The sequence below is a fragment of the Haliotis rubra genome, unplaced genomic scaffold (assembly GCF_003918875.1).
Source record: "Haliotis rubra isolate DU_JTF1 unplaced genomic scaffold, ASM391887v1 Scf593, whole genome shotgun sequence".
NCBI classification, from domain to species: domain Eukaryota; kingdom Metazoa; phylum Mollusca; class Gastropoda; order Lepetellida; family Haliotidae; genus Haliotis; species Haliotis rubra.
Window position 1 is genome coordinate 470,888 of NW_025767294.1, and position 66,481 is coordinate 537,368.

At 39.3% G+C, this 66,481-nt stretch overlaps 4 protein-coding genes across 4 annotated transcripts in view; all 4 read right to left on the reverse strand.

Annotated features, from left to right (window-relative positions):
• The window catches only part of LOC124255121 (folylpolyglutamate synthase, mitochondrial-like), a 6,633-nt gene extending 1,004 nt beyond the window's left edge, over positions 1 to 5,629 (reverse strand). The window contains exons 1-5 of the mRNA XM_046688961.1: positions 5,595 to 5,629; positions 4,662 to 4,776; positions 2,663 to 2,902; positions 1,733 to 1,810; positions 969 to 1,113 (exon numbers count right to left, since the gene is read on the reverse strand). Coding sequence (XP_046544917.1) covers positions 969 to 1,113; positions 1,733 to 1,810; positions 2,663 to 2,902; positions 4,662 to 4,776; positions 5,595 to 5,629 — 613 coding nt within the window. The remainder of the gene's footprint in view (positions 1 to 968; positions 1,114 to 1,732; positions 1,811 to 2,662; positions 2,903 to 4,661; positions 4,777 to 5,594) is intronic.
• A 5,381-nt stretch (positions 5,630 to 11,010) lies between these two features.
• On the reverse strand, positions 11,011 to 16,272 carry LOC124255117 (carbohydrate sulfotransferase 11-like). The gene is made up of 4 exons (XM_046688959.1): positions 16,016 to 16,272; positions 14,919 to 15,006; positions 14,646 to 14,686; positions 11,011 to 12,809 (listed from the first exon to the last, which is right to left on the reverse strand). Exons 2-4 carry the CDS (start codon positions 14,992 to 14,994, stop codon positions 11,868 to 11,870), a joined length of 1,059 nt encoding a protein of 352 aa, XP_046544915.1. The 5' UTR covers positions 14,995 to 15,006; positions 16,016 to 16,272; the 3' UTR covers positions 11,011 to 11,867.
• A 4,947-nt stretch (positions 16,273 to 21,219) lies between these two features.
• LOC124255122 (phospholipase A and acyltransferase 3-like) lies at positions 21,220 to 26,925 on the reverse strand. Its single transcript, XM_046688962.1, has 5 exons — positions 26,789 to 26,925; positions 24,682 to 24,836; positions 23,616 to 23,766; positions 22,014 to 22,143; positions 21,220 to 21,294 (listed from the first exon to the last, which is right to left on the reverse strand). Exons 2-5 carry the CDS (start codon positions 24,794 to 24,796, stop codon positions 21,220 to 21,222), a joined length of 471 nt encoding a protein of 156 aa, XP_046544918.1. The 5' UTR covers positions 24,797 to 24,836; positions 26,789 to 26,925.
• A 6,730-nt stretch (positions 26,926 to 33,655) lies between these two features.
• Positions 33,656 to 60,439, reverse strand: LOC124255123. Its single transcript, XM_046688963.1, has 11 exons — positions 60,180 to 60,439; positions 58,756 to 59,145; positions 56,867 to 56,944; positions 56,503 to 56,613; positions 55,508 to 56,068; positions 37,648 to 37,804; positions 37,342 to 37,402; positions 36,513 to 36,603; positions 35,609 to 35,786; positions 35,205 to 35,334; positions 33,656 to 34,335 (listed from the first exon to the last, which is right to left on the reverse strand). The coding sequence occupies exons 1-11, from the start codon at positions 60,310 to 60,312 to the stop codon at positions 34,246 to 34,248; spliced, it is 1,980 nt and encodes a 659-aa protein (XP_046544919.1). The 5' UTR covers positions 60,313 to 60,439; the 3' UTR covers positions 33,656 to 34,245.
• Between the last annotated feature and the right edge of the window lie 6,042 nt (positions 60,440 to 66,481).

Here is a 66,481-nt window from a genome sequence, read left to right on the forward strand (position 1 = left end):
ACTGTAACAAGCAACCAACGACTTGTATGTGGATTGACTGAAATACTGGATTGTAAATGAAGGTGACACTGTAACAACCAACCAATGACTTGTATGTGGATTGACTGAAATACTGGATTGTAAATGAAGGTGACACTGTAACAACCAACCAATGACTTGTATGTGGATTGACTGAAATACTGGATTGTAAATGACGCTGACATTGTGGCAATCTAAACAACAGACCAGGCGCTGTAGTATTTTCTGAGTTGATAAGTGTACTCAATACGTACCAATACCTGAAACGTTTTACAGTGTGATAGTATATTTATTGCTACATGGCAGTGTTGTAATTGAAACAGCAAATTACCAACAGATGTGTTCTGTATAAATGCATTCATTAACAGGGAATCATTACACACGCACTAAACCGTGTTGCACATTGATTTACCCATTCTGAACTGGTGTTCATGTAATAACAAGAATATATGACAACACGGATGTAAACGTGAGATATGCATTCATTAACAGGGAATCATTACACACGCACTAAACCGTGTTGCACATTGATTTAACCATTCTGAACTGGAGTTCGTGTAATAACAAGAATATCTGACAACACGTATGTAAACATGAGATATCATGACCTTCTCTTGTGGAGTAGTTATAGTTATAACTCAGCATATTATTGAACTGTACGCCATTTACATTGACAGACAAAATCCACCTGCTTTTACCACAACAGAGTCTTTAATTAACCATTCGTTTTCTGACTGACTGACTGAGTTTGGCTTTACGCCGCTTTTAGCAATATTCCAGCAACATCACGGCGGGGGACACCAGAAATGGGCTTCACACATTGTACCCATGTGGGGATTCGAACCAGGGTCTTCGGCGTGACGAGCCAACGCCTTAACCACTAAACTACCCCACCGCCCACCATTCGTTATCACTGACACAACTTATTGAACTATGTTACACCGTATTACCTTGTCCCAGAGCTTCCAGCCATATGTTACACATCTGTAGTGCTAGGGAGGCATTGACCTGCTGCACGTGACCAGGAATCCCTAACCTGATTGGGTCAGGTCCACCGTCGTATGTAGCCAGTGGCGGGGCTACATATAGCTTAGTCTACAAAACAGTTGATATAATGCAAATGCATTTCAGGAAAGACTGACAGTGTTTGTAAACCCGAGAGAGAAAGGTGACGAGTTGTTTAGTGGGTTAGTGAGTAAGTATTGTTTACGCCGCTTTTAGCAATATTCCAGCAATATCACGGCTGGGGACACCAGAAATGGGTTTAGCACATTGCACCCATGTGGGGAATCGAACTAGCGTCTCAGCGTGACGAGCGAACGTTTTAACCACTAGGCTACCTAACCGCCCTGACAAGTTCTTGAAGGGGCAGCGACTTTATACATTAACGTAATGATAAAAAAAAATCTGAAGATAAGCACGTTTCGTGTTCACTATATGTGTTCCGTTCAGCTGAATGGAAATACGAAGGTGAGATAAGATGAGATTATAAACGTATAAACGTTTAAGAGTATTGCTCTTATAGAGCAGCTGTGTGATTGGCTGTTTGATCCAGTCTGAGTGAGTGAGTTTAGTTTTACGCCGCTTTCAGCAATATTCCAGCAACATTACGGCTGGGATACCAGAGAGGGCTTCACATATTGCACCCATGTGGGGAATCGAACCACAAGACTATCCCCAAATCACTCGCCAATATGCAAAACACATGCATTACCCCTATTTCTTCAGCTCTGTTTTCTAGAACTTTCATCACACGTGGGTGTTGAGGAGCTGTCACTGCTGGAGTTCCTGGCTGAAATATAGAATCTCGACGTTGACGCTGACAGTCATGCCTGGTTTATGGTTACAACAGACCTTATTGATTTATCTTTGATGAATCCATGTCTTTGCAAGTGTTTCGCCTGGTAATGGCTTGTGTGTTAGTCGATTGAAAAGATGCGGTGGGATTTTCTTTGCTTTTCGTGTAAGTATTCCAGATATATGACGGCAGTTATAACTGGAATATTGCTGAGTGTAGCGTTAAACAGCAAGCAAATACTCACGTGGAATCTTTTTTGCGAACATAAGCATTTTCAGTTCCGGCGATTTAATTGTATTCCATTTAGCAACTTACTTTAAACACACCTCCCTTCTACCAGGCCACGGGTTATAAAGTGTTATATGCTGAAATATACTCACTCATAGCCTTGACAATCATCTACACCAACCAGTTTAATGGTTTGAAGAAACTTTAGTTATTTTTACCTAACTCAAGAGACAATGTTTTTGAAAATCATGATACTGGAATCGATAGTTGTGAGTCGAAAAAAATAAATGAGTACATAAGTTTGGTTTTATGCCGCTTTGCAACATTTAATCACCAGATATTGGCCGCACGTGTCAATAGAACCAGGACCTTTGGCGTGACGAGCAAACGCTCTAACCACTAGGCTTCCAACTGCTTCTCGAAGACAATTAAGATTGGCTGGTTACAATGATGTGTCTCATCACCCGCAAATACAGTGTTTTTACGGACATTCGTCAATTAAAAAGTCATTCACATTTGTGATATTCATTCAAGTATGTTTCACAATTGTTCATTGAATATTCAAATATACGCTCTGTCAGTTCCCAAGGATTTAATCTATTACATTCAGAAACGTACTTTAAACACACCTCCCTTGTGCCAGGCCACGGATTCTAAAGTGTTACCCAGGTATTGGACATGGTCCACATGCAGCGAGGTAATTCCACATACAGCTGGTCTTTCAACAATGTTGGTGCAGTCGTATTGACCTCCTATTCCAACTTCAAGAATCAGAGCATCAACTCCTTGCGCAAGGAAGAGGTCGAACGCTAGTAGAGTCAGAAAGGCAAATGCATGTGGCATATCGTCTTCTGAGTCCTGTAAAGAATACATTGATTTTTATGCTATTAAGTATATATTTCCCGGGATGCATGTGTTGAACGTTGAGCTTGATTACTTCCAGACCAAAGGCAAATGCATGTGGCATATCGTCTTCTGAGTCCTGTGAAGAGGGGAGATAGTATTCTTTCTTTTCCTGATAACAAGTAAATATGTGTTTAGCTTGATTATTTCCAGACCATCTTGACGTGTCTACAACGAATGTGGAAACATTCATTTTTATGATATCTTTCTGAGTAATATATTTAAGAAATAGTTCACGGAATATATATGTTGAACTTTGACATTAAAAAATTCTAGGCCATCGTGATATGTCCCGTATTTTGTGGATTCCTTCTTTGAACAATTACTCAAATATTCAAACATTCTCCTCGAATTGTGAATCTCTGTATCTGTTCAAACGACAGGCCATTCGTCACCACTCGCCTCTTTCCCTAACCTCCAAGAAGACTCGTCCCCCTCTCGATGCTTGTTATGTGCGAAAATACGACAAACCAATCAGAACGCGCGTAAATGACTGCGGTGCTTTGGTAAAAATAATCCCGAGTACTTAAATCGTTTATGGCATTATGTCATTGTTTAAAAAATCATGAACAATATATATCGTCATATTGAAAGCAAAAGAACTTAGCTAACATGATTGTGCTGCCTGTTATGAAGTTTTCGATAAGAATCATGCGATTGACGGTGAGAGATTCAAATACATGCACGTGCGTTTGTTGACATTACGGCTCTCATGTTTCCACTGAGGGTATTTCTGACGATGTTGCGGGCTTGCTATGGAGATTGTACGTGCGCTTCCAACAATTTTAGGAAATATAATTATAAATCGCTACGCGTTTCAAAACAATAATATTAGACATATATCTGCATGTAACTAATCAACTTTAATCTTTAACATTGGACATATATTTCACATCTTTGGGAATATTTTAGTCTGACTCTTTTTTTGTAGTCATTCATATATTTTTCACCGAATTCATTCAAAATTCCACTTTGGGTATAACAGCAAGGTTACACGAATGTTCAGTTTGAGACATATTTTCAAGTCATTTTTGAGTTTCTGCTTTGGGATTTAATGTAGCTTTAATAAATGTTATTTACATATTTAATAAAACAAATCCCATTTGTGATTATCGAACCCTATTTAGAAATATGATTGGAAATATAAGGTGAACATCTGGTAATAATTACGTCAGAATAAGTCTGTAACAAATATGTTTTTCTCCTTCTTTTAGTTGTATCAAAACGGTTTAATTCTTCAAAACCATAAACACCAACACAATGTATGATTACTTCGGTGATATTAAGTACCATTGGAATCAAACAAGAATAGAGTTATCGTTCCTGTTTGAAGAAGTTCTGATGTTCATGCGCCAATATGAAATCCTTCCAGAGGGGCACGAGTCGCTATTCGGCTTGTCCCGGAATAACACGAGTTGGTCACGAATGGCCCGACTGAAGTTTTACTATTCACGGGCTAGCGGGCCAGTGGTTATTTCGCACACTGTTGTAGTACAGTCGTGTGTATTTGTTTTCCACAATTAAAGTTAACGATATTAGATCATCAAACACTCGAGGCAAAGGGTTAATTTTCTGTCCAAATTCCCTCTATTTGATTCTGTAACATAAATCTGACATCAGACTGGAATGCATAAAGAAACAGATCAGGACTGCTATACACACATTCGTGTTTCCTTAACAATATGCAGTGAACTGAGACTGTGTATATCAATACCCTTAATTTGAAGAGTTTGTTGTAAATGTCCCAGAAATGGTCCTTGAAGAGACTCGTCCCAACAGGCTTGCCGTCACACAGGAACCTCTCAGTGATGCTCACCAGATGAGGGGAACTATGCAGGACAAAAGACACATATTAAACAATGAGAAAACATACAGACAGACAGACATACAGATTTATTCAATAAAGAGGCCTTGGGCCCATGATACATGCTTTCTTGGTGATATCTATAATAATTTGGGTGAGAATATAGCTGCAGAGCAGGCACAGGTATGCAAATTTGTAACAAATATCGTATGGACAACAAAATGCATTTATAAATTGTTGGTTTTAACTGATGAGCCTTACTGTGTACCAGAAATAACTGAAGGGCTAAATGCTTTGGGTTAATAGTATTGAGTCAAAGTTTCTATACTTTGTAAAAACACATACGTATACTACGCATGGATAGAGACAATACCGTGTACCAGTTATAACTGCAAGACTAAGTTCTTATGAATTAATAGGGTTGGCTCTCAGTTTACATACTTCATATGATGCATAGTGATGCAATCATGAATAGACTAAAATTTTAGCTTGTAAATTATAAAGGCCATTACAGGTTTTCTTGTTGACCACCGTGATAACATGTGTAGCATGTGTGCTAATGTCTGTGCCACAATTGTCCGTGTCGTGCTTGATCTCAAACAATGACGAATCAGGTCAGAATCGATCTTCAGCAACCCATGCCTGTCATAAGAGGCGACTAACAGCATCGAGTGGTCAGGCTCGTCGACCTCGTTTACAAATGTTAACGTATCCCATTTGCGTTGATGGATGCTTATGTTGTTGATCACTGGATTGCCTGGTCCAGACTAAATTATTCCCACACCGCTGTCATATAACTGGAATATTGCTGTGTGCACGTTAAATAGCAAATAACAAACATGCCTGACCTCACCTGTATACGCCAGTCTTGTAACCATGGTGACGAAGAATGTTTTCACAAAAAGCGCTTGTTGAACCTTTTCCTTTTGTGCCAGTGATGTGGAGGACGTTGAGTTTCGAAAGGTCGGACACCTGCAGGAAGCAAGACCAGACCTCTTAACATCAACCACTTCCATTCGTATCAGAATACTCGTGAAGATCCGGGTTAGAAATGATCTTCAGTAACCCATGCTTGTCGTAAGAGGCGACTAACGGGATCGGATTGTTAGGCTTGCTGACTTGGTTGACACATGGCATCGTATCCCAATTTCGTAGATCAATGTTCATGCTGTTGATCCTTGGATTGTCTGGTCCAGACTCGATTATTTACAGACTGCCGCCATATAGCTGGAATATTTCTGAGTGCGGCGTATAACTAAACTCACTCACTCAGTCGTATCAGAAATATTCAGTTGCCATCAGTATACACGGTTACCAATTTCCGTCCCAATCCAGTCAACATGTTCTACTTGCAGCAGACTACTGGTTTTGTGATTCAAATGATTCGCTGGGCAACTTATGTCTGTGTGCAGCGGCCACATGTTGCACTGCCATTTGCAAATCTTTAGGATGTCCGTGAAGATACGGGTCAGAATTGGTCTTCAGCAACCCATGCTTGTTTTTATATTGTATTGTTCAAATGTTTTAGATTTAATTACTAGTTTTGAATTGATATTTGTGATAATCTAGTTGTTTTATTGTTCTTCGTTGACAGGTTTTTATAATTGACCTTAAATAATTATTAATCTATAACCTGATTTAGTCACGATATGGCTGAATTATTGTCTATGTGACTGTAAATTTTACTTCACTCACTCACTCATCGTATCCCAATAGCATAGATTACGCTGCTCATCAATGGATTGTCTGGTGAAGACTTATATATTTACAGACCGCCGCCATATAGCTAGAATATTGCTGCGTGTAGCGTTACACAACAAACCGACCAACAGAAGTTAATTGTTTATACAAAGTCGAACCAGAGGAAATCGTCACACAGGTGACACGTTTTCAACAAAATACCCATCCCAATGCCCTTTGCCATTCCTTGATAGGCGTGGTCAGGTTTCGCGACGTCTTAATGAACGTCAGCCTGACACCTCGTGACAGGTTTGGCAGTGAAACGATTATGATGTAGGTTGGAATCGCCATGACTGACAAACACCCACATCGTATTGTGCAAGGAAGTGTCACTGGGTAGTACTTCCGGGTCAACATACTGACACCCTTTGTTGTTCCGTTTGCAAAACGTGTGGGTGGATGTTTGGTTTCTGATTTCCAAATTCGTTTATGTTTATGGCACATATCTAACTAGTAACTAATATCTCTGACAAGTTTGGAAATTTCATCAGTTGTATAATATATCCTACCTCTTATTGAAATAAACATGCATGGTCGAGGGCGTAAATGGCAGTGCAATAATAGCTAATTGAAACAGACTGAATGATACATATTTTGTGATTCATTCGATAAAATAAACTCCTTACATTCTGTCCCATCCGCTTCATATACTTCTTCATGTGACGGATGTTTGCGAGGTAGTTCAAGCCTGGAGTATGCAGACCATGCCAAGTTTTCATGGTTTCCTGAAATAATAGCCAAGAAACCGAGTATGATCTTTATCAGACATATAGGTTTCATATGCATTTCGACAGCTTATCAACTATAGTGCCAAGTGTGATTACAAACCATTTAACATGGTTAAATCGTCGAGGGGCTCATTCATCGATTTCGGTGGGCGGTAGGCTAGCCTAGTGGTTAAAGCGTTCGCTCGCCACGCCAAAGGCCGGGATTCGATTCCTCAATTTGTAAAAGCCAATATATGATGTCCCCCGCCGTCATATCGCCGGAATATTGCTAAAATTGGCATAAAACCCAACTCACTCACTCATTATCTTACAGGACCTTCACTTTTTCCTGTAAGGACCTTGCACGTTTAACCATGACGCTGGGGTAAAACATAACAGATAATTCTGATCAAAAAGCGTTAAAAACCAAACTCTCCAATACCGACTGGACCTGTCAGTTCCCGTTTTCGGCACGTAAGTCGCTATAAAGACTAATAACTATCCTGCTCTTTCAATGGTTCCTTCCGTAGCCTGGGTCCACTTAACACTTGTTTTATTCAGTTGTTGTTTAAAGCCGCACTCAGCAATATTTCATTTGAATACATGACACGTTTTATTGATAACAATTGCTTTTTTATACTTTACAGCAGAATTAGCTCTGAAACGTGTTTTTTAATGTTGAGACAACGTAGTGTGAATTTAGAGGATAGACAACAAAAAGCGACACATAATAGCAATATAATGAGAATATGAAACAACTCATCACCTGATAAAGGGGCAAGAATTAGCTCTGAAACGTTGTGTTTTTTAATGTTGAGACAACGTAGTGTGAATTTAGAGGATAGACAACAAAAAGCGACACATAATAGCAATATAATGAGAATATGAAACAACTCATCACCTGATAAAGGGGCAAGAATTAGCTCTGAAACGTTGTGTGGAGAATGAAACAGAAGTTGTTGTCCATAAAACGTGTCATGTATTAATGTTCGTCCAACTTCTAAATGCCTTTCAAAATCTTCACTATTTCGTTATCCCTTGCTTTTGGATGTTGAGACAACCTAGTGTGAATTTAAAGGATAGACAACAAAAGCGACACATAATAGCAACATAATGAAAATCTGAAACTCACATCGTATGATACAGAATGATGTCGGATCTGTCGTCCTAGTTTATGCTCACGTGCATGTGTTTTAACCCAAGGACCACGTAACAATGTTCTCATCATTTTCGCTCTTCGTTGTAGCATCCCCGCTTATGAGTCTTTTAGGGATAAACAGTCACCGTTTTATAATGTTCGTGGCATGTTTGCAAATGGAAATTGAGATTTAGATTTAATTGGTAATCATTAGGCACGAAATGATGTGACCCACTGACAATATTTTAGTTATTTACATATTTGATTACTAAGTATCAAATTTTAATTACCATAGAGTCACGATCATTATGGTTGGTAATCATTAAATGTTTTCACAGTCATGTGTGAAGGTGTGTTTCTTGATCAAATTACTAATTAAATTCAGCTGATTTGTCCATGTCTCAGCGAAAACAAAACACAATCCAGAATTTGTTTTTTTCCAGAAGAGGGCAATATGTAGGAACTAGGACACGCGAACCCGACCCCCTATGTAATTTGATCATATCAGAGTCACAGGCCGAGTTGCGGTTCGATTGGTTCGTTTGTTGTTGTTTTACGCCGCACTCAGCAATATTCCATCTGTATGGCGGCGGTGCGAAACTAATCGTGTCTGGACCAGACAATCCAGTGATCAACAACATCAGCATCGATATACACAATGGGGATACGATGACATGTGGCACCCAAATCAGCGAGCTTGACTACTCCAATCTAACTGTTTTATGTGTAGTTGAATGTAAGTTTTTTAGGATTTGGGGAGTCTGGGCTTTAAGCCTTCTTATATGTCGAAAGTTCCCTTTGTGAGCATTTTGCATTCATGGCACATAAAACTGGCGTGCCACGGACTCCAGTCATGGACCACGAGCGCCTTACACTTTACATACATTTCGCCATCTACCTTACACAATAGATACATTTCGCCACCTACCTTACACAGTAGATACATTTCACCATCTACCTTACACAATACATACATTTCGCCATCTACCTTACACAATACATACATTTCGCCATCTACCTTACACCACACATACATTTCGCCATCTACCTTAGACATGATGTCGTTGATCTCTTGTTATCCTAGCCATAGCTGCTGGGTTAAAAAAACAAGTGAACTGAGCAATTCCAATGGATTGTTTGGACTTTTCGGCATTCCTTTGCTCTTACTCCTTTGACCACATGTCGGACATCAATTACACCCAAAGCTTCTTTTTTTTAACATCATACAACATCACTGACAAACAAACCCTATGAGGACGTAACTAATGTTATCAGGATGTATATTTTGCTAACCGTTATTTATGCTGTAATATATCTTTGAAACAGTGAGTTGAGTGAGTTTAGTTTTACGTCGCTTTTATCAAAATTCCAGCAATATAACGGCGGGGGACACCAGAAAAGGGCTTCACACATTCTATCCATGCGGGCAATCGAACCCGGGTCTTCGGTGTGACGAACTCTTTAACCATTAGGCTACCCCGTCGCCCCTGTTTGAAACAGCCTTTGAACTAATCGCGGCCAATTCCGTCCATTATGTTTCTACCTCAATAAACCGACCATTTCATCGATATTGCTTAGCTAATGGACAATAGTCGGTGAATTTATACTTTGACATACACGCCGTATGCCTATCATCGTAGGGATAGGAACTTTAGAATGAAATGACATTGTTGGACATCAAGATTTCAATCAAAGGCGCTTACGTGACCTAAATTGCCTCAGTCGGATGGGTGTGTAACTGCAACAAATACGTCCATGAGTGAGTGACTGAGTTGGGTTTTATGCCGCTTTTAACAATATTACAGCAATATCACGGTGGGGGACACCTGAAATGGGCTTCACACATTGTACCAATGTGAGGAATGGAACCACGGGCCTTCGTCGTGACGAGCCAACGCTTTAACCACTAGGCTACCCATGCAGCTTATTTCAATATTGATTCCTGCCAAAGTAGTCCCAGTATTTTTAAATCAGTGTTGACGAACGGTTTGACTAGTTTCAGTTCAACCCGTTCTGACCAACTGAGGCATGTATAAATCGGTGATCTAAGAAATGGTATACTGATTCATTTAACCATGATTCTTAACGTTTTCCTCCTTTCAGAGCCGATCTGTGAAGACCAAAGGTTAGAATTTGTCTTCAGCAAACCATGCTCGTCGTAAAGGGCGACTGACGGGATGAAGTTGTATCCCAATTGTGTAGATCGATGCTCATGCCATCGATCACTGAATTGTCTGTTCTATACTAGATTATTTACAGACCGCCGCCATATAACTGTAATATTGCTGAGTGCGGCGTAAAACAACACTCAGTCATTCAATCAAAATAACCTTTCAGAGCCAAAAGAAAATCGGAGATAATGAGTGCGAAGTGGCAACTTGGTGAAAGGGGAACAACCTGTTTGTCTTCGACAGGGGGCGTTAGGTGTCACGACACTGCTTCGATCTTTCCGCGGAGTTACCTGGTTGGAATATACACCTTTGTTCTCAAGAATGGCTTTTCGATGCTCTGTACATTTCGTTTTTCATCTGGCAAGCATTGGTTTCTGAAGACTGGCATCTTCACTGGACGAAATACCGGTGTATATTTCAGCCATGCAATAAAAATATAATATCTAATTTTATTCTAATTTAATTCTCTAAACCAACTTATATTGAAAGAACATAATTCATGATTATCTTCGCAAACGATCATTCTCTTCACATTGAATGCGACACATGAAAGGAACTGTACAGCCTCGCAGGTAATACATGTGAACATTGGCGAGTCTCATATACAAACAAAATTGTCATATTACGATTTACTAAAGACAGGGGTCCGTACCACTAAGCGATCGTAGCGACTTGTCGACGTTTATATGGAAAGATCAAGTTAGAGGTACAATTGCTTGATGTAAGGAGCCTGCTGGATAAATAAAGGACATGAATGAGTGTTTGCTGCTTACGTCACAGACAGTTATATCATTGTATCTCTGAGAATGTGTGGAGCATGGTGAGCGCATGCATGTTTTCCATGTACAACCATCGCTTCCGTGACGTCACACTTGGTAACCACAAAATCATCATAATGTTGCTCAGAAGCATCATGAGTGAGTGAGTTTAGTTTTACGCCGCACTCAGCTATATGGCGGCGGTCTGTACATAATCGAGTCTGGACCAGACGATCCAGTGATCAGCATCATGAGCATCGATCTACGCAACTGGGATACGATAACTTGTGTTAAACAAGTCAGCGAGCCTGACCACCCGATCCTGTTACTTACCTCTTACGACAAGCATGGGTTCCTGAAGACCACAATTCTAACCTGGATCTTCACGGGTAAGAAAAACAGGAAGTTTTTTCATATGGCTAATCAACAAACATAGATGTTGTCAGTGTTTGAACATCCACTGAAAGACATCCTTTGGGTAAAGGTCGTATCCAAATGTTACCAACTCCCTTTCATAAATTTGCTCTATTGCCATAAGTGTATCTCTTCTTATTGTCCCAAATGCATGTATTTTCCATTTACGTTTGGTTTTCGCCATCTGACTAAATGTTCGTTTTGCTTCGTCGATACTCATTTGTTACATCTCTTGTGAATATCAGTTTTGGTAGAGGTAGTTTGGACTTTAACCTCTCTACGGATGAACTGGTCAGGTATCCATTCATCTGAAAAGCGTCTAAAGTCTTTTTCACACAGTGGACAAAGCATGACTTAAAGTCTCGTTCAAAGAGTAAATAATTATAATCTATAAGCATGTGCATCTCCTCAAGCACATGGTCTGCATGCTCCAGAACTTGAACAAAGTCACTTAGACCAAGGAGCTGAAGTATATATTTACTGTCTGGATCAAACGTTTCCAATTTACCAACAAAATCAGGTTTAAACCGGCATGGACTGCAGTGATGCATAACGGTTCCAAAATGGTCATCCATTTCACCATGAGTTTCGTTGTCCCAATGCACAATCAGATCCAAGAAATCCTGAAATGACACATTGCTGTAATCCTTGTGACAAAAATCGTATGGATTCTTCATATGGTGTCCTTTTCTTCTAAGAATCATGGCTCCGAAGGTCTTCAGGAAATATTTATCAAGGACAACAAATTTGTCTAGAAACAGAGACCAGAGTCTTGTATATGGTTCTCTAGCGAACATGAACCGCGTTGTCTTGAAGATCAAGTTTCTGTCGTCATTTAGATTATATAACTTGAGTTTTCTTTGGCTGAAGTGAACATCGTATTTGCTTACGGTGAATGGGTTGAAGCGGGTGATGTTGTATCCTGGGTTGTAATACCTGAGGAAATGGAACACCCGCAGCCAAAATGTTGAAGCGATCTTGTGGCTCTGGCAGAAGGACACCATTGATCTTGGGTCTATCACGACACTTGTTGCCGTTCCAGAAGGGTCGGACTGACAGTGCTTGGCGATTAGCTCATGTCTGGTTCTCTGTTGCTCTTTCATGGCTGGAGGAAGTGGATACGTTGATTCCTGGGGAAGATGTGGATTATCAGAGAAATGGTATGAAGTCAAAACGTACAGACATCAGATTCACACGTCCGAGCTAAAATAGATCGGTAAAGTAAACCTTCAATAATGAGTACCCATTCGGAACAAGGTTAAGGGTTTTGCTTGTGATGAGTGAGTGAGTGAGTGAGTATGTTTTTACGCCACTTTTAGCAATATTCCAGCAATATCACGGCGGAGGCCACCAGAAATAGGGCTTCACATATTGTACCCATGTGGGGAATCGAACCCGGGTCTTCAGCCACTAGGCTACCCCACCGCCCCAGGTTAGTGACGGGTCATATGAAAAGATTATATATCCCTGTGGGGATTTAGGGTTGGAATGGATCCCCAGGACCCTACGTTGGTCGTAAAATATGATCCAACGTATACGGTGGAGTGAGTTGGGTTTTACGCCGCTTTTAGCAATATTCCGACAATATCGCGGCAGGGGGCACCGGAAATGGGCTTCACATATTGTACCCATGTGGGGAATCGAACCCGGGTCTTCAGCGTGGCGAATGAACGCTTTAACCACTAGGCTACCCCACCGCCCTAGGTTAGTGATGAGGCTGATTATCAGCGTCATCAGCTAGAATCAAGTAAATATAATAATACATATGCTAATTCGATTATTTATCAGGTCTTGGCATGTAGTTAGATATATAGTATTGCCACGTGCTACATGAAACATTCTTCGCTCACCCAATCATTCACTGACTGACTGGAATGCTTCCTTGAAGTGCATAGTTTAAGCAAGCATGTTCTCAATCTAAAACTGTATTTTCCTTCTCACTCACTCCTAGATTAATCTTTCGCAACACTTTCTCTTCACAATGACGTCAGGGGTTCCGTATTTTCCAATTGACCCATTGATTCAAAGTACACATAATCAACAGGATGGAAACGGGTAGTTCATTTTTTCTGAATATTTGTGAAGTACTGCGTTGGCGTATACATTACCCACAAAAAATGAAAGCAATCATTTGACCACAAGCATTTCAGTGGGCATGGAATGTGATCCTTCATAACGAAAGGGATATTCACCGTTTAGGAAAGGATTTGTACATGTCATATTTCCTCAGATCTCTACATCGTTGGACTATGGAGAATTCATTTCAACGTCATTTTTTCTGAACAGGGAATAAGTCACAATGAGATTACTTAATGTTAACAAATTTAGCCTCCGTCCACACCTGTCCCACTTTTATAGGGTACTCGAACCACCCATGCCTATGATCAATGAATAATAACATATTATTTTATTATATCATATTTTACATTTTTTCGGCTTCAGCAAGTATAATAAAACGTCATGATTCCCTTCCCTCACAACTTCATTACTGATGTGAATAACATTTCAAGCAGTTGGACTACAGTGACGTCAATTACAAATATCATAAATGTGACCAACCTGTTAGCTTACGTCGAATGATATTGGAAACATGGGAAAATGGACACAAAATATTTTCCCCTTGGAGTAGGTATGCAGGAATGCTACAATATATTCCTTAAAAATGTTTTCTCGGGTGAAAGAATGTACACACGTGATAAATGGAATGAACAAAAAAAGATAGTAAAATCTTTTACTTGGCTGAAAACAGTTGCGGAATACTGCAGTCTGAATGTTGAAATCACTATTGTGATATCCGTATCGAATGCATTACTGCAGAATAAATTATTCTTGGTGGTATTTTACATTTTTCGGTACGCCTTCATCTACCCGCTAGATAACATCAAATGGGAATTTTATATCACATGAGACGCTTCATATGCAAAGCAAAATAAAGTATAAATAAACTTTGTTTTATTTTATGTTACCTTGTTGGTGAAATCCATACTTCTTGGACTTGGGTCAGGATCTGAAACAGGTATGACATACGACCTTGGTTGACGATAATATTAAGGAAATACGATGTTCAACACTGGATTGTCTGGTCTAGATTTGGCTATTTACAGACTGTTGCCATACAGCTGGAATATTGAGTCGAACCTATTTTCAGTGGATCCTGGAACAACTAAGATACGCAATCCTTGACAGAAAATTACTGATGTTTCCGTTACAGAGCAACTGACATTGACAGCGTTACTTACTGTATATATACAGAAGTAAACAAGGAATCGCCGAAACCATCGCTGCAATGGATAGGATCAGCTTCGAGGTCCTCATCTTTCAAGAAGTCTGCAAGAGAATGAGTGACTGAGGGTTATTTTTCCGTGCGCCCACTTCTTTCGTAAAAATATTGTTAGTCTTGCATTAAGAACCGAAAATATACACAGTCTCTAACAAACGTCCCAGCCCTCCCTCCAGTGTTGTAACAGTGGTCCGTTAGAGATGGTATTATATAAGAAGGGTCCACTGGGTTACCCGTTGGTTATTGTTAAGGTGGTGACTCAGAGGAGCTGGGTTTGATTCCACATGGGGGTGCACTATGTGAAGCCAGTCGTGGCAGTGCTCTCACTGACTCACTGAATCTGTCTATCGCTCTTGCTGACTCACAACTCACTGTCTCACTCACTCACTCACCCACTCACTCACTGAATCTGTCTCTTGCTCTCACTGACTTACTGTCTCACTCAACCGACCATTGACTCTCATGACTGACTCACCCACCTCACTCACTCATTCATTCATTCATTCACATACCTACTTACTTACTCCTCCCACATATACCAGCAAAATGACCTGTAGAACAGGTGGAGGCAAGAAAGTTAGTAAAGTTTCTATGTGAATGTGCATCCGAAAGTGTGAATTAAGACTTCACAGGTAACAATACTGTCTGCATAACCAGGGTTCCATTCTGCCAAACATGTGGTTATCATATCAAGAATGATAAAATCAACCACACATGCACAAACCTGTCCGCATTGTAAAACGACAATGTACTGCAGAGGCAACAATCACAATTCAATCATGTATCCAACAGACTAGTGAAAAAAACGAAAGGTCGGCGTCCCGAGACGACACCGCTTCAACACAGACCCACTGTGGGGTAAGTGAATACATATATGTCACATACAGGTCAACCGTGACTCTACAGCCCTCCTTGAACGCTGCACGGCACTTTTAAGTGTGTAAACAAAGAGGCCTTCCTAAGCAGGAACACCTGTACAACGAACAGTTTATACAAGGAGATATGTAACTGGCTTTGATATGCTTGCACATCGCAACTAAACATAAACCTACTCACCTTAAGGTGACTTTCACATCGACATGATTATCACGGTCAGGGTCAGACTTTTCACAGGTGGTCATGTCTACCTTGCCAAGGTCCAGCCCTCCGTGTGACCTCCCTCCTACCTCCCTGTGCAGTGGGCGACCGCTATATGGGTCGTCCCTCTTAACGCTGTTGTTAGAATGTGTCTACTTGTCGAGACAACGACAAGCAGAATGGGTCTCTTGACCTGTATGTGAGGTAGCTGGGGCGTTAACGTGACGAATGTCATCCCAGCTAGACATGGGGCTTATCAGCTACTGTACCAACGAAGAGTTTGTTCAACGGTTGATAGGCTTAGCCACGTCTCGACACCCAGTAAACTACGGTTATGACGAACACGGTTATAACGAACTGACTCATATCATGTGCTTGGGTCATTGTCACTGTCTGTCTGTTTTAGTCGAAATGTGTGTAGGAGGTACTGTTATAACGAACTACAATTGGTGGCATTTTAGTTCGTTATAACCGTAGTTTCTTAATGTCATTCTCGGTTAGATATACCCGTAAGAAGGACTGGCCAGGTGGTCAGACTCGGGCTACCATAATGCGTAAAACGATGTACTGTTGTAACGAACCAAAATTAGTGGGCGTTTTGTATTCGTCATAACCGCAGTTCAGGTACGGCATGTGGTATTCAGGGGTAGATATACCCGTAAGAAATATGGGTCATGTGGTCAGACTCGGGCTACCGAAATGCGCGTAAGGAAGTACTGTTATAACGAACCAAACTTAGAGGGCCTGTTGTATTCGTTACAGCCGTACTTCACTGTACGGCATGCGGTATTCCGGTGTAGATCTACCTGTAAGAAATATTGGTCATGTGGTCAGACTCGGGCTACTAAAATGCGTATAACGAAGAACTGTTGCAACAACACCTTTCGAATTCGTTATAACCGTAGCTCACTATACACCCTGTGGCGTTCGCGGTCAGAATTCTACCGTAACATGGACAGGGCAGGCGGTCAGACTCGGGTTACCTAAAATGTTGAAATACAAAACAATTTCAGAAAATTCATTAACATCGATAGAATTTGAAATGTTGATGTTAGGTTTATAATTCCTGCATATGTATTTATTATAAATATTGAAATTACATTGATTTAATCTAAACATGTTTTTTCACTCTCTCTTTTTCTTTTGAAATTGAAAATGCATGGTCTGCTAGAGACATCCGCTGGTCATTAGTAAACAGCTGTCACCATGTTGCATGGTCAATTGCAAGCAAAAACGCCAGCGCATTGAATGGAATGCACTTTGGTAACTTCAGACACCACAGAATATGGTCCGATCCCAGCAAATTAGCACCATTGGAGTGAGTGAGTTTAGATTTACGCCGCTTTTAGCAATATTCCAGCAATATCACGGCGGGGGACACCAGAAATGGGCTTCACACAGTGTACCCATGTGGGGAATCGAACCTGGGATTTCGGATCGGTGAGTGACCGCTTTAACCACTAGGCTAACCCATCGTCTCTCCCACCACAGGAGGACATAGTATGCTCGCTGAGATCTAACATGATAGGATTACAATGTGCGTTGGCAGTGGAGCAATATACACACGTTCCATGACGTGAGATAATTTTTTAACGCCGATTGAAAAGTGTCATTTCACTTCACGACAGGTTACTTTATCAGCAAAACGAGAAGTTATGAAGGCCGCGGACGAACCCACAACCATATGCTTCTGTTAAGCTCAAGGGACACAACTCTGCAGAGGAAATTGCTTCTACTGAGAAGACTGGGCCAACGCGGGCCGATCATGAAGAACATTAGGAAGGTGTGTATGCCAATTTGGTTACATTTTACTTCTGTTCTTAAAAACCGTTTAATTTCATGATTTGATTTTACATGTTTTACAATAACTACATGTTTAATTGATTGGAAGATTAATGCGAACTAACTGTTTCCATGTTGTTTTTTTACCACATTCATGCATATCCAGGTTCCGAGGTAGGTGGCGATATCCCCTGCGACTACTAGTACTTAGACTGGTCAAATTGATTGATTGATATCTCAGCTATATGGCGGCGGTCTGTAAATAATAGAGCCTGCATAAAGACAATCCAGTGATCAACAGCATGAGCAATTGGGATACGATGACATGTGTCAGCCAGGTCAGCGAGCCTGACCACCCGATCCCGTTAGTCGCCTTTACGACAAGCACGGGTTGCTACGTCCTCAGAAGCAACCGTGCAGAAAGTGATACAGTGCTTCAAAGTTTTTTGGTGAAATATATAATTCATGTGCGACGTTTTGGATGAACACCGGGGCGGTGGGGTAGCCTAGTGGTTAAAGCGTTGGCTCGTCACGCCGAAGGCCCGGGTTCGATTCCCCACATGGGCACAATGTGTTAAGCCCATTTCTGGTGTCCCCCGCCGTGATATTGCTGGAATATTGCTAAAAGCGGCGTAAAACTAAACTCAGTCAGTCAGTCAGTCAGTTGGATGAACACCAGTGAGAGGGAACAAAGGGTTATTCCCAACACTAGTTGGGAGAAGTGTGCTGAAAGTATGCAATAAAGTTTCGATGAAAGAGTGAGTGAGTGAGTGAGTGAGTATGTTTTTACGCCGCTTATAGCAATATTCTAGGAATATCACGGCGGGGGACACCGGAATTGGGCTTCACACATTGTACCCACGTGGGGAATCGAACCGTGGAATTCAGCTTGACGAGCGGACGGTTTAACCACTATGCTACCCCACCGCCCCTTTCGATGAAAGAAGTACCTGGAGGAATTACTAAAACGTGCTTAAACCTAAAAGTGAAGCAGTAGCGTAGTCTCTGTATAAAACAAATGGATGATCGTGAGTGAGAGAACAACCAGGACGGTTGAATGTAGAAGGAAACGTGGAGTAATGCAGGTCGCATACGACACCTGATTTACAGGTTCCTGCTGACCCCAAGGGACGTAACTCATGAACTTCATTAATGTCTTTTTCAAATGCCGTTTAATTTGAAGAGTTGATTGTATAGTTGTGAAGTTCTAACACGTCGTTTAAAGTGCCCATTAAACACACAAAAAGTTGCATTTACCTCAGAGTACAAATTACCATACCACGTTTTAGTTTATATATGACTATCAAATTTTAGGATGCTCCGTACTTTGTGTTTGTAGTATAGTTTAGTCGTACGCAGCAAATTTGATGGCAATGCGCGTAAGAAAGAACATGACTTAAGCCGGTCACGTGTAATACTGAACACCTTTCAGCAAGGAACCCGATGGAAGTTATTCCAATCAGGGTTGAATAAAGGCGACAGAAAAATCGCAAAACATATTTCTACAAAGTCCTATGAAGTTTAGGATGCGAACGTAAAATATATCTTATGGCGTATATGTTTTGTTTGTTGTTTTACCTGTCCAGCTCTGTAAAGGCGTTCTATAACAAACATTGAGCCTTGGCCCAGACAATCCAGTGATCGGGATCATCAGATCAGCTTGCACATTTTGGATATGATGACATGCTTCAACAAAATTAGCGACTCGGACCACAAACAGAGTTCGAAATAATCGCCGGCCCGGAGGCCCAGTGCCGGTTGTTATTGTATCGGGCCGGCAGTTTCGAATATTTGTATGTCCTTGTGGCCTTCAGTAAATTATCTGTCTTTTTTTCAACCGGAATCTTTCTCTTATTGTTTTTTTCTTTAATAACGTCCGGGAATCATCCGTGATCCATCATGTTACGATTACTTACAGTTTCATTTCCTGGTAGTTTAGCGCTTTGCGCATAGGGATGTCAACACCAGTCTTTAACAAATAAATACGTCTCGCTGCGCCACAGGCTTTGCTAATTGATTTTGTAGAAACAATGTGAAACTGTGTACAGTCTGTTTTTTTGTTTTTATTGGTTTGACTTTAACAAAATGGGCCTGCAGATTTCATTCAGGGCCTGTAGATTTTAGGGCCCTGATGGACATCTGGCAAATTAAAGTATTGCAAACACTGACCACACATCTTACAACAAGAATGTGTTGATGCAGACTGCTGCCATAGAGCTGGAATGCTGCTGAGTGCAGCGTAAACCTGAACTCACTCGCTCATTGGCTCCGGTTTATCTTGCTGATCCTCTGCAGGCCTATACTGTCACGACGATAACGAGATTAGAAATGTCTTCAAACATCTAAATCCTGTAAACAAACATTTGGAGATTAGCCATAAACATCTTGTCCAGGTCGGTGTAACAATGTCCCACCAACAGAAAGCACTTTGAAATCTTCGCTGGGAACCGATTGGTTCAGCAAAATCTGCAAGGACTATACTGGACTGACTGACTGAGTTTAGTTTTACGCCGCTTTTAGTAATATTCCAGCAATATCACGGCGGGGACACCAGAAATGGGCTTAACACATTGTGCCCATGTAGAATCGAACCCGTGTCTTCGGCGTGACGAGCCAAAGCTTTAACCACTGGGGTACCCCACCGCCCCTGTAAGGACTATACAGTCTCCATGAATCAAAGAGCGTTTTAGCTTCAACAAATTGCTGCATACAAGCGCTATACAAGTGTATATTTGATTGATGTGAAAAACATTGTTTCAATTTGAAAATGCAAAACTATATACTGAATAATACTGACTGTGACGATATGCAACTTTCAGCTACTAATGTACCGTTTAGATTACATGACACACCTAGTGGAAAAAATTATACATCTCGCAAAAGTACTGGAAAATATAAGTAGGTACTATGAAACAGAGAAGTTATTTATTCGTTGTCTGTTACAGGTTAAAAAAACACCAAATGTTTTCCCATGGACTTCAATAGCAACTAAATATTGTCTTGACAATAACCAGTTCGTCAATAGTCTTGAAGTGTATGTGTATGCACAGTATGGCCTTTCAGCCACAATAAAAGAGTACCGAAAGTTGCACATACCAACCCCAGTGCCGCACCAAAAGTCACCTACTTGAAAATATCTCTGCAAACATTCAGCAGATGTTATTGTGCGAATAGTACACTAAATATTGAAAAATATGGTCAGTTTCAATTACTTGGTGTACATCTTACACAACAAGCTTACACTAAATCATCCAATTACAAATGTCATCCCGCTACAAAAAGGTGTTTGTTAATCTACGGAATCGAACTCGGTGTAGTATCATATCTACACCAGTGGTAACTACAGCTGCCCGGATTCTGTAAAGAATCTTTCTCAAGACTTAGACCTTTCCAAGTTCTTCTCATTTAGTCTTTTCCAGTAACCAATCGAAGAACATTTCAGCCGCCCTCGTCGTCAGTTCTATGCCATCGTTCACCTACAAAGACAAAAAATGTACCTTTACCATGAACTCACCTTTCCGAACCAAAAGGAATATATATTGATGTACAAAAGAAAGTACACACATCTATGGTGTTATTGCAATCACAATCAAAACACTGTTCTAAATATTACGTTGTTATAGCAAAACCCCCATTTTACCAAAGCATCAGGTGTGCACTTTCTCTTGTACGTCAGTTTACATCTAGATACCAATTGTAATTGTGTTCACCTACAGGGATGTTTGTAGCTTTTGTTATAACTTTACATTTTTCTGTGGGAACGTTTTAATGAGAACCCATGTTGGTGCCTCAGCAGTTTGATATTGGTCACGCATTAAAACTGAAGTGGAAATCGTTTTGGAACATAATCATTTACTAACATTTTACTCATTTACATCTTGGTGGCTACGTTTCATATTTGCAAGTGTTTTATTTACAGGTTGTATGGTTATGTCGCCTTGTGAACATATACTGTTTCTGCTGTGATAAAAAAGATATACTTCAAAAACATGTACCATATTCCATATGTTTGGCTGAAATAAATGGGTGAAATATATATGAGCTTGACACGTGATATTTACACACATATGTCATTGTTAAGAGAGGGTGAATGCATTGTCGTTGGACCCCATCACCGTCGGTGTGCCTTTTACAGAATCATACTGAACAGAACACATGTCACATCTACTTTGGAAACGAATGAAACGATTCCCACCTGGTCACTTATTTTCAATGTCATAGCAGCACCACGACACGAAGTGTTCACAGTTGCTGGCAAGCATGTTATATCCCTTCTGCCAAGCTGGCTCTTGGCTCTCTCCACGATCTCCGATTTGCTGAAGGTTCTGCAAAGTGGATAACATGTATTAGCAGGACAAACCTTAGTCTAATTTCCTCTATACCAAACAGAGCAAAAAAACTTTAGTCTGTGACAAACAGAACAAACCTTAGACTATAACAAACAGAACAAACTTTCGTGTATACCAAACAGAACAAAATTTCCTCTATACCAAACAGAGCAAAAAACTTTAGTCTGTGACAAACAGAACAAACCTTAGACTAAAACAAACAGAAAAAACTTTAGTCCATACCAAACAGAACAAATTTAGCCTATAACAAACAGAACAAACATTAGTCTAAAACAAACAAAACAAACTTTACTCTATACCAAACAGAACAAACTTTACTCTATACCAAACAGAACAGTCTGTGGCAAACACAACACACTTTAGACTATAACAAACAGAACAAACTTTAGTCTAAAACAAACAAAAACAAACTTTAGTCTATACCAAACAGAACAAACTTTAGCCTGTGACAAAAAGAACAAACTTTAGTCTATACCAAACAGAACAAACTTTAGTCTGTGACAAACAGAACAAACTTTAGTCTATAGCAAACAGTCTTTTAGTCTAAAACAAACAGAACAAACTTCAGTCTATAACAAACAGTCTATTAGTCTAAAACAAACAGAACAAACTTTAGTCTATAACAAACACTCTATTTGTCTAAATCAAAGAGACCAAACTTCAGTGTGTAACAAACAGAGCAAACTTTAGTCTAAAACAAACAGAGCAAACTTTAGTCTGTGACAAACAGAACAAACTTTAGTCTGCGACAAACAGAACAAACTTTAGTCTGTAACAAACAGAACAAACGTTAGTCTCTACCAAACAGAACACACTTTAGTTTATACCAAACAGAACAAACTTTAGTTTATACCAAACAGAGCAAACTTTAGTATATAACAACAGAACAAACATTAGTCTGAAACAAACAGAACAAACATTAGTCTGAAACAAACAGAACAAACTTTAGCCTGTAACAAACAGAATATACTTTAGTCTTAGCAAACAGAATAAACTTTAGTCTATAGCAAACAGAACAAACTTTAGTCTATAGCAAACAGAACAAACTTTAGTTCTTACAAGAGTTAACATGTCCAGGGTAACTCTTGTGTATAATATAGTTTCATGTTAAAGAATCTATTGACGTCCATGATTTTTCACTCCGTAGATGGTTTAAAGAGAACAAAACCTACAACCAGAAGCCAGCTCTCAAATCTTCAACATCCCTTTCCCAAACCAAAAAGAGTAGAACTGTGTATTATTGCTCATACTACTAAGGTTATCAACAAAGCGTAAATATATTCAAATTTGAAAGATGCCTCAATAAAGCAGGCAGTCCTAAGCAGATTCTCAGCACCACCCCTTGACAGAAACGGTATCTTATGTTCTCAACTCTGACTACAGTGAGAGGATTACATATGGGGTCTAGTTTCTTCCACAAGTACTTCATTCTTTCATTTGTTTCTTACTTTAGTCTGTATCTCCGGCCTTTTGAGTTGTTTTTGTTCATCTTGCATTTCTTAGCAACATCCTGGATTTTGTCTCTACGTACAACGGCTTTTTCAGTCTTTCTAAAGCTCTCACCATCGAGACTGGCCAGGTGAATCACGTAACCATCACCTGTGGACATAATGTTCCAACTTATTACATGTTTGTCTCATTCAACACTGGACGGAATTCTTATAGTGTTACCTACTGATTACACTGTATGGCAGATGAGGGGAACTGATTTCGATCAATATATGTTAATGGGCGATTGCAATGTATAATAGATGGAAATGAATGGATATTGATCAGTGTATATTACTTAGGGATTATAGTTTCAAGCAGATGGGAAGCATTAATTCTGATCATCAGATGTTAATGGACGATTGCAATGTATAGCAGATGGGAACGAATGGATTCTGATCAGTGAATATTAATGAGATATTACAATGTATAGCAGATGGGATGCATTAGTTCTGATCAATAGATGTTAATGGACGATTGCAATGTATAGCAGATGGGAACGAATGGATTCTGATCAGTGAATATTAATGAGATATTACAGTGTATAGCAGATGGGATGCATTAATTCTGATCAATAGATGTTAATGGACGGTTGCAATTTGTAGCAGTTGGGTACGAATGGATTCTGATCAGTGAATATTAATGAAATTACAGTTAATAGCAGATGGGATGCATTAATTCTGATCAATCGATGTTAATGGACGATTGCAATGTATAGCAGATGGGAACGAATGGATTCTGATCAGTGAATATTAATGAGATATTACAGTGTATAGCAGATGGGATGCATTAGTTCTGATCAATAGATGTTACTTGGCGATGTGTAGTAGATGGGAAAGAATTGCTTTTTGTTTTTCAGTGTTACTGGGTGATTACCTAAATTACGTTGGAATATTGTACAGTACTAACCAAAGGTGGACCGAGACCATTCATTGTAGTTCATATAAAGGGGACAATAAAGGAAATACGAATCTCTCATTTATTTTATTTCAAATTGTCAAAGAGAACCAGTGAATATTTGCCTACCAATGTACACGCCCCAGTGAGAATACAACACTCTCCCAAATTCCACCTGGTCACCGGGCTCCAAGCTGGACAACACGGCGTCGTTGTGCTCTTGGGTCGTTGCCATCGTTGCCATGGTAGTGATCGGTGATCAAGTATCCCGTGGAGATGTCACGCTGTAAACCAAAAGGTAAAATGAACTATTTTGATGCATTGTTTAAAATTAGTGACATTAAATGTCATTGGCATAGCGTGTTTATGAGTATCGGTCGACTATATTTAATCCTAAAGACATTTCCCGGCGGCCAAAGAAACCATTTTGTGATAACATATTTAACAGATACATAGTCAGCTACTGATGTTACAATCGTTACAACCGTTTGGTCATACGATTTTCGACAAACATATACAGTAAGTGGCCGGGAAGAAATAGTTCGTTACAAACGTAGTTTACGGTATTCGCAATCTCCAAACCATCGAGTGAGATCTATCTGGTTGATTAAAAAAAAATCAAGTTACTGAGGACGAATCTCATCAGATGCACAGGGTCAAACAAGCACCATAGTGATTACATAAAATGATTTGCGCTTAAAAGAAATGTTCTAGGGTTTGAATCTAACTTTAAGTCTTGGTCTAGAGGTTGTAGTGTATAAAATCGTGCGTCAGTGTCATTCATATTGTATAACGAATAGACGCGTTAGTGGCGTATACTTGTGTATACTAACAGGGGCGGTGTGGTAGCCTAGTGGTTAAAGCGTTGGCTCGTCACGCCGAAGACCCGGGTTCGAATCCCCACATAGGCACAATGTGTGAAGCCCATTCTGGTGTCCCCCGCCGTGATGTTGCTGGAATGTTGCTAAAAGCGGCGTAAAACCAAACTCAGTCAGTCAGTCAGTCAGTCAGTCAGTATACTAACAGGTTAATGTGTTGAGTAACTACATGTTCTACATGTCGTGTTGTCAGACATTTCAACAACGATCACAGATATCGTGTCCTAGTCCGTCCATGGTGTATTTACAGAACCAAGTCAAATCCGGAATTACCGAGTGTATTGAAAACAAAAATACATTGCTTGTAATGTAATTCCCGATATACCTTGTACATGTTTCGACAACTTCCAGCTGGGGCACACTGTTCAAATTACACGAAGAAGTGAATCGCAAATTTACTTGTACAGAATATTAAGCTTACGAATACTGAATCACAAACTTACAAACATGGAACCACAAACTTGCAAACATGGAATCACAAACTTACAAACATGGAATCACAAACTTGCAAACATGGAATCACAAACTTGCAAACATGGAATCACAAACTTACAAACATGGAATCACAAGATTACAAATACTGAAGCACAAAGCACACAAACAGACACAGACACACACACGAAATCAGTAACAGGAACTTTTACAGAACGTTATTTTTGGAAACGGTACCCCCGCCGTGATATTGCTGGAACATTGCTAAAAGCGGCGTAGAACTAAACTCACTCACTCCCTCACTCACTCAAGAAACGGTCCCCGCCGTGATATTGCTGGAACATTGCTAAAAGCGGCGTAGAACTAAACTCACTCACTCCTCACTCACTCAAGAAACGGTCCCCGCCGTGATATTGCTGGAACATTGCTAAAAGCGTAGTAAAACTAAACTCACTCACTCACTCACTCAAGAAACGGTCCCCGCCGTGATATTGCTGGAATATTGCTAAAAGCGTCGTAAAACTGAGCTCTCTAACTCACTCACTCAAGATACACCTAAACGATAAACACGTTCAAGTTGTGGTATGATGTTCGAATTACACGAAAAAGTGAGTCACAAACTTACTAATAGTGATTTACAAATTTACAAACATTAAATCACAAACTTACATGCACAATAAGTAGTCACTGGCCTACACTACTGAATCACAAACTTACCGATACTGAATCACCAGCGAACAAGAGTGAAACGCAAACTTTCACACAATTATTCACAAACTTACAGAAACTATATGACAAATTTAAAAATGAATTGTTTGTTCCTAAAATACGCTATACACTTTATATACAATAACATGTTATTAATCTGTGTCAGATCGCATGTGACAGAGGAGCTATACAAACATACAAACTCTTACATTCCTTGCCTTGAGCTGTGCGGTGTACTCCCCTCCCGACTGCCTTTCGTGGCTCCTGCACAACGTCTTGTGTCATCTTGACCTGGGTTTTCCCAGGCATGTATTCCCGAGAAATCCTCACTGCGCGCGACGGAAATATCCCTTTTCAGTGTGGTCGGCGCTATTTCACTTCTCGATTAGAGACTGAACTATATTTATCGCGTCGTACCCTACTCATATCGCGCGTATTTTTCTGTGTAACTTTTGTGTGCGCAGCGCCATATACTTAGGGGATAACGGTACTGTTTGACGAATTGGGGACGGACACCGGTGGTTATGTAGCCGCAAATTTACTCGTCGCCGATGTAACTAAAAAAATTGAGTCTATAAAACCACCGGTATACGTCCCCAATTCGTCGCACACAGTAAAGTTATTCCCGTTCTAATTCAACTCAATTTACGCTGTTTTTTTCGTGAAAGAAATTCATTATTTGAACCAGGTGAAGTTCCTCTAGGTCAAAGGTTAATAAAATCACTCCTTGAACTTACACCATCGCCAGAAGTAGTATGTCCCTTTTAAATCTTCACCACGTTTATTATGTGCACACTGACTAAATCTGACAATGATGAATACATCAAAGTGTTAGAACTAAAATGGATGGAATTATCTTGAAACCGCCCTCTAGTTATCAGAAATGAGTGGGGCGCTGCAAATAGCCGACTGATTCCTTAACCCCCTGGATGCCGAGTTTTTTTTCAGACGCACATTTCATAAAGTTTGAAAAGTGAACGCTGTGCGAGAATTGCGCTCGCGTGGTCCTGGATCTGTGTACGGCTATAAAATTACACAGAAATGTAGAATATCCAATTTCCTATCCGTTGGTATAAATATAAGTGCAACTACCACTGCAGAATTCAAAACTGTGAAGTGTATTTGTGTGCGTGATATATTTAGAATTTGACTGGACTTCAAAGTGAGGGTTGAAGAAAAAGGACATATATGTCCCTCTGGCACCCAGGGGGTAAAGCGCTGTGTCCTCGGTTAGGGTTACACACAATCAAACACCCCACCGAGACATTTATTCGCCTCTTACAAATACCGACTGACAAACTTAGATCTTCTGAATCACATTTTATTTTTCCTACTTTATAACTATTGTGTGCCAAGTCACGAAACATACCAACATTTTCCTTCATATCACTGACGTCTCCTACCTAAGGCAGCTCTTCACACTTGGCCTTCCTCTTACACTGTGTTATGTCATCCTGGCATCGGATGTTAGATAAATCAACTGCGGTGTAACACACACTCAGAGTTTATTACTCAAAAGATGGAACCACCTCCGGTGGCACATGAGTACATAAAATGGAATGCATAATATACAAAATATGCAAGAAGATGACAGGGAATATACGCAATTACTGAAAACTAGAACATATACATTTGACAAATTTAGATAGGGGCTTGATTGTTGAAATTTTAGTACTTGACACCAATTTTGTATATGTAGAGAGATTAGGGAAGGAACAAACACTATTTTCTAGGAGAGTAATACGTTGTTGGCTAAAATATGAACATCTAGAGATATAATGGAATTCATCCCCAGTTAACTGCGAGTTACAGAGGTTACATACTCTTTCATTTCTTGCGAGATTTGTCCATCTCCCACTTTCTATTGGCAATTTATGGTTAGATGATTTAAAAAATAGAATATGTTTCCATATATTTTCTGATAGCAGTACGTATTTGTCGAGTGAAGGAGATTTTTTAAAAATCTTATAATATTGTCCTTTTGATGAATTATTTATTTCACTGGTCCACGATTGTAAAACTGGTCTTTCAGGATTGATTCAGATTTTGTTATGATCCAGGATTGAGTATAATGAAAGGGGTTTACAAATACATCTGGTAAGCCGCATTTACAAAATATATGTTTAACATGCTTTAGCCAGGGAGTATCGTCCATGATATGATCTAAGATGAAAGCTGCTATTTTGTTGTTTGAATGGGAGAATTTCAATTTGCACCAATAAGTGATTAATCGTTTAGAGATTTGGAGCTGAATAGGTTGTCTTCCAAGTTCTCCATAAACCATAAAGTTCGGGGTGTTATATCTAATACCGGTAGCTAATTTAAGGAATTTAAGGTGAAGACGTTCAATGATATCGCAATTTTCGAATCCCCATATTTCACATCCATACAGTAAGACTGGTAAAACCAGTGAATCAAATGCAGAGAGTATGGTATCTAACGGTAACTTTATATTTCTAGCTCGTTTTAGCAATGATATAGATGCTTTCAAGCCGAGTTCTGCAACGTGTTTAATGGCAAAGTTCAAACGCCCATTTCTATGTAATAATATTCCTAAATACTTATATGAATCAGTAATCTCTATTATCTGGTCATTGAGATAAAAGTGTTTTTTGTAATCATGTGCAGGTCCAGAACTAAAAATCACTATCTTAGTTTTATCAGTATTTACTTTAAGTTTCCATGTTGTACAATACGTAGTAAAATTATTGAGAGCATTTTGTAAATCATCATGTGAGTCTGCAAGGAGAACTGTGTCATCAGCATATAGAAGTACAAGCAGTCTGAGATATAGCGCGCTATATTTCCAGTGTTAGAGTGGAGTTGTATTCCGCTACACGATTCGAATTATTTCGCATTATAAAAGTCTCTGCTAGTAGGTAGACAATAGGACAATAGTTCCTTCATGCCAACCTGACGCAAATAGCGTGACTTAATTTGTCAGCTTGCATAAACAACCTTAAAACCGCCATCTGTAAAGCGGAACAAAATAATTCATCAAAGTGAGTGAGTATGGTTTTACGCCGCTTTTTAGCAATGTCCAAGCAAAATCACGACGGGGAGTTCATGAAAGGGAGATATTTTACTGATTTTGGATCCAAATGCCAATTTTATTAACATTATGAAAACACATAATGATTGTATCATAAGAGATGTCAGTATGTTTCTGTATCATGTACTTCAGCGCATTAGAAATGTTCCTCTTACACAGCATGTGCACTAAACAATCTATATCATATGCAGATGACTGTATGATGGGCCTGTGGCCGTTTACTGAATAAACCTGTCTGTCTGTCTGCCATGCCAAACTCACGCAAATAGCGTGACTTAATTTGTCAGCTTGCATAAACAAACTTAAAACGGTCATTCGTAAAGCGGAACAAAATAATTCATCAAAGTGAGTGAGTATGGTTTTACGCCGCGGGGAGTTCATCAAAGGGAGAAGTTACATGGCCATTTGTCTGCTCAACATGTGACAGAGGAATATCTTGTGCTAAAACAAATAGATTCAAGTAATACAATATGAAAATATGTCCTAATATGAACTACCTAAGGTGTTCACAAAACAGTACCTATTAAATAAGCCACAAAACCCTTTCCACATTTATAAGAGTTCTCTGCTAAAATCAGAGTGGGTTGTACAATTGTGACTGTATCATGAGCATATATTTGTTTCAGCACTATTTAAGTGTAACACATGTACAAATTCAGAACGTGGAAATGGGCGACACGATTAACGTAACATTGTCAGTTGTTGTTCACTGGTCAGGTGTAGGACTGCAACGATTCACCCTAACGTCGATTCGATTCGATTTTAGAAATTGGACCCTCGATTCGATCATTTTCCATTCGATTCTTCATACAGGTAAAACATCAGATTGTATTTAGCTCTCAGAGTTGGTCTTTTTAGCGTGAAATCCATCGTCAAATTGGCGATATCTACTAACAACAATTTTCATTGGATAATAATAAACCAATCACGTTTCGCATTATTTCAGCGCTCGAAACTGCTCGAATTGGAGTCAAATTTACGTTCTGGCTGTGTGGAAATAATTTAAATAGGTATTACAATATCGAATCGAACTAGTGATAATGGTTATCGAAAATCGAAACTAAGGTGTCAGATTTGATTTTCGATAAATCGAACCGAATCGTTGTAGTCCTAGACACGAGGGGGGGGCATGAGTTGATGTACCCTCTATGTTTGTATATGTTCTCTGTGTCAACCTATAGGCCCCGAGGGAACTGTGTACAGCATATTTATCTTACCGAACACCTCAATGTTAATTTTGAACTATTTGAAGCACGGGTACCGGATCATAATAAGGTGCACCAGGGTTAAGCAATTAGCCAATACCGACAATCGCTAGATTTTCAGATGACATATAGAACCTAGCAGACGACAAGAAAAATTTAGAGTTACCTCCCTTCCACCTATTTGCATTCGCTAAACATCATACTTGACTCAATTATTCGAGATAAAGAGATTGCTAACACGAAGTACCACAGGAATCCCCATAGTTCGGCATTCACATTTGTAACATAGAAAACGTGTATCGTTTGTAAGCGGGGTACATTGAAAATAATAAAAGAGGGCTCAGCCAATCAGAAAACGACATTTATGTGTGAGGTAAGATAAGAGACGTTGTTCAGGAACCGGTGCTAATTAAAAGTGTTACTTATCAATGATGAATGAATGATCATCAGAAACTTGTGTTTAACAGAATGTTCGGTAAATATATAGACTGCTTTTGGCTGTTACTTATCTACACAAAGATCAAGTCCTCAATTTTATCAATGTTGATGTCACTTCTCTTGTTTACTCGCGTGGTTCGAAGCCAGTATATTCCCCAACTATGTGGCTTCTCTCAATCCATGACAAAACACCGAGGTCGAGATCACCAGGTCGAAACGAAACAAAGCTTCTACATTAATTCGTGCTACGGGTTATTCCCAGGAGGGGCGGAAGAGGAAGTCTAGTGGTTAAAGCGTCCGCTCGTCAGGCGATTCCCCAAATGGTTTCCCCTGTCGTGATATTGCTGGAATAGTGCTAAAGGCGGCGTAAAACCAAACTCACACACTCACTATTCACAGGAACGTGGAAGAAGTCCGTCAGTGTTTATGTCATTTCAAGAATACAGTTGCGTGATGAACGAAGGAGCGGGAAATGATTTTAATGATACATCATTGAACGTCAGTTTTGCGTTATGTGACCGACCACTCGTCCAACGGGAAATGTGCATGTCGTGTTAACTTCACATTTAAAAAATGTGTACAGTTAACAAAAGCCGTCAAATGTGTTCTGAAGGTGGCAAACTACACTGCTCCTTATATCCCACTAACTCGCCAGTTTCCCAGACAATCCTTTACGTGATGGCAATTTTGGCACATACTCTACTACATCCACCATTTTTCCCGTTTCGTTAAATACATATATTAATATAGAAATTACGATATCAGTAGCATCCTTTAAGTTGTTCATGCTACTTGAACACAATCATTACAAAAAAATGTTTACATATTTATTTCACACATACGATGTATACAAAATTGTTGAAAAGAAATATTTTCTTATATTCAAAACACTGAAAAATGACACATATTTACTGAAACGAACCACAAACTAAACAAATGAAAACTTCTCTCAAAATTTCTACAAAACAGGTATAGTAATGGTCATAAAATATTTTTCAAAAACTGTTGCTGTGACAACCATAGAGAGTCTAACAAATTATAATATATAATTCTAACATGTTCAACATATTTGACTAAAAACAATTGCTGCTGAAGAAGCATGTGAAGTTTCAACTTCACTGGTCCAGAGGATTCGGAGGATAGAATGTACATGGTGCACAAAAACAAGCAGGAAATAACCTAACCTCACTTCCTGTCAGGTACAGTTATAACACCACTTAATCAATCTGCATTTGGTATTTAAAAGGCCACAGGCCTATATTACATGACACAATATTTACAACTGAGCAGCAGACAAACCTATGTCAAAGTATTTACAGATTACAAATGTAAAACAGAATGTGTTAATAATGCAAAGGAATCTTAGCTTATGTTTAAAAAATGACAACACATTTGTGTTGAACTTCAGAAACATTCAATTAACCTCTTGAACAACAAATACGCTTTAATGTTCGCGTGCGACATTCTTCACATGGATTCGTGTGCCGTATGCTCGCTAACACTGACAGTCGGTCGGGGATCTAGTGTCGGTGTCTTCTATAAGCCTATGATTTTCAATCTTCTTCACTTCATAATCCACTACATCTATCATAGCCAGACATGAATTTCCTTGGATCGAAGCACTCATAGTACCGTAACCACGGCCGTCAATACGGATACGATCGCCCACACATGACGCCATGTTTGTTTACACTGTGAACGTAGTCCCTAAAATTTGCATATGACCTCTCTAATTTGCATCCATATCTGCATATGACCCCAACTGATACCGAAACTATCCGTTGGCTTTATCCTGCCGAGAATGCTATCCATTGTATGATAAATAAATATATTATGGAATTATCAATCGTAGTGATTGTTCTAATCATTATAATACATTGTTCAATGTAATCAAAAGACATTTGCACCTTGGTACTTTAAGTAATGACTTTGGCTTCAGTAATTATTTTAACGGTTACATTATAGTTTCTTGTGTGTGGGGAGGTGGGGTAGTCTAGTGGTTAAAGCGTTGGCTCGTCACGTCGAAGACCCGGGTTCGAATCCCCACATGGGTACAATGAGTGAAGCCGATTTCTGGTGTCCCCGCCGTGATATTGCAGGAATATTCTAAAAGCGGCGTAAAACCAAATTCAGTCAATCTTGTGTGTGTAATAAACTTTTACCACCTGTCTTTCATTTATCAATGATAACATTTAAGCTAATTATAAACCTCTATCCATCACAAGGGTTATATTTCCCTCATTACTGAACCAGATGTTACGTTTTCTTTGCATTATTAAAACATTACATTTCAATGAGTTTTGTAAAAGCTTCTTTGTTTTAAAACGCTGCAAGACACAGTTCTGCCATGGCCACCTGAAAGTCGGGAGACTTCGACAGACAAACCATTGATTGTGAACACTTTTTATACCATAAGAGTATGAAGGCAAGAAATAAGCAAAGGAACCGATTTTGATCACCCGATTCGTTAAAGTCGCCTATTAAAACAAAAGGTAGCTAGATCTCAAAAGTCTGTCTCGGAATACAAACAGCATTCTTAATATATATTGTTCATCCAATGTGGTTGTATAAATTAAGCAGATGTTGTAGGAGCTTACATAGTAAAACTGCTTTAAGACGGAGATGGAATAAGAGCTCGCGTTCTTGTTTCCCAGCCTTCACAAGTTCATACTACATGATGGAATCTTTTGTGAGGGACGCGAGTATCCAAAGACGTGTCCCGGAACTGCTGATATGGAATGCTTCGAAAGGCTGAATGAACAGGAGCATGACTCAGGCATGAATATTAGGCTTGTAACGGAATGGTACAAGTTGGTGAGGAATGTTGTGGAATCCAGTAAACCGCTTTGTGATCAAATATGGGGCATTCGTCGAACACTCCACAGTTTCCTTGACCGATTTATTTGGTTTCACCATTTTATGGTGGGAATTGAACTTGTTAGTTTTTGGACCGTTTTTCTCTTTCCTCCTTTCCGCCACTTCAGGAAAACCAGGCAGTCAATGCTACCCCTGCTACTACCACAGCGGCGCTCCCAACAACCATAGCTACTGCATTACACAGAACCTTGGCCTAAAGGAAAGGAAAACAATTGATGTTTGGTTTGTTTTCTACATTCAAAATGTGTTTCCAGAATCCCAGACCCGCCATATTGCTGGATATTGCTAGGTGCGGCGTAAACTAGACTCACTCACCAAAATCCCAGACAAGACTATTTCAACCATACGGTTTTCTGTAAGGAACACCAAATAGTTCTAAACGTGCTGGCTGTTCTGAAAGGTAATGTTACGACCTCAAGGTGAATCGTTTGGCATCTCTTCTTAATAAAGAATGAGTGAGTTGCGATGTACATCAGCAATTTTCCAGCAATATCACGCCCGAGGATACCAGAGTTGTGCTACACAAATCGTAATCGTACCCATTTGTGAAATTTAAACCGAAGAACATGTACGTCTCAAAAGAGATATTTGCAAATAGATCCGTATGGTGAAAACCCATTTGCGAACAGAATACAACAATTTAAAAGCAGACGTCGTAGCAAGACAGGAAAAGTGCAATTGCTTTCTTTCTAGTTCCTTAATTCTTCAGTGATCAGTTCATATTAATTTGACCACTATTTCACCATTTAAGGCAATCTGTTTGGCAACAGAGAGATTGACCATCTATGGTATTGATATTTTATATCAAGATACAACGTGACAATTTGCTACACTACCTTCCCTACAAGACTGTTATTCATTTATGTGTAGGTTTTACACTTTAATATCGAATTTAGATGTCCCTTTGCAACAATATCTTTGAGAATTTGCTACCAGTAAATACTTCTTTTGTATATTTGACCAGTGGCAAGATAAATATCTGTCTGAGCAGATCTACACGTAATTAAACGTAATTAATTAAACAAATAAACCTGGCAAAGGAACAGTTAGACAAATACAAACCTGATCACTTTCTTCTTTGCCATACCGGCACCATTTAGCAAAGTGTTCACAGTTCTTATAGAGCAAGTTATAGCCAACTTTTCCAACTTCGGATAATGCTCTTTGTACTATCCTAGATGGTTCCAAGTGGCTGGAAACAACAGAACAACAATGTGATCCTTTGGAATTCAATTCCTTGGTATTAAAGGGAACGATAGAAAGACCCCAAAAACTGGATAAATACCATTGTTCAGGATTTCAAAATGAACCGTTCTTCCAGGATTGTTACTGGGAGTAACTTTCACTTAATGACACTATCAATTATTGTTGTTGTTTTTCTGGTCCAGAATCAATTGTTTAGATGTGACACCGTCCTACAGCTAGAGCAAAAATGACTGCTGAATTGAACAACAAACAAAACTTACTGTAATTCCGAATCCTTTGAGTTGTTTTTTTTCGCTTTGCTCTCTTCAGCTACTGTCCAAAAATTGTCTTTGCGAACGATTCCTTTATCAGACTTTACTCCAGATATTGTACAAGGGTGCTTCAGGTCACTTCCACCTGCACCATCGACTCCAGACAAGTGCACGACTTCTTCTTTACCTAAATAACACACGAGAATATTATAACATTATTTATTACAAGATATGTAATGCAGTTTTGTCAGAAATAACCGAATGCCCAATACACAACCTCTTCATAAATTCCATGATATGATTTGGCGTTTAAGAACAGATGCTTAATCTTTCAGGAAAGGTATCTACAAGTCAATATGGCATCTATGTTTAAACTTTTATGTGTCCGAGAAATTTAATAATTACACATTGACATATATGATTCTAAAACACACAAATCGTAGACATATGGTTTCATTGTTTCTCTGTTGTTCAAAGGTACCTTTCCGACTATATGCCTTTCTTTAAACAATCGAGTCTGGGCCAGATCATCCGGTGATTGGCATCATGAGGATGCATCAACCAAGTCACCGGCTCGATCGCCTCTTACTACAAGCATGGGTTACTGAAGACCAATTATAACTCAGATAGGATATATGCCTTGTGATATCCATGCAGTGGCGGAATACTAGATTTGCATCTTTATTGCGCAGATCTCAAAATGTCAGGTGTATTTTATTGTGAATCTCTATACGTATTTTGAAAACCATTCCATTGATGGATGCTCATGATTTCAATCACTGGATTGTCTGAGCCAGCTGTGATTATTCACAACTGCTGTCATATACCACGTATATTGCTGACACAACATTCAACAATAAAAATGCGCAGAAAAACACACAATTTACATAATATTTTGTTACACTACACTTACCGATATACACAGCCCAGTGACTGTACACTCCTCGCTCAAACTCCAACAAGTCACCTGGTTTGGAGAAGTCAAGTTCTTTCTGGTTGTGTTTCTGTAGTTCAAGGGATGACGTTTCTGTACTATTTAGCTATGCACTTTGTGAACTGTGCCTCCAAATATTTATTTTCGCCGCTTTTGGAAATATCCCAGCAGTATCACAGTCAGTGGACACCAGAAATGGGCATCACACATTGTACCCATATGAGGAATTAAACCCAGGGATTCGGTGAGATGGGCAATTGCGTCAACCACTACCCTACAATCCATCTTAATGATGAACTTGTACGTCTTGCGTGATATGTTTGCAAATAGGATATTATGGCGATAGCCAAAAGGCGAGCACAATGCTTCCATTCAAAGCAGACGTCGTCGCGTGACAGGAGTAGTGCAAAAGCTTTTAGAGGCGAATTCTTCAGTGATCGGTTCATCTTATTTTTACTACTATTTTATCATTTAACAAATATGTCTGTTTCTCATCATAGACAAGACTGACCATCTCTCATTTTACGTTTTATATCAATATTCGCCAAGGCCAGTAGGTACAAATGCGTCCTGACCTGGCTATCAGTAGACGAGACTGTTATTCTTTGACGTTAGGCTTTATACTTCAACACAGAAATTTAGATGTCCATGTGCGACAATAAATAAGTCTTGTGTATGTGTGACCAGCAGCAAGATAAATGTTTTTGTCTGAGCAGACCTAAACGTCATTCATTAGTTGATCTCCAACTTACAGAGCCTTGTGGAAGCTAAGTGAACCTGGCAAATGAACAGCTGAACAAATACAAACCTCTCTTTTTTCCTGTGGGTTCTTTTCAATTGCTGTAACTGTCGCATATGATGTCAGTGGACTGTAAACAGCAAACCAACAATATGACCAATTGGAATTTAGGTCCTTGGCAATAACGGTGTGCGTGAAAAGGGCAACAACAACAAAATGTAAACCATTGTCCAGGATTTATACATGGACCGTTTTTAAGGGTCCGTAAAGTTGTGAGTAACATTACTGGTTTGTCTGTTCCAGAGTTAGTTATATTCACGTTACATCATCTTACACCTGGACAGGAAGTGTTTTTTCATCAACAACAAAACTTACTTTGATTCCCTGCCTGTTACATTTATGCTGCGCATCTTTCTCCCTCCAACAACATTCCAAAAGTCATCTTTGCGAACAATTACATGTAATTTATCATCATGTACTCCACTTCTTTCTGCACCATCGACTCTAGACAAGTGCACAACTTCCGAGTTACCTAAATAATACAAGGGAAATTCCGTAAAACAGAATGAAGACAGAAAGTCAGGGAATAAGAGAAAGATAAACATTGAGACGTGAACTTGGCCTAAGCTTTAGCGAGGCAAGGACACGACAAGGTCGTCAGAGGACACTAGCGAAGTAGACGAGTTAAAGGGCGGGGTGAAAGTAACAAATCATTGAAAAGGGGGAGTCACCGAACGGTGCTGCTCGAGGACCCTCTAATTACAATACATGAGTGAAGTGACAGATACAGTTATTATCGTATCAAAACGATATATTGAAATATGTGGTCAAAATCAGGTCAGGCTCGTCTCGTTCAAAAGACACGTTTGGGCGCTAAGAACTCAGAGTGCGAGAGTACTAGCTCAATATTTCGAAGCCAATCTACTTTACTCAGTTCTCCGTGTGGTAACCATACTGCCCTGTCCTGTGTTGGAGTTGTACGTAGAGAGAAATGGACTGAGACAGAGTAAAACCTATGTGAGTGGAGAACTTGGTCTTGCGTTTTCCCTTGAATGTATGTGTGCCCGTACATAAATGTAATGCGGTTAGTTAGGAGTGACGTTCGACCGACCCTCACTCCTTGACTTAGCAACCATGGACGGACCGAGCGACTGGAGAGCCGGATCTACCATCTCGACTGACAATGTGGAACGACCATACTTAGTTTACTGAAGCCCAATCGCCAGTTACGACAATATTGAAATGTTTAGCGAAAATCAATGTTCAGTACATGTCGTTGTTCTGCTAAGCTTAATAGTTATGAAGATGAAAATAATATGTTGATGTCAGTCATTTGCAATACTGAATGATTATTTGATATCTTCATATATGGAATTGAATTGAAATGTTTATTGAATGTACAATCTGCATTTGAATAAACCTTGAACGCTGGCAACGCTGATGCTATTGTTATCCTGAATTCACCTAATATATCCAAAGGAAAATATTACCACGAAACAGTCCATAATGTTTACCATTAGATACATAAAATTATGTAGTCTTCGCAGAATGCCGATATACAGCCACATTACCAACACCATGATATGATATGACGCTTTGCTACCAGTATTAATTAAAATGTCTGTTAGTAATGGCATCTACTGGTAAATGGTTTAAGATAACGTTCAACATTCAAGTGTTTCATAGGCTACTGAAGGCACAATTTATCACGGATCTTCACAGGTACAACATATGAGTATAATTCAAAGTAAATTAAGCTCTACCAAGTATTTCAATCGTAGAATACCTGCCGTTTTAAATAATGACTAGATATGAGTACAATCGCCAGTGGCGGAAGTGATGGTGACAATCTAGTCAGGGTCCATGCAGGAAGTATGGTGAGCTACATTCAGTTGATGGTCATCTATAGCCAGTTTTTACGCTGTAATGTCCTTAATAGTATACTTTAGGTTGCATGCTGGTTTTAAGTCTGTAACTGTGATGTCATGGTCCAGTTGCGGCAGATTTTGAGCATGCTTTATATAAGTATGATCTGTTTTAGTCACGATATGGCTGACATATTGCCAAAGTGACTGTAAATTTTAACTCACTCACACATTTGACCACTTTCTAATGGATCCAAGAGGAGCAACATTGTGTGAGTCACAGTCACAGTGAGAATGCAATCCATGATCAACATGCAACATGTCACCTGCTTTTAGACTTCTCAAGTACGTCCTTGTTGTATGTTGCCAGTGTTCAAAGGACGATGATGTGGATGAGTCATTCAGGTCCCTTCTCATTGTAGCATCGTGTCCAGGCAACTGCCCGACTTCACTGTTCTCTGAAATAAAGGATACATGACAATGATTATCATTAGAAACACATACAGTCTTGTTGAAAAACAATGGAATGCGCAATGGTCAACCTCTTTTCCAACCGTGATATGATATGAAGCTGAGATAACTGAAACTATCAATACATCTTTCAGTACTGTATCTACGCGTAAGTGTAGCATCTACATGTTTGAAAATAACGTTCAACGTTTAACCCTCTCATCGCTGCTGTCGGACCCATCCGACAGGAGAACAGCATAATGACAACCCAAACAAAACTTCCAATAACTATGTATGGAATGTACAAATGCTTAGCTTACTAAATCCATAGACTTTTAGTAGTTTATGTACCTAAAACGAGTGTGTAAGGGGTCAAAATTTAAAAGTCCGCATCGACAGTATATCAGCCATATCGTGACTATGAAAGTTGTAAATTCGTAAATGTAGTAGAAATGAACAAAAAACATACTTGTATACTTTACCTGTCTGCAAAGGACAGTAAAGTTACTAGTCTATCATATATATATGTGTTACAGTCAGATTGTGAAAAGGGTCATTTCGTGAAATTTCTAAAGATTTCAGTCATTTCTGTGAAGTGATCTAAGAGGGTCAGACATTTCGCGAAATGACTAAAATTTCCAGTCATAGCAATTGCACCTAAATAACTGAAATGGTGTTGTGAAAATACAAGTGACTAATAACAGACAAGTATTTGATAACAAGCTATACCGACATAATAATTCACGAAAATACATGTTATGTCACATAATTAATTGGACCATAACTTGAACATCACTATATATACTAAAAATTGGCATATAACCATAAAACAATATTTCTGTCTTCAACAATACAATGTAAAAATGGGCTACAAGTCGCCAACAACTAAAGGGAGATGACCATAATAGTGACCACGGGGACTTTCGATACCTTTGGTACCTTCATGGACTGTAGTTGGATTTACACCATCCCTTCAGATGTTAGTGATTAAACCTACACTTAACGAGAATTTATGCTAAAAAGATCCTTCGTCGTTGAAACCTTGAAATAGCTAGCCCTTCTGATGAAAAAAAAATAAACGAAAAGGTCGAGATATTCTCGCCACACAAGCACAAACAACGGCCATTGTTGACTTCACGTCGGATGGTAGTCAGTCAAATGTTTTCTTCATAATGAAATCATTTTTTAGCAATTTGATCAGTAATTTTGTTCTTTGGTGAAGAGAACACACACTGAAGTTCCCGGTCTATTGAAAATTAGCAGCTTTCGGATTCATTAGCAGTAAACAAAAGCAATCTCAATGTTACATCACCGACTGGATGAAAAGGAACTATCATGGCAACGGTGATAAAACAAACAACTAAACATGCATCGTGATACCGAAAAACTATTACCATCATTCCCATTTATCCCGCTACAATATTCTCTGGAATCAATTACATAGTCCGATTAGGTAACTGTTCATGACTTTGTAGTCCCTAGTATGGCGAACTACCCTCAGTTGCTGGTGATCTATAGCCTATTTTTATATTGTGTTGTCCTCTATGGTTAAAATGTTTTAGATTTAATTACTAGTTTTACATTTATATCTGTGATATTCTAGTTGTTTCTCTACTGTCCCGTTGACAGGGATTTTATACTCTATCTTTAATTAGTGTTGATATATGTTGTTATAGTCACGATATGGCTGAAATATTGCCAAAGTGACTTTAAATTTTAACTCACTCACTCATGTCTTTGTAAAGAAATTATCATACTCATCCAGTTTATACTTATTTGTTTGATAAACCTTCCACCATCTACATTGTTGACCGCGGCAGGTGACACGCGAGGGCGTAGCCTACTCGCGATGTTTTTAGGTCATAAGACACGATAAATATTTAAAATACGTTTAATCAGCAGAAACGTATATGCATCCGAACAAAACAATTGAAGACCTACATAAGCAGATAATGAAATATAATCACAATGATTTGTAATTGTATCCATCCTTGATACATTTTCTAACTAGGATTCAAATTCCGTGATTATGCAAAGTATATGCCGTGCAATTAACTTTTCATCACCTTCTACTTGGTTACCGTTATATGATATCAACTGGAATTGAATTTCTTCTTCTTTGTTGTATATTTTGCCTGCAATATTTCCAACGGTGTGCAAGATTTGTTTTTCACAAACCTAAGTCGAAAGAATTTCGCGCAGTCAATTATCGAATAATGTTTGACGCGTGGGATATTATAATGTCATAACAAAATATAAGTTTCTTCTGCATCTATCGTTGCAAGAAGGATAATTCTGATAATTGAAGATGGAACCTTTTCTCTGGTGGAGCATCTGTCGTTCACGGTAACGGATGAAAACAGATCTAATGTAAGAAAAGTTTGTTTTTTTTGATAACTGGATTTAAAAAAAGGGGGAATCTTGAGATCACGAAATATACTACGTCTGTGTGAATTCGCTTTGCTCAAAATAGGTATTTAATTCAAACATTAAAACAGGTAAACGGCACATTTTTTGTTCTCCAAGTAGGAACAAAAGTAAATAATTTAGAGAGACTTTATTTAGTATTGGAGGCCGCGTAGTCCAGAGTACAAATACAAAGAAATTCATACATATTAAATAGCATGGATATAAATGTATGGTTGGTGTGGGAGATCAACTACAAACATACATGTTTCTTTTCAAGTAAATGGCTAAACCTTTGATGTTTACATTTGTGCAAGACATTACTGGAGCAAGCTTTTGATGTGTTGGATAATGACGAAAACAAATTGGTATGAGTCTTTTTCGACGTTTCTTAAAGAAAGGACAAACAAGAACAAATTGGAACTCATATTCAATAGCTCTTAAATTACAGTGCTTACATAATAAGTCAGAATGAGCAATTTATTTATTAATGCGTATGTTTTCTATTTTCATCTAAACTCTGCAAGTGCTTCAGTCAAATCTCTATCAACATGAGTACTTAAATACTTTTCTTGTTATTGTTTTATAAGAAGAATACGTTTTAAGGAATGAAGATGTCTCCATTTTTCAATACCAAGATCGAGTGAGTGAGTGAGTTTAGTTTTATGCCGCACCCAGCAATATTCCAGCTATATGGCGCCGGTCTGTAAGTAATCGAGTCTGGACAAGACAGTCCAGTGATCAACAGCATGAGCATCGATCTGCGCAATTGGGAACCGATGGGTCAACCAAGCCAGCAAGCCTGACCATCCGATCCCGTTAGTCGCCTCTTATGACAAGCATGGGTCACTGAAGGTTCATTCTAACCCGGACCTACATAGGTCATATCAAGATTGAATGTATAAATGTATAAATGTCTGTGTAAATTACTACATTCCTGAAAAATCCAAGCATATGAATAACCAGTTTGAAATAACAACATTTTTACATGTGAAGTACAGTATACATTGCCAGCTTCGTCCTGCGCTTTAAATCAACATGCAACCCCAAAAAACAAACATAATTAAAACATAATTATCACTTATTCATGACATATATAATATACATTGCTGATTATGAAAAAACCCAAATAGACAAACATTATAAGCGTGTATTATTATTATCTTTGTGTGTGTATAGAGATGTTAGATTTTGTAAATACATGCTCATTTTATGTGCATAACATTTTGCAATCAACAGACACCATAACATGTCATGTGTACAAGTATCACACCTCGGCCTGTCTGTGTAATTACATAATGACAGAGACCGAACTCTGGTGCACGAGCTATAAATCAATGCGTTTTGTTTATGGTGTACAGCCTGATAGGTGTTAAGTTCAAATTGCATGTGGTCAATGATTGAAGTTGTGGGTATTTAATATTGTCAGTAGAAGACAGACAGGCAGACACATAAGTGTCAAAAAGACAGACATTGACAGTCTGTGACAGAGGCATATCTATATCACAGTTAGAAATTCTGACAATGCTAAATAATGACGTTGATGTTAAGTATCGAACTGAGAAAGTGACTCGGTAAGAAGAACGTGTGGTGAAATAGCCAAATGAAATCATGTAAACAGTTAAATCGAAATCTCCTGTCATAACATATAAAAAGCTCACGGGCGTGAAATATCAACAAAACGTTAGAAAATAGCTCACATCAAAGCCTACTCCGAGTATTCACCGCCAGCGAAAAGTTTTCCGTCTTGAAATGTTGAACGCCCACTGGTTGATACGTAGCGGAGTAGATCTAGATCCTAAACAAGGTTCCATTATGTAACGAGTAGATTATTAACTACTTGTACACAAACCAAGATTAGACTACTCCTGCTCACGACCTTAAAATAATTCTGAACATCGCGCTTCCAAGCTGCGCGAACCTATTCACTGCGCAGTCCACTGTTCACCCCAGCTGGGTGAATTTATTGAATCGTTTGAACTCCGATTTTGCGGGTTTTCTGCATCTCGTTATTTTTCAACCTTATAAATTGAATTTGCTTGTTTGATCATTTGTTACTGTGAGTCCATACCGAAAGGTATCAGAATCTGTAAAGTTGTGTTTTACGTTGCATGTGACCTTTTAAGCATGTTATAACAGGCATGACGATTTCAGGCTGAGTCCATATGAATCAACCTACATAAGTATCTTATACAGCGGGAAATGTGCAGAAAGGTGGTAACGCCCAATCTCACAGTATATCGAGCCCTCCAATATTCGTTTCCGGAGCACAACCGTTTTAGCAAAACTTGGCAGATATACGAGGCAGATCACAAAGTGGTGCCTTTTGCTTTGCAGATTTTGGCATTTATTTTTTCCCGATTTCCATGGAAACAAGTCGGACTTAGACTCAAAAGAGAGGTCGGCTTCTTTCCGAGCATAACTTGAAAACATTTCAATATCTTTCCACAAGACATGGCAGACATATCAAACAGATCTTGAAGTGGTGCCTTTATATTTACAGATTTTGGCATTAATATTTTTCATGATTTCCATGGAGATGATTTGGTCAAGTTTGACTTTATGTAACTGTCAGATGATTCTTTTCTTTCAAATATGTGGGGCTTCTGTCTGTGGTCTTCTGTACATTCACGAAAACGTAAAACCCAATATTTCACTGCTAAAAGATGCAATTGGTGCAATTTTAGTATCAAAATACAGACAAAATAATTCCCTAGACAATAGATCTGGGTAACCTTTCATTATCTGGTAAATAGGAAGAGAGAGAAGCTTTTGAGGCTTGATTTGCAAGGGTTTCACAGACTGTTGACAAACTAAGTCATGATGGAACGATCACATCTACACCCCTCATAATACGCAGCAAATTTCAGTTGGTTGCCTTTATAATACCACTTCCTCAACCGCTTTAAACCATCATTACGAAAAACAATTATGTTAGACTTTTCCATAGTTACAGTTAATCCCCATTTAATGCAAAATAGTTCTAAAGCATTAAACTTTCGCTGCAGATCAGCAACTAAATCTGCAAACTAATACATGAAGAAAGAAGTAATTTTATAATTTCCACATCCACATCTACATCCACAAGTATGCCTCTGGAATCCTCATTTTGTAAATCAACAGTCAGCTTGTTCATAAGGAAGTATACAGCCTTGTCTAACTCCACTTGATGTGTCACACCGTGGTAGGATAACAGGCCCACTCAGACAAAAAGCCCCCAGACAAAACACTCCTAAGATGCCCCCATGACAAAAAGCCTCAATGGCCAGGAAGAAAGGCCGAGGCCTTTTGTCTGAGTGGGCCTATTGGTTCGCCCACCGTGCCCAACATAAGGGTGATAGAATCGCCAGTCTTAACGCAAGCACAAACATTCTTGTACATGCTTTCTAAAATGTTATAAAGTTTTCCATGAATTTCATTTTGGGGTTGTGCATAAAGCCATATATTTCTATCAACCGAATCATATGCCTTATGGAAGTCAATAAATGCAGAGTAATAACGGTATTTATGTGTTCAGAGATATTTTTGTGCTAATGACTGAAGTACAAAATAGTATCCGTGGTAGACTAGTCCTGTCGGGAAACCGCCTGAGCTTCAGAGAGAGATCATCGTTTACTTTTAACCACACTCTCAGTCTACGTTCTATGATACATGTAAGAACTTTACCAAAACTTCAATAATGACATACATGTGCACAACTGTAATTTTTGATGAGTGATAAATCCCATTTTTGAATAATAATCATTCCTTCATTCTAATAATCAGGAAATACTCCACTTTCTAATATGGAATCGAAAATTTCGATAGAATCGCAGACGGAACTCCATCTGTGCCAGGAGCCTTATTTTGCTTCAGGAATCAATAGCATTAATAAGCCAATTTCAGTGATGACAACATAGTTGAATTGTTACATTCTTCACAATTTATTTGATTATGTTCTTTAATGAAATGTTCTACAGACTCGTCAAATTCACTGATTTCTGTTTCAGGATGTAGCAGATGCTTATCAAATGCCGCCAAACGTCTGGTTTGATGCTACTTGCTCTGTGTTTTGTTTTCAATAAGGAATTTACCGAGTGCCAGAAAGATTTACAATCGCTGAAAATATCATTTATAAATGCTATTAGTTTCCTCCCCTTCAATGACATTCTTTTTCTCCTTAAACATTTCCTGAACTTCTTTTTACTCTAAAGAAACGTATCAAGGTTTCTTTACAGTTACTTATTCTGAGGAGCTGCAATTTAGCATATTTTGGGTTTTTTTCAAGATGGAATATTCTTCGTCAAACCACATAGGTTGTTCATTGACAGAAATAATTTACCTGCCTCAGAAAACAGGGTTTACAAAGTATTAATTATTCATAGTTATTCACATTGTTTGACATGTGTTTTTTATTCAAAAACGAAATTACCGGTCAAGTGACCCAGTGCAAGGTTTGATTTAGCATTTAGAATGTGCCGTGGTGCAGCCTAAAATTGCAGACCTTTACCGAAAGAGTGTCCAAGTTTTTTTATATATCTGAGTTCAAAGAAGACTGTTCTTGACAGTTCATGTTTATTGATGACAGAGTCAATTTCACATAGTGTAGGTAATAGGTGCATAATTCACTATCAGACACTTCAGCAAACAGCATCAATCTTCGCAAGTTCTGTACACTAATTACATATATAGCTTTTGCTCCGAAACCCAGGAACAAATATTAAGGTAAGATAGTTTTTTCACTTTCATCAAACTTTTTCAGATAGTTATTTATTGTTACCTCAACAGCATATCTGACCCCTGGTATTTGTTATTGAAAATAATTCACAACTCAAAAATCTATATTGACAACAAAAAACAACGTTCATCTTATCTGTATTTGAGATATATTTTAGCAAGATACTCTATGGAAAACAAAATGCACAAAACTAATATGAAGTATCTCTCCCTATATTTTATGGTTTTGTTGTATTTAATAATTATGTCAAATATTTAGTCTTCCACATCACTGATTTTCAAATGAACGACAGTAATTGAATACTGGTTATTTACACTTTGCTTATGGGTCACCCGTGAAGCCCTCCCTCGTGGTGGGTGCTGCGTAACAGTAATAGCTCTTCCCTATGTGACCCTGGGCAAAATGTGTCCATATCACCATATTGCTGGTGGAAAGAGGCGACCAAATTAGGGCAACCTGTTTGCCGTGAATTGCGGCCCTGTGTCGAGGGAGGAAGGATTCCGGTGGTTTAGGGCACTGGGAACAGGAATAGCTGCCTTTGCCAAACATACCACTTCGACCCTCGACTTCACCTAAACTGGTCGTAGAATGGACCCGATTTTATCAATCGGCTTGTCACGCTGAGCCCTGTTCATGTTAAGTATGTTGCAATACAATTTGATTTATTTCAAAATATACTGAATGGTCTTGGCCATAAATGTTGGGTAAAAAACGTAATTACTGAGCTGTTAGTTTGTCCAAAAGCTACACCAGAAGGCGGTAGACTATAGGCCAGTCCTGTAGGACATACTCTTTTCATTTTTTTCCCTCTTTGAGTACACACTCTTCACGATCCCTGATGTCATCTGTTTTAGATCCATAGATATGAGACATCGTCCTTGTTGATGCCCGATGATAAGTGGAGCGAACGGAGTGTGAATCATATATATTTCTGTCAGCGGCACGCCCACTTCAAAATGTTCCTTATGACTCCGACAGGATGATGAGGTTCCTACAACTCAACTGGCCTCGTTTCCTTGTGTAATGTGTGCACCTGATGGTGGACTCTGCTATAGCAGAAGGCTTTGAAGATTTCGTCAGTGAAGTCAAGGATATTAAAAAGCTGCGACCTTGTTCTCCGCTCATTGAGTGTACGAAACGGTACAATATCAGATTCTGCTTGAAACAAATACTTATTTATTCATATTTTTTCTACCGCTGTATCCCAGATCGCTGAGTGCAGGTTATTGCAGCTCTAAGGTGCAAACATTTGTTCCTAATCCCTGTCAAAGTACGGTCGTGGGCCGAACCTCCTGTCTGCGTCAACTGTTTTCGCTTTCCATCCGCGGATAGCACTGCTTTTTGAAAATTGCAGTCCAAAATTTCGCGAGTCAAAACGACCGCACAATTTATTCTCAGAAGCAAAACGACAGTAGATCTGACGTATGCTACCACCGTTTGCTTCTGTTGAAGCCTATAAACCAAAACAAGTTGAATGTAATTCAGTTGGTTGCCAGATGATTACAAACGGGCTAAGAATTTCGCTCCCACGTTGCTGTCTAGTGTAATCCAGAGCAGGCCTTCAAAGTGACCTCCTGTTCCCAATCCACATCTTCATCCAAAAGCATCAGTCCGTCTAAAACTATCTTCTGAGATGGATACATCTGTATCTCAGAAACAATCATCAAAACCGCGGAAAAGTAAATCCATACCAAACAATGAAAATCCTAGAAAGAATCAGCAGACGAACCCCAAAGGGGACAAATAAAATAACCAGGTCCAACTTTTAATAAGTTTGGATTCTTGAATGGATGTGTCCGAACATAGCCATTGCATTGCAAATTGCATTTACTTTGTGCCCTTTGCACTTTCCACTCCATCTGCTCTTCAACAATATGATCTTCACACCTATATGATCAGCTACCTAAGCTCCTGCATAATCACGGGTGACTTGAACGAGCACAACCCCCATGGGAGAAGTACAAGTACAAACTGTCAAGTGAATAAAATTGCTGACCAAATAATTTCCTCTTCGACTCCTCATATTCGCAAACCATGTTTTAACAAGGAATGCAAACAAGACAGAACAATGTAGGAAGAAGGAGGAAACATATCCTACAAGTTCACAGTTTGAACTCGTACACGAGGTTCCTACAAAAAGAATAAATGCCAATCTTAGAGGAATTATGTCTCCGAAATTAACTTCACTAGTTAAAAGTCGTTTACAGTTCTAAGTGGGGATGGGGCTAAACTACCCTCCAACACTTATACAGATCACCTATCCGATCAATACGACATTGCGGCTCCATCGTATATGTACATGTAGATGGAAGTATCGCACCCCATAGTTGGTGCTCACGTCATCGCTGACGTCACCACTGTCCCTATTGACCTCCTTATGTCGACAGTGGGTTGAATAGGTTAAAACATTTAACTCCCTTATTCCATTTGAATAATGCATAGGGGCACTTTTTTATTTCTCTTGGATATCAGATTTAAACAATGCAACAGAGTTGTAATTTCTAATAGCTAAAGGAATATTATTCTACACTTTAACAGTTGATGGAATATAAGATGATATTGAGTTCCTCGGTCTTGTTCATGGTTGGCAAAAACTTATCGGAGTTTCTTAACTCATAACTTGTCTGGTTGCCTACTGCAGGTGAGGAGTAAATCCTGAAGAAAACCTGGAGCCAGACCATTTTGCATTTTATGAAATAATGTTAACTTACGTCTTCTCTTTCTTTCAGAAAGTAGATCATATCACGTTTCGTAATGCAACGAATGCATATCTTTGCGAGCTGCTCCAGTTGGAGTCTTCCTAATCTATTAGCCTGTTCAGACAAACATCCATTCCATACCTCGTATGCGTACTCAAAGTATGGCCTTATAAATACAGTATATATTTTTGATAACGTTGTTCTATATCGTTATCTAATTGCTCCTAAATGCTCTTATCAGTTTAGATGTCTTTTGACAAATGTTTTCAATGAGATGATGCCAACTTCCGTTAGACGTGAAGATTAAACCCAAATGTTTATGAAAATAGACTGTTTTTATATGGCAGCTATGAATCTTCGAATTCATGCCTTTGAGGCATCTTTCAAAGTAAATAATATAGCTTCGTTTTTTTCCAGATTGTAAGATCTTAACCAGACCTTTGCCCAATCGCTTAATAATTATAGGTTTTCATTCATGACTCTTTCCATCACTTGTTTGTTCTTTGATAAAGTTCCCAGTGAAGTATCGCCACTATCTCATTCACATAAACAGTAAAAGGAAATGGTCCTAGAACTGGTATTTGTAAAATACCACACTGGTATTTGTATAATACCACACTGGTATTTGTATAACAGATCATAAGACACAAAGAAATAATAAACACGCTTAAACACAACTCTTTCAAGCAACTCCCCAACACAACCAATAAGTGAAATTGGGGGATAATTTGATAAAACCGTATGATCACCTTTCTTGAATAAGGGAATAACATTTCGCACACTTCCATTGGCTAGGATACACAACAAATTTAGTGACATGTTAAAGATTATGCACAGGACTGGACTTATGAAATAAACATTTTTCTGAGTAAGTGATGACTAATCTGGTGTGACCCAGCAGCTTGAAGAGGTAGACATTTAATGATATCTGAAACCTCATTAACTTGGATTTTAATATTTTCTAATACCGCATCGGTACACTTGTCAAACTGTGGTAAACAAGTGGTATCTGCACCATTTGAATTAGATATAGACTCAAAATATTGATTTAACATATAAGTTTTATCAAATCTGAAAAATCTGATGGTCCCTCTTCATCTGCATGTATTTTCAAAGCGGGAATGAAGGAAGCAGTACCTGACGTCTTGATCAAACTGCGTAACAATATGATGATTTATTTTCACCAGTTCGATTAAAATACGTCAAGATTTGAAAAACAATGTTCTTTTGCATATAATTTCATCTTATTAACTTTATTACGCTGTTGTAGTTGTTATTTTTTGGTTGTTGTTGGGTTGTTGTTGTTTTGTTTTTGTTGTTGTTGTTTTTTATTTCATAACATCAGTTATATTCTGTGTTGTCTTCGCTTTTTTCCTCAGTTGATTCACTTCCTACTTTCACGTCGAATATTTGAGTCATACCATGGTTTGTCATTAGATCTTAAATCATTAAAACGTTCATAAAATACACAGCAAGCATCTTCAACATTTGAACAGTCAGTAAACAGTGACAACCACTCCGTACTGCTAACAAGTACATTCATTTTTTCATAATCACCATTGTTGTAACAACAAACTTGTCTATGATATGCAACTTTAGCTGATACATACATGCACATCAACGTTGACAAATGTGCCTTTGTGATCACTTATACTTCTATCGAAATCAACAACGCCACTTTCAACAACGTCAACTTCATCATTAACAACTATTGGATCTAGAAGAGTACATCGTACCTGTACATCATCCATCTGTCTATACATCACTTTTCTACATATGACATTGTAATCCTGGGAACCAATATAAAAATAAACAATAAAAACCCAAAAAACTTCATCATTAACAACTATTGGATAAAGAAGAGTGCTGGTTGTCTTGGTCACCCTTGTGGGTTCCGTTGTAACATTATGTAAGTGTTTTCTAAGTAAGATGTCTGTTGATTTAGATTGGCTTTGGAAAGTAAATTTCCATTCAAGTCTCCGACAAAAGTAACTTTACTTGAAATATCTAAAGCACCTTCAATGCTATTGTCAAATATACTCTACAAGTTGGCAGTATTACTTTCAGGCCTGGAAACCAGTGCATATGATTAATGGTTTTGTGGAAGAAATATTTTAACACATACAGATTCATCATATACATGTTCAAGATTTGGAAGTCTGTCAAAGTTAAATGTCGAGATATATACATCATAACACCCCCACCCCCACCCTCCCACCCCACCCCCAAAAAGCTCTTCTATCTCTACGTATCGGGTCATGAATGTTTTCCCAGGCCAATGTTTCAGTATCTATACGTGAGTCTCCGTGAAACAAACAACATCATAGTCAGATGAAAATATGTTGGTATAGGATATACGTGCGGAAGCTAGTTCGGGTTATCTGCAAGCATGACAGTGAATTTGATAGTACATAATGGGTTGTTAATGCAGGATCTCTCAATTGTTCTAAAGAGGAAGAAAAAATGAATATAGACAGTGATTCAGTCTTGGGAAAGATTTCCGCCGTATTCCCCCTTAAATTACATTCTAGTAAAATCATATCACCTGAATATATATTCCTCATCTGATAAGGATCAGTTTTAACATGTTTCTTTAATTATATCTGGACATACTGAAAGACATATTTTTCCCTGTCGTTAAAGTTTAGGGGGATACGTGCGAAAGTCTTACGTACAAATTAATAGAAACATAAACAAGGAGAGAGACATAATATATTATGTGTTTATATGGTACATACAATCAATAAATAAACATATATATTTACATACCTACATGTTTTTGAAAACATATACACGTAAAAGCAAACATGAATGTGAAACACTCTTAAGACACTACAGACGCTTATACTTGTCGAGGGGCGGCGGGGTAGCCTAGTGGTTAAAGCGCCGAAGACCCGGGTTCGATTCCCCACATGGGCACAATGTGTGAAGCCGTTTCTGGTTTCCCCCGCCGTGATATTGCTGGAATATTGCTAAAAGCGGCGTAAAACTAAACTCAGTCAGTCAGTTATACTTGTTGAGGTCAGATCACTTTGAATGACAAGTCCTTACCACTGTTCACAGATATACACTCTGACATAGTATGCCTTGCGGAATAGATCCTCTGCCCATTCTTCAAGAAGAGATCCGGTGTAGAACAGGTCTTCAGCAAGCCATGCTTGCCACAAAAGGCGACTATGCTTGTCGTAAGAGGCAACTAACAGGTTTGGGTGGTCAGGCTTGCTGACTTGGTTGACACATGTCATTGTATCCCAATTGCGTAGATTGATGCTTATGCTGTTGATCACTGGATTGTCTGGTCCAGACTTGATTATTTACAGACCGCCGCCATATAGCTGGAATTTTGCTGAGTGTGGCGTAAAAATAAACTCACTCACTCACTCTTCAAGAAGAATGAATGTATTTGGTAATATAACCCTTCTGGATTATGACACTTCGGATTCTTTAGGGATTGATTGGTATAAACTTCGAATATAGACTTGTTGGAGAGTGGCTCAGATTCACAGACTTCATAGACTTTTTGAGATTGAACACATCTCCACACTTTTTTATGACGTTAATGTCTGTGAATTGAGCAGGCCAGTCCATTCCTAGGACATTTTTATCATTATTAGTTTTCCAGGAAGTGGTCTCCCGAGACCCCGTGTACTGGCGCATTGCCATCTTGAAAAGTTCAGGCGTTTTTCCATATGCCTTCGCTACAACAGGCCACAAATTGGTATCAAGCACATCTATGTATTTTACTGAGTTAATATGTCCTTCAGCTGAAACCAGTACACCTATACCATTGCAGCTAACTCATCCTCAAAACAGTACACTTGCCGCGACAGGATATTTCAGTACGTTCAAACATTCCGGACTCCACCTTTCTTCAGCCAAACAGAAATGTTTTTATTTTCTCCTAACACAACCCGAGTTTCATCAGTAAACAACCCTTTCTTCCACCTATGACGTCCTCATGACATTATCCCCCTACACCACCTTACATGATTCTGATGGTTAACTTGTGAAATGGTGATACCATTTCTTATCGTCCGTTTTTTATGCCAGCCCGATGTAAATGTCGCTGGGATTGTCGTGCTACAAACTCGAACGTGATGTTGAGAATCAAAATTGTTAGTCATGTTAGTAAGGGAACGTCGCTGTTTTGGCGAACGCCTATCCACCCTCAAACCAATCACACGAAGGCAACCACTTCTATGTCTGTTTTCTGTGCTTTGACCGTCACCAAACTTCTTCAAAATTCGCCCTACAGTAGATTTGTGAACTGCTATCAATTCAGCAGTCTTATTATTTTTCAAGCCTTTTTCATGCAATTCAATAATTACTAGTAATTCCTTTTGCTCTTCTGTCAGTTCCTTCGCACTGCGGAATATGATCATGCCACATTTCACTACCTAATGTTGGGCGGTTTTCGCAAGAGAGACTTTTGTTTACAGTAAACGCCCCCGGGAGATATAGAGCAAACAAGTTTGTTGCAATACTTTTGTTAAGTCACTATACCTCAGTTTATGACAATATGTCAATGTGGCTTGATACAGTCACATGTACAGGCAAGGCTTCCAAATGACGGATATCACCAGCGTGTCAGTTGACAGTTCAAACGTTTGTACGTGTCTGACTAATTAAAGACCAATTGGCGATCATCGAAAGATGATTATAAAGATGTGTCGAAAATATAGATTGCTGTTGTCTGTCCACAGTCTAAACACTGATCGAGTCATTGATTTTGATGTGCATGACTTCGTTTAATCCTACGATGGGTCGAATCGAGTACATTCTTGAACGGGGATGAATACAAAGTATGCAAACTTATTGAAAGAAAAAAATACATACACGGTTAAAACTGAAATGATTAGTTTTCAGGCAAGTTTCACTTTGCAGACACTGGGCCTTGAGTACAATATATCATATGGCCAAGGTTACAATGAGGTGAAATTGGGTTTAACGTCGTGCTTGAGAATATTTCGCTCATATGACGACGTGCATGCGTGTGTATATGTATGTGCGGCTGCTTGTACTAGCATAGACTTAAGATGGTTTTATAGTGCTAGCCCACTGAGATACCATGCCGCAGTGAAGCATGAATACCCCACTCAGACACATCATACTGACTCCGAGCCGACCAGTCCTTGTTGTACCCATTAATGCCGAACGCCAGGCATGGACCAACAAGTACCATATTTTAACGTCGTTTGGTATGACGTGGTCGGGGATCGAACCCACGACTTTCCGCTCTCCGGGCGGACGCTCTAACCACTACACCACGGAGGCGGTCCAGGGTACAATGAGTTATAAAACCTTTTAAAAGAGTGTGTGATACAATGTCCCTATCAGGGGAGACGTTTACACGGCCGCATATCTCAATGTCTTCCAACCAACCAACTAAACAAATGTAAAACTATTGTGTCACAATTTGGATGAAACATGCAGCTTGTGGATAGATGTATCAAAATCGTTGAAGTGACGGTCATACATGATTCAAACATCTTAAACAATTTCGGTGGGCAATTGTTTGTAAGACGCTAGTAAATGTTCAGACCCAATGGTCTAAAGGATTCTAAGGATAACGACAACAATAGACATTTTTCTTGGCACATTGACTTTGTACCAAAAAAGGGAAATATGAACACAAACAAAAATACAATAGACATGGCATCTACAACTAACACGATGATGTTATATAGCATTTATATATATATATATATATATATGTATATATGTATATATAAGCACAAAACTTTGCTGAAGATCAGGGCTAGCTTGGGCTCTCTGAAACTGTGAGGCGTAATTTTTACCTTGAAAGTCGGCTAAGCTAAGCTATATTCACAAGCTCATCATGAACTGCACCTAAAATCGTAAGCGTTGTACGAATCGCATGTCATGCATATGCTACTGTGCACCGTCATTGTTACCTTGAATACCCGACAAAAACATTAATTGACTCTCATGATTTCAGTCACTGGACTGTCAAAGACAGCCGTGACTATTTACAGGCCACTGTCATATACCTCGAATATTGGTGAGTACATCTTTAAACAACCAAAATGCACACACAGACAAGACTTTGCATTAATATTGTGTTGCGCTACACTTACCAACGCCCTGAGCCGAGTGTCCCTTTGGAGCATCGACTCCAGACAACTGCCCGACTTCACTCTTCCCTGAATTCAGGTCACTTCCCTTTGATGCATGGACATCAGACAACTGCTCGATTTCTCTCTTCCCTGAATTCAGGTCACTTCCCTTTGAAGCATCGACTCCAGACAACCGCTCGACTTCACCCTTCCCTGAATTTAGGTCAATTCCCTTTGATGCATCGACACCAGACAACTGCTCGATTTCTCTCTTCCCTGAATTCAGGTCACTTCCCTTTGAAGCATCGACTCCAGACAACCGCTCGACTTCACGCTTCCCTGAATTTAGGTCAATTCCCTTTGATGCATCGACTCCAGACAACTGCTCGATTTCTCTCTTCCCTGAATTCAGGTCACTTCCCTTTGAAGCATCGACTCCAGACAACCGCTCGACTTCACTCTTCCCTGAATTCAGGTCACTTCCCTTTGATGCATCGACTCCAGACAACTGCCCGACTTCACAAACCAGGTCACTTCCCTTTAGAGCAACGACTCCAGACAACTGCTCGACTTCACTGTTCCCTGAATTCAGATCAGAATGATAACAAATACATGCTCAGATCAAAGTTCAGCTGTCTCAGTCGAACATTTTCAAGAGAGAAGTTTACGCGGCCGCATCTGTCAATGTCTTTTGTTACAACATTTAGGATCATGCTCAAATGAAGGTCATTATGTAAACATATTTCCTGAATTCAACAACCAACTAAGCAAACGTAAAACTATTGTGTCACAATTTGGACGAAACATGCAGGTTGTGATTAGATGTGTCAAAATCGTCGATGTGACGGTCATACATCATTCGAACATCTTAAACAATTTCGGGTGATATATATATACACATTTTTGTGTGTGTGTGCATGCGTGCGTGCGTGCGCGCGCGCCCTATTTAAAAAAATGTTAAAAATTACAGTCAGGGATAGCTTGGACTGTCAATTACTGTGGACCGTGATTTTTACCTTGAAAGCCGCCGAAGCTAATATCAATTGATGGCGACTGCGTCGGGAAAGGGTAAATCGGGTCACTTCCCACTGGAGCAGGGCGTCCAAAATACTGCTCTGTACTTTTTTCTGAAAGATACCGGATCCCGCTTTGGGCATCTTTCGACAGTGATAGGTTGCTAATTTAAGTTGGAATTAAAATCCTTGGCAATAACGGTGAAAGTTGGACGTGAAAACGGCAACAAAACCAAGATATAAACCCTTGTCCAGGAATTATAAATTAACCGCTAATTTAGGAGTAACATTACTGGTCTGTTGAAGAGTCAGTTATATTCACGTTACATCACCTCACAACTGGACACGGAATGAATGTGACTCTCACCAACAACTATTCCAAAAGCATCTTTGAAAAACGGGTCACATCCATTTGCACCATGGTCCTCAGACAAGCCCCCGTTACCTAAATAATACAAAGGCAATACAGTAGAACAACTTCAAAAGGGGGATCAGTGATCTAATGTGTTATCCTGTGTTTTTGTACTACCTTTACATAACGCTTGTGGTTGTGTGTGCATGAAACTCCGAGTTACAAACATGAAATATTCCAGTGTATTAATCATACATATATACATGCTCCGCTACCTCAAGTGTTGAGCACTCTGTATTGGAAGAGAACAACACGTGTGTGTGTGCGTACGTGCGCATGCGTGCGTACCTTGAAAGCTGCCGACGCTAATATCAACTGATGGCGACTGCGTCGGGAAAGGGTAAATCGGGTCACTTCCCACTGGAGCAGGGGGTCCAAAATACTGCTCTGTACTTTTTTCTGAAAGATACCGGATCCCGTTTTTGGCATCTTTCGACAGTGATAGGTTGCTAATTTCAGTTGGAATTAAAATCCTTGGCAATAACGGTGAAAGTTGGACGTGAAAACGGCAACAAAACCAAGATATAAACCAATGTCCAGGAATTATAAATTAACCGCTAATTTAGGAGTAACATTACTGGTCTGATGAAGAGTCAGTTTTTTAACATCACCTCACAACTGGACACGGAATGAATGTGACTCTCACCAACAACTATTCCAAAAGCATCTTTGAAAAACGGGTCACATCCATTTGCACCATCGTCCTCAGATAAGTCCCCGTTACCTAAATTATACAAAGGCAGTACAGTAAAACAACTGCAAAACGTGGATCAGTGATCTAATGTGTTATCCTGTGTTTTTGTACTACCTTTACATAACGCTTGTGGTTGTGTGTGCATGAAACTAGGAGTTACAAACATGAAAAAATCCAGTGTATTAATCATACATATATACATGCTCCGCTACCACAAGTGTTGAGTACTCTGTATTGGAAGAGAACAACACGTGTGAGTGCGTGCGAGCGCATGCGTGCGTACCTTGAGAGTCAGCGAAGCTAATATCAACTGATGGTGACTGCGTCGGGAAAGGGTAAATCGGGTCACTTCCCACTGGAGCAGGGCGTCCATTATACTGCTCTGTACTTTTTTCTGAAAGATTCCGGATCCCGTTTATGGCATCTTTCAACGTTGATAGGTTGCTAATTTAACAAATCAGTCTGTAATGCCTTTTGGGGTTCAAATCGTTGCGATTTCTCTATGATAGTTGTGTCCTGTCAATAACATTTGAAATGGTTGTGAGTCCTATGTGAAATCCAATTTTAGAGAGATAAAGGCTTGACAGGTTTTATAATTTACATGTATTTATGGTGAATATACAACTTGTTTTAGTCACGATATGGCTGACATATTGCCTATGTGTCTGTAAATTTTAACTCACTCTCTCTCTCACACACACACACACACACACACACACACACACACACACATACATACATGCATACATACATGGTGTTACACTTCACTTACCAACGCCCTGAGCCGAGTTTGGGTCACTTCCCTTTGGAGCATCGACTCCAGACAACTGCGCGACTTCACTCTTCCCTGAATTCGGGTCACTTCTCTTTTGAGCATCGACTCCCGACAGCTGCCCGACTTCACACTTCCCTGAATTTGGATCACTTCCCTTTGGAGCATCGACTCCAGACAACTGCCCGACTTCACTCTTCCCTGAACTCGGGTCACTTCCCTTTGGAGCATCGACTCCTGACAACTGCCCGACTTCATTGTTCCCTGAATTCGGGCCACTTCCCTTTGAAGCATCGACCCCAGACAACTGCTCGACTTCACTCTTCCCTGAGCTCGGGTCACTTCCCTTTGAAGCATCGACTCCTGACAACTGCTCACCTTCACTGTCCCCTGAATTCGGGTCACTTCCCTTTGGAGCATCGACTCCAGACAACTGCTCGACTTCACGCTTACCTGAACTCGGGTCACCTCCCTTTGAAGCATCGACTCCAGACAACTGCTCACCTTCACTGTCCCCTGAATTCGGGTCACTTCCCTTTAGTGCATCGACTCCAGACAACTGCTCGACTTCACTCTTCCCTAAACTCGGGTCACTTCCCTTTGAAGCATCGACTCCAGACAACTGCTCACCTTCACTGTCCCCTGAATTCGAGTCACCTCCCTTTGGAGCAACGACTCCAGACAACTGATCGAGTTCACGCTTCCCTGAACTCGGGTCACTTCCCATTAGAGCATCGACACCAGGCAACTGCTTGACTTCACGCTCCCCTGAATTCAGGTCACAATGAGAACTAATACATGCTCGGATCAAAGTTCAGCTATGTCAGTAAAACTATAGTGTTACAAATTGGACGAAACATGCAGGTTGTGACTAGATGTATCAAAATCTTTGATGTGACGGTTATACATGATTCGGACATCTTCAATAATTTCGGGTGTCAATTGTTTATAAGAAGATTGTAAAGTTTCAGATTCTGTGGTCCAGAGGATTCTAACGATAACGACAACAATGAACACGTCACCTACAACAAACGGGATGATGGGAGATATGCTTAATGTCATATAATGTCAGAAACAAAATGTCAGAAAGGATGATAAAATAAAGACATTCAACATGTTGGTGTGTCAAATCTTCAAGCAAATATGCATGGTATCAATACAAAAGTGAGATTGGTGAGTCTCTACATAGAGATCATTACACGAGCAAGTGTGTCGAACGACTTATGCGAAAGGATTGTGAAATGCATGATTTTGCAGGAGTCTCGTATGAGTCGTGTGACAAATTAACAATATGACCAGTTGGAACTTAAATCCTTGGCAATAATGGTGAAAGTAGGGCGTGAAAAGTGCAACAAAGCCAAGATATAAACCACTGTCCAGGATTTATCCGTTCTTTTAGGGTCCGTTAATTTAGGAGTAACATTACTGGCCTGTTGAAGAGTCAGTTATATTCACGTTACATCACCTAACAACTGGACACGGAATAAGTGTTGCTCTCACCAACAACTTTTCCAAAATCCTCAAAATATTACCAAGGCAAAACTGTAAAATAACTAATATTATGAAGTCCAGGATCCGTTGATGTTTTGACACTGTATGTTTTGACACACTGTTTGAATCGCGTGCAGTCAGGCCTGAGCTACTGTGGACCGTATTTCAGTCACTGGACTTCTAAGAAAGCCATGAAAATGTACAGGCCGCTGTCATATACCTGGAATATTGGTGAGCACATGCATCCTTAAACAGCCAAAATGCAAGCAAACACAAGACTCAACATTAATATTGTGTTACACTACACTTACCAACGCCCTGGGTCGAGTTAAGTATATCTCGGTAACGGGCAGTTAATTCTTCTTTGTCCAGCCGGTATTCTTCCGACATTGTCGAGAAACCAAAATTGGGGTTAGTTCCCCTTCGATCATTGAATCCAGACATCTGCCCGACTTCACTATTCCTTGAATTCGGGTCACTTCCCTTCTGGCTGTGTTTGTTTTCTTCTAGTGTCGATGTTTCTCTTCAAATATACAGCTGGTGAACTCTCCGTATAGTCTCCAATTATTTTTTTTCTGAAACGCCAAAGAGAAAAGGAAAACAACGTTGATGATGTCATCATCTATGTCAGCAGGGGCAAAATGTTGCCATGACGCGCTGCCCATTTTGACACTGTTACGTTAAATGAGGCATTAATTTTGCTTTATCTTATCCTTTCTGTCTGAAACGGAAGATACATTTCTAAATGCCGATGAATAAATGAAAGGATAAAAGTACGTTCCAGAATGGCACAGCTCCTTGTCGTCATCGTATTTGACTCAGATTAATCTATATAACTTTTCTTGGAGAGAAATTGGAACCTTCAAATATATTATTTATCACAAACGTGTTCTGAATATATTTATGAGGTAATTTTGGTTAGGGAACTAGTTGAAAAGTATCCACCGAGTGTTGTGTAACCAAACTAGATTATTCACCAAAAGTGACGTCATAATGCCGAACATTCTGATGCCACCGAGATCTTTTGAACTAACATTGTAACTTCATTCAAGCATTCTGTGTTAAAAAATGTCAACCAAACAAATCTTTAGGTTTGTGCATAATTAAAAGTCAATTTCGCTGTCCTTGGGATTAGTAGAGTTGTTCTTTTAATTGAATATTTTCTATTGTTTGTTGTCATCTATATAATAGTCGTGACAGAGCTGTCTTCCTTTCGTTGTGTTTACATCCGGCATCGTCTGCGTGAATAAATCGAAACGTTTACTAGTATTGAGTTGAAATAGGGTCCATATTCAACGCCCTCTCGTATTGTATTTATGCAAGTTTCACCTGATACAAGTTAAGGTACATAAAATTATTTGCTTTTTTTATTGTATCGGCCACCCACATGGTTTAGGCACATTGTGCATAAAATATGCTTATAACAGACAATGCCAAAACAGACATTACATTCATCTCACATACAGGGCAATTCACACTCCTAACAACCAATATGTACCACCTAGCCCCCTCCCCCTTCACAGCACACACACACGCACGCACGCACGCACACACACACACTTCAACCATTCTATCCCCATACCCGAGTCTCCAATGCAAGATCAGGTACATTCATCCCCAATTACCCCTACCCTAACTCCCTATATGCACTCAACTGTAGTTGTTTTTGCCACTATTCATGTATTGTATCCAGTATCTGGTTCAAGCAAGTAATACAATGTCAACCGCGAAGCGTTCATATCTTCCGTCAAACCATAAAAGTACACAATTCTTTATCTTGGGTGATAGAGTCATATAATCATGATAATAATAACATGAAATGCCGACTGTGTATTGAATTTACAGAGACTGTCCAACACCTTGTCAGTGGATGCCCTTCCTTGGCACAAACAGCATATCTTAAGAGCCATGATGGCATGGCTCGTTGCTTTAACTACTGTCTCTGCCCTGCCTGTGGCTTTGACTCCGATGACCATCCATGGTACGACCCTGAACATGGCCAGGGCGTCATGGAAAATGATGCTTTCAAACTTTTGTGGAATAGGCCCATATACAGCCTCAGAAGAATTCCTGCCAACAAACCTGATCTTGTCCTTTTTTCACAAAGCCAATGAATTTATTCATATCATTGAATTTTCTGTCCCGTTTGACAGCAATGTGATTGGCAAGAATCAGGATGGTTTGGTACCTCCTGATCTCTTGGCGCAGATCAGGAGAGTGACCTGGTTCTCCACCGGGAGCACAGCCCTTCTAACACTCTGGGTATTGCAGAAGGCTGCAGTGTTGGGGAGACTTCATATTCTCCGGAAAGTTCTTGGTGGGTTCGACTAGGCAGTGTTTCCTGGGAGAAGTCTCATTCGCTGTCTGGGCTGCGTGTAGAGGGGGCGAGGGCCCTGAGCTGATGATGAGCCTTACCAGCCTGACTGTGCCAGAATCAGCCGAACCCTCTCTGCTGCGTTTTCATCTTTAATCTTTAGAACATAATAATAATAAGTGCATTTATAATGCCCTCGACTCCATTCACTAGGTAAATGCTCACAGTGCTAACAAAAGTCCTCTGGTATTTACAAAGTTTCTAATTTGGAGCAAGATTAGGCTGTGTTGTAAAACTGATTAAACCGGTAGGTCTTTTGAAAAGCTGTTTTGAAAGTGCAGAGATTTTTTTTTTTCAAGTCACAAGGCAGTTCATTCCACAGTGTTGCTGCACTGGAAATGATCTTTTCCTAAACCATCTAAGCTTTGGCTTTGCAACACAGAGGAGACACCTCATCACACTCCTGGCTGCTGTTTTCAACACGTTGCAACCTATGTTGCTCGTTTGATATGTTGGCCAAGAGACTGTTGTGATAAGTCGTGATAACACCAAAGAGCGCACAGGAGCATGGGCCGCATTTGTAGGAAGAAGGTGTCTGATAGACAGGAGAGTTCATGGTCAAATAGGACACCTCGATTCTTGAATTTGTCTGAAAACTGAATGTCAGACTTCCCCACACGCATCCCCTTCACTTTGGCACGATTGGTACGAGTGCCCATTTACAAAGCTTCTGTCTTGCTGCCATTCAGCTTGAGCATATTTGAATTCATCCATCGCTTTATGTAGAATGCAGATCTCCATGTTTAGAAGATTCGACTGGGAGTATAGGACACGTAGCATCTTCATCAGTTGCGTGTCATTTGCAGACAAGTGATGACCTACCTCACTGACAGCTATCAGTTGGCCTAGCTCACACGTATACAGGGTAATAGAATAGGGCGCAGAATAGAACCCTGCAGACCATCTTCATACAGAGCCTTAATCATAGTATACATCCATCCTTCCTGTTACTCTATCATTGTTAAGTTTATACCATAAACATTCACGATTGATATTGTCAAACGCTTTCCTCAAGTCAATAGTCACAGTGGGTGACAGTGATCCCTTAAAATGTTTTGGGATACATGAAATCCCTGGGGGCCACAGTGATTTCACGAAATCGCTGACTCCTTTAGGGATTACGTGAAATCCCTGGTTTCACACATTCCCTGTAACATATAAACACAGTTATCAAGACAACTGCAGTTTTATCTAAAATCACTGTTCATTAACTGGAATGTTATTTTCTTCTATACATTTAAAGGGTCTCTGGTTTAATATATCACAGAATATTTTGTAAGGGACTGAAAGGAGTGTAATTCATCGCAAGGTTGATGGCACATGTAGGTCAGTACTTCCAGGTTTCATTCATCCATGCTGAAAGAAGTAGTTGAATATCCTATGTAATAGGAGTATACTATTGTCATTTTTTAAAGTTTCTGCTGGTATTTCATCTACACCGGTTACCTTGTGTTTCTGAGCTCTTGCCACTGCTGCTCTCACATCACACAAGGTGATTGGATCATCTAAAGGAGTATCATTATTGTTACCAGTTGCTTCAAGTTGGGCCATTGTAGACTTTATTTTCTTCAGGTGTTACTCATCAAAAACATATGTTAGCTAAGCATTACACGAGGGGAGATCAACACGTTTGAGAACTCACTACCTAAAGTTGTGAAACAGTCATGCTGCTAGTAGTTTGCACACACTGTTCATTCATGCAGAATGAAGAGAGTGATTCCTGTTTGACCAATTGATATTGGCGTTTATATGTTTTGTGTAGTTTATTGAAGTATTTCGCACAGATTGAAATACATGTTTTCTTCATTGGATTAGAGCCTTCACATTTCAGCCATCTCTTTTCAACATATTCTATTCTATTCTATTCTGTATTCTATTCTTTTTGAAGTTGTTCATTCCAGTAGGGTTTGGTATGGCATTTGCCTTTTACATCGTTATGTTTGTACCGATTTTCGTGGAACTATTTTCTAATTCTGGGCATATTAAATGATAAATCCTGAATCAGTATCTTTTGCAACAGACAGCTCATTTTCGATCTACGCAATAATTGCTTTTAAGGCTGCTTCACTGCTGGCAGCGACAGGGGATTTTCTCAAACTTGAAACCTGCAGGGTTTACATAGATTCTTACTGTCATTCTACACATAAGATTGATTGTCTGTTGGTGTAATGTCCATAAAACTGATAATGAGAGTGATGCTATGATAACAGAATGTACTGGAATTGACTGGGGCACAGTAACTGTAAAGTTTCAACTGTAAAGTCTAAAATGAGTGGTAACTGTTCATGTGCCACAATTATATAATAAATCACTGATTTTGATTGTGGAGTCACAAAAGTAAAATTGCTTCTTCCTTTCCTACCATTTACCATACACATATTGCTGTCAGTCATAAAGTGTAGCAAATGATTCCGATGCGAATTTTTATAAAAAGTCCAATACATTTGTGTTCGGAATATTTTCAACACCTTCAATGTAGTCTGTGCTATCGCCAACTCTTGAATTAAAGTCGCCATATATGTTTACAATACTGTCTGTCTGAGAGCTGATTATTTAGTGTGGCAAAGAATTCGAATCCTGCAGGATTACGATAACAGGAGGAGCCAGTAGGGCTTATGTAACATACACACAGAGTTGGGCTGAGGACAGAACTCTTTGAATAGAATTTTAGCCAAAGGATATCTTATACATATCCCAGATATTTCGACTGAAAATGTGATTTTATCAAATGTCTCTTTCAAAATAGTCGGGCTTTCTCACTGTCTCATAGTCACTGTCAGCGAAGCCGTCAATTCATATTGTATAATTTCACAGATATGTTCCTGAACCTGAGAACTAATAATGACGCATTATTCAGTCATTCTGTCATAATGGTCACATTCTGCTGTCGTAGTGTTGTAATGTCGCATCTTGTTGTTACAACGTTGCATCATCCCTTAATAGTGTTGTAATATTGCATCATGCTGTAATAGTAGCGTAGACGTATGTCCTGCTGTCATATCCAGAGTTCGTTAGCTACAAGGAAACATCAGCAAGAAATTTCACTCTGGAAAACCCAAAAATGCACAACCGCCCGCAAACGAGCTGTCGCATTACAGATTTTCCTTATTGCTATACAGGCTTGTAACAGGTCATTATTTATTAAGTGCAGACCTGACACATGTAAAATACTGTGTATCATGTTTAATGTTGACTTCAAGATTACAGCAATGTCACCACAACTCTGGATTGGACAGCCCAGAGGTTGCTGTGTCCTATGTCCTAGGTGACAATTACACACATTCAAACAATCAAGACATATATGATAAACCTGTGTTTGAACCTATAAACAGAATGTTCACCTGTTTTATCAGCATTATTATAAACAATGTCAAGTGATTGGCGAATACGGAGCCTCACTGCTTCTGGTCGATGGTAGTAGTAACAGACAACAGATTTCAACATGTCTGCCGTTTTCCAGCCAGTAAAATTATAGCAATGCATGGTATACCCAGGTCGATGTAATAACTCCCTGAAAGGTTTGATAACAACAGAAATTAACAGTTGCAGAAGACGTTCTGTAGCAGTGTTGATTATGAGAATATTGGACTTATGTAGCTGCGGCAAAAACAATACAAATGTACTATTTCTTTCCAAAACGTCATCTTTGTGTAATTGCACACAGATTCAGCGCCACAACGCCGAAATTGTAAAGGTCACATGCAACGCAAAACACAACTCTGCAGATTCCGATACCTTTCGGTATGGACTTACAGTAACAAATTATCAAAAATGCAAATTCAGCTTAGAAAGTTGAAAACCCCCCGCGAAATTGGAGTTCAAACGTTTCACTAATTTCACCCTGGCGCTGGGGTGAAAAGTGGTTTCAACAGCTGTGCTGCGCTGCGCCCATAGCGCATGAGCAGTGATTAGGTTCGCACGGCTTGAACCTGGTAGGTGACTCGTAAAAACACAGCAAGTGATGCGTGTAAGGATTATCGCTTTGGTCGAAGTTGGAGAACAAAAGATGGTTCTTGTGATTACAAGCATCTTGGGTCTGCAGTAATAAAAATACACTGGTCCCATACTTAGTTGCAGATTTGCAAAGCAAGTTTTCAAGAAAGTGTAAGCATTAGAAATAATAATTTCATTGTTAAAAATTGTTCTGCTTGAAAAGTGAAATGTTTTAATACATGTCTATGGAAACATAGAAATATATGTTGATTGTGATAAGCAGTCTCTGTCACAGACAAAACCCAA

Excerpts from the sequence above, each read along its gene's own strand:
- LOC124255117 (XM_046688959.1), bottom strand. The coding sequence starts at position 14,994 with ATGAGGACCTCGAAGCTGATCCTATCCATTGCAGCGATGGTTTCGGCG. Across the intron at positions 14,687-14,918 it reads TTTACTTCTGTATATATACA|ATCCTGACCCAAGTCCAAGA; the intron begins GTAAGTAACGCT and ends TACCTGTTTCAG. Across the intron at positions 12,810-14,645 it reads GTATGGATTTCACCAACAAG|GAATCAACGTATCCACTTCC; the intron begins GTAACATAAAAT and ends CATCTTCCCCAG.
- LOC124255122 (XM_046688962.1), bottom strand. The coding sequence starts at position 24,796 with ATGGCAACGATGGCAACGACCCAAGAGCACAACGACGCCGTGTTGTCC. Across the intron at positions 23,767-24,681 it reads TCACTGGGGCGTGTACATTG|GTGATGGTTACGTGATTCAC; the intron begins GTAGGCAAATAT and ends TTATGTCCACAG. Across the intron at positions 21,295-22,013 it reads CATTGAAAATAAGTGACCAG|GTGAACGATGGCATAGAACT; the intron begins GTGGGAATCGTT and ends TTGTCTTTGTAG.
- LOC124255123 (XM_046688963.1), bottom strand. The coding sequence starts at position 60,312 with ATGTCTGGATTCAATGATCGAAGGGGAACTAACCCCAATTTTGGTTTC. Across the intron at positions 37,805-55,507 it reads ACACTCGGCTCAGGGCGTTG|GTAACTCGGAAGTTGTGCAC; the intron begins GTAAGTGTAGCG and ends TGTATTATTTAG. Across the intron at positions 35,787-36,512 it reads TCACTGGGCTGTGTATATCG|GTAAAGAAGAAGTCGTGCAC; the intron begins GTAAGTGTAGTG and ends TGTGTTATTTAG.